We start from the raw sequence: 71,201 nt of genomic DNA on the forward strand, positions 1-71,201 counted from the left end.
GCAAATGTTCATCCTGGAGTTCAGTTACTAGTGGTGTACCGCAAGGATCTGTTTTGGGGACACTGCTGTTTGTCATGTTTATAAATGACCTGGAAGAGGGTGTAGAAGGATGGGTTAAAAAATTTGCAGATGACACGAAGGTCGGTGGAGTTGTGGATAGTGCTGAAGGATGTTATAGGATACAGAGGGACATAGATAAGCTGCAGAGCTGGGCTGAGAGGTGGCAGATGGAGTTTAATGCGGAAAAGTGTGAGGTGGTTCACTTTGGAAGGAGTAACAGGAATGCAGAGTACTGGGCTAATGGCAAGATTCTTGGTAGTGTAGATGAACAGAGAGATCTCGGCATCCAGGTACATAAATCCCTGAAAGTTGCCACCCAGGTTAATAGGGCTGTTAAGAAGGCATATGGTGTGCTAGCCTTTATAAGCAGGGGGATTGAGTTTCGGAACCACAAGGTCATGCTGCAGCTGTACATAACTCTGGTGCAGCCGCTCCTGGAGTACTGCGTGCAGTTCTGGTCACCACATTATAGGAAGGATGTGGAAGCTTTGGAAAGGGTTCAGAGGAGATTTACTAGGATGTTGCCTGGTATGGAGGGAAGGTCTTACGAGGAAAGGCTCAGGGACTTGAGGTTGTTTTTGTTAGAGAGGAGAAGGCTGAGAGGTGACTTAATAGAGACATATAAGATAGTCAGAGGGTTAGATAGGGTGGACAGTGAGAGTCTTTTTTCTCGGATGGTGATGACCAACACGAGGGGACATAGCTTTAAATTGAGGGGTGATAGATATAGGACAGATGTCAGAGGCAGTTTCTTTACTCAGAGAGTAGTAGGGGTGTGGAACGCCCTGCCTGCAATAGTAGTAGACTCGCCAACTTTAAGGGCATTTAAGTGGTCACTGGATAGACACATGGATGAAAATGGAATAGTGTAGGTCAGATAGGCTTCAGATGGTTTCACAGGTCGGCGCAACATCGAGGGCCGAAGGGCCCGTACTGCGCTGTAATGTTCTGTGTTCTATGGTAGTTGCAGATGGGAGCCTTGTCCGACATTTTGTACAGGCCAAATTGCTGCCGCAGTTGGTTCCAGGATTGGAGGGTGGCTGTCACCACTGGGCTGCTGGAGCGTTTTTTGGGTGGAGATGGGAGTGCTACCGTGGCGAGGGCCCGGAGGGAGGTCCCCATGCAGGAGGCCTCCTCCGCACGCACCCACTCGGCTTCTGGCTCCTTGATCCATCCCCTTACTCGCTTGGCTGTTGCCGCCCAGTGGTAGAATTGTAGATTCGGGAGGGCTAGCCCCCCCCCCCCCCCATACGAACGCCATGATAAGTTTGTCCAGCGCTTTGAAAAAGGCCTTGGGGATGTAGATCGGAATGGATCTAAACAGGAAGAGGAACCTGGGCAGTACTTTCATTTTGATCGTCTGGACTCTCCCCGCGAGGGAGAGCGGGAGTGTGTTCCATCTTTGCAGGTCCTTTTTAACTTCCTCCGTCAGGCTGGTGAGGTTCCATTTGTGGATCCCTTTCCAGTCATGGGCTACTTGGATCCCCAGGTAGCGGAATTTATGTTGGGCTTGTTTGAACGGCAGCCCCTTTAGTGCTGCCCCCCCCCCCCCCCCCCCCCCCCCCACCTTGCGGGTGTACTGGGAAGATCTCACTTTTGCTCATGTTGAGTTTGTAGCCCGAGAAGGCTCCAAACTCTTTCAGGAGCGCGATGATTCCGTCTAAGCTGCTTTGTGGGTCCGAGATGTAGAGGAGCAGATCATCTGCATAGAGTGAGACTCTGTGCTCTCTACCTCCCCTTCGGATCCCCCTCCAATTTTTTGCTGCCCTGAGCGCGATTGCTAGCGGTTCGATTGCTAGTGCGAACAGCAGCGGGGACAGTGGGCATCCTTGTCTGGTGCCCCTGTGCAGCTGGAAGTATTGGGAGTTGGTATTGTTGGTCCGTACGCTCGCCATGGGAGCGTTGTACAGGAGCTTTACCCAAGCGGTGAACCCTGTTCCAAGCCCGAACCGCTCCAGTACCTCTATGAGGTATTTCCATTTGACTCTGTCGAAGACCTTTTCTGCGTCCAGGGAGACGATCACCTCTTGTGTTCTCTCCCCGGATGGGGTCATTATCACGTTCAACAGGCTCCTGATGTTCGAGGTAAGCTGTCTACCTTTGACGAAGCCCGTCTGGTCCTCTGTGACCAACTCAGGTACACAGTCTTCTAGCCTTTTGGCTAGGATTTTGGCCAGTATTTTGGCGTCTGCGTTCAGCAGAGATATGGGTCTGTATGATCAACATTCCGTTGGGTCTTTGTCTTTCTTAGGTATCAGCGAGATTGAGGCCTGTGCTAACGTGGGTAAATAACAAGAATAACCTTTATTAATGTCACAAGTAGGTTTACATTAACACTGCAATGAAGAAACCGGAGCACCCGGAGGAAACCCACGCAGACACGGAGAGAGCGTACAGACTCCGCACAGACAGTGACCCAAGACTGGAATCGAACCTGGGACCTTGGAACTGTGAAGCAACAGTGATAACCACTGTGCTATCGTGCCTCCCATTATGATGTGTTGATCGGCATGTTCTTTCAATCATTCACTCATTCCCTTTGTTACAGCCTCTGCAGTATTGCTGTTTCCTGCAGTGAGTTTCCTGACTACTGGAGGAACCATCTTTATATTGACAAACATACAGGTAATTCCATGTTTAATCGAGCGTTAAATCTACTCTGGGAGCACTGATCTGTGTGAGCGTCAGTACTGAGGGAGTGCTGCACTGTCAGAGGGTCAGTACTGAGGGAGTGCTGCACTGTCAGAGGGTCAGTACTGAGGGAGTGCTGCACTGTCAGAGGGTCAGTACTGAGGGAGTGCCGCACTGTCAGAGGGTCAGTACTGAGGGAGTGCCGCACTGTCAGAGGGTCAGTACTGAGGGAGTGCTGCACTGTCAGAGTGTCAGTACTGAGGGAGTGCTGCACTGTCAGAGGGTCAGTACTGAGGGAGTGCTGCACTGTCAGAGGGTCAGTACTGAGGGAGCGCTGCACTGTCAGAGGGTCAGTACTGAGGGAGTGCTGCACTGTCAGAGGGTCAGTACTGAGGGAGTGCTGCACTGTCAGAGGGTCAGTACTGAGGGAGCACTGCACTGTCAGAGGGTCAGTACTGAGGGAGTGCTGCACTGTCAGAGGGTCAGTACTGAGGGAGTGCCGCACAGTCAGAGGGTCAGCACTGAGGGAGTGCTGCACCGTCAGAGGGTCTGTACTGAGGGAGTGCCGCACTGTCCTAGGGTCAGTACTGAGGGTGTTCTGCACTGTCAGAGGGTCAGTGCTGAGGGAGTGCTGCACTGTCAGAGGGTCGGTACTGAGGGAGTGCTGCACTGTCAGAGGGTCGGTACTGAGGGAGTGCTGCACTGTCAGAGGGTCAGTACTGAGGGAGTGCTGCACTGTCAGAGGGTCAGTACTGAGGGAGTGCTGCACTGTCAGAGGGTCAGTAATGAGGGAGTGCTGCACTGTCAGAGGGTCAGTACTGAGGGAGTGCCGCACTGTCAGAGGGTCAGTACTGAGAGAGTGCTGCACTGTCAGAGGGTCAGTACTGAGGGAGTGCCGCACTGTCAGAGGGTCAGTACTGAGGGAGTGCCGCACTGTCAGAGGGTCAGTACTGAGGGAGTGCTGCACTGTCAGAGGGTCAGTACTGAGGGAGTGCTGTACTGTCAGAGGGTCAGTACTGAGGGAGTGCCACACGGTCAGAGGGTCAGTACTGAGGAAGTGCTGCACTGTCAGAGGGTCAGTACTGAGGGAGTGCTGCACTGTCAGAGGGTCAGTACTGAGGGAGTGCTGCACTGTTAGAGGGTCAGTACTGAGGGAGTGCTGCACTGTCAGAGGGTCAGTACTGAGGGAGAGCTGCACTGTCAGAGGGTCAGTGCTGAGGGACTGATGCACTGTCAGAGGGTCAGTACTGAGGGAGTGCTGCACTGTCAGAGGGTCAGTACTGAGGGAGTGCTGCACTGTCAGAGGGTCAGTACTGAGGGAGTGCTGCACTGTCAGAGGGTCAGTAATGAGGGAGTGCTGCACTGTCAGAGGGTCAGTACTGAGGGAGTGCTGCACTGTCAGAGGGTCAGTGCTGAGGGAGTGCTGCACTGTCAGAGGGTCAGTACTGAGGGAGTGCTGCACTGTCAGAGGGTCAGTACTGAGGGAGTGCCGCACAGTCAGAGGGTCAGCACTGAGGGAGTGCTGCACCGTCAGAGGGTCTGTACTGAGGGAGTGCCGCACTGTCCTAGGGTCAGTACTGAGGGTGTTCTGCACTGTCAGAGGGTCAGTGCTGAGGGAGTGCTGCACTGTCAGAGGGTCGGTACTGAGGGAGTGCTGCACTGTCAGAGGGTCGGTACTGAGGGAGTGCTGCACTGTCAGAGGGTCAGTACTGAGGGAGTGCTGCACTGTCAGAGGGTCAGTACTGAGGGAGTGCTGCACTGTCAGAGGGTCAGTAATGAGGGAGTGCTGCACTGTCAGAGGGTCAGTACTGAGGGAGTGCCGCACTGTCAGAGGGTCAGTACTGAGAGAGTGCTGCACTGTCAGAGGGTCAGTACTGAGGGAGTGCCGCACTGTCAGAGGGTCAGTACTGAGGGAGTGCCGCACTGTCTGAGGGTCAGTACTGAGGGAGTGCTGCACTGTCAGAGGGTCAGTACTGAGGGAGTGCTGTACTGTCAGAGGGTCAGTACTGAGGGAGTGCCACACGGTCAGAGGGTCAGTACTGAGGAAGTGCTGCACTGTCAGAGGGTCAGTACTGAGGGAGTGCTGCACTGTCAGAGGGTCAGTACTGAGGGAGTGCTGCACTGTCAGAGGGTCAGTACTGAGGGAGTGCTGCACTGTCAGAGGGTCAGTACTGAGGGAGAGCTGCACTGTCAGAGGGTCAGTGCTGAGGGACTGATGCACTGTCAGAGGGTCAGTACTGAGGGAGTGCTGCACTGTCAGAGGGTCAGTACTGAGGGAGTGCTGCACTGTCAGAGGGTCAGTACTGAGGGAGTGCTGCACTGTCAGAGGGTCAGTACTGATGGAGTGCCGCACTGTCAGAGCGTCAGTACTGAGGGAGTGAATATTTTGCAAGTATATTTTTCACTGAAACCCTCGCTGATTAAGGCACATTTTAGATTCCATGAACAAAACTAAGATGAAGCCTGAATGATGCAATTGGTGGCTGTCCCTAAAAGACTTGTAGAATATAATGAGTTTGGAGCGGTGCTCGATGACACTATTCGGGACAGGTTGGTTTGTGGCCCATGTCGCAATGCGATACAGAAACGTTTGCTCACTGAGCTTATCACACTCTGCAGGAGGCTATGGAAATGGCTGTTTCTATGGAACTGCCTGGAAAGGAAGCTCGGAAATAGAGTTAGTGTGCTCGAATACACAAAATTGCTGCTGAATTGCTCACAGTTACTCATGGATGCTCAGTCCTGAGCTGCTGGATCTGTTCTGAATCTACCCCATTTAGCTCGGTGATAGAGCCACACAACACGATGGAGGGTATCCTCAATGTGAAGACGGGACTTTGTCTCCACAAGGACTGTGCGGTGGTCAGTTCTATCGTTACTGTCATGGACAGAATCACCTGCAGCAGGCAGGTTGGTGAGGATGGGGTCAAGTGTGTTTTACCGTCTTGTTGGTTCCCTCACCCCCTGCTGCAGTCCCAGTCCAGCAGCTGTTGTCCTTTAGGCCCCGGCCAGCTCGGTCTGTGGTGGTACTACCGAGCCACGCTTGGCGATGGACATTGAAGTCCCCCCAACCAGAGTATATTCTGTACCCTTGCCACCCACAGTGCTTCCTCCAAGTGGTGTTCAACATGGAGGGGTACTGATTCATCAGCTGATGGTGGCCGGTACGTGGTAATCAGCCGGAGGTTTCCTTGTGTTTAACCTGAAGCCACGAGACTTCATGGGGTCCAGAGTGGATGCTGAAAGCTCCCAGGGTAACTCCCTCCCGTCTGTATCCCACTGTGCTGCCAGCTCCCCTGGGTCTGCCCTGCCGGTGAGACAGGACATACCCAGGAACGGTGATAGTGGTGTCTGGGACATTGACTGTAAGTTATGATTCTGTGAGTATAAATAAGTCAGATTAATCTGTTAATCAGCTCTCCCAATTTTGGCACCCCCCCCCCCCCCCCCCCCCCCCCCGCCCCAGATGTTTGGATGGAGGACTTTGCAAGATCAGCATTGTCGTCTCCGGTACCTGGTTCAATGTCGGCTGGTGGATCCGGGTTTATTCTTTCGCCCTTCACTTTGTCCCTTGTTCGACCGCATTGCTGTGGGACTGGAGTCACATCCCGGCAGATTTCCTGATCTGAAGGACACCAATCAACCAGGGGGTTTCTCCCATGCTGATTTTGTGGTCATGAGATTTTAATTCCGGATTTTTGAATTGAATTCTGTCTTGGGGTGGGATTCCAGCCCAGGTCCACGGGGCGTTTCTCTGTGGTTCTAGATTACTCGTCCAGTAACAATAAGACAATGCTTCACTCTCTGTACAGAGGGTGTGTGTGTGTGTGTGTGTGTGTGTGTGTGTGTCTGTGTGTGTGTGCGTATCTGTGTGTGTGTGCGTGTCTGTGTGTGTCTGACTGTGTGTGTGTATCTGTGTGTGTGTGTGTGTCTGTGTGTGTGTGTTTCTGTCTGTGTGTGTCTGTCTGTCTGTGTATGTGTGTCTGTCTGTCTCTCTCTGTGTGTCTGTCTGACTGTGTGTGTGTCTGACTGTGTGTGTGTGTCTGGCTGTCTCTGTGTGTGTGTGTCTGTCTGTGTGTGTGTGTGTGTGTCTGTGTGTGTGTGTCTGACTGTGTGTGTGTGTGTGTGTCTGTGTCTGTGTGTGTCTGACTGTGTGTGTGTGTCTGACTGTGTGTGTGTGTCTGTGTGTGTGTGTGTTTCTGTCTGTGTGTGTCTGTCTGTCTGTGTGTGTGTGTCTGGCTGTCTCTGTGTGTGTGTCTGTCTGTGTGTGTGTGTGTGTGTCTGTGTGTGTGTCTGACTGTGTGTGTGTCTGACTGTCTGTCTCTGTGTGTCTGTCTGTGTGTGCGTGTGTGTATGTGTCTGACTGTGTGTGTGTGTCTGTCTGTCTGTGTGTCTGTGACTGTGTGTGTGTGTGTCTGACTGTATGCGTCTGTGTCTGTGTGGGCCTGTCTGTGTGTGTGTGTGTGTCCATCTGTCTGTGTGTGTGTGTGTGTGTGTGTCTGTTTGTGTGTGCGTGTGTGTCTGACTGTGTGTCCATCTGTCTGTGTGTGTGTGTCTGTCTGTCTCTGTGTCTGTTTGTGTGTGCGTGTGTGTGTCTCTGTGTGTGTGTGTGTCTGACTGTGTGTGTGTCTGACTGTGTGTGTGTGTCTGACTGTCTGTCTCTGTGTGTCTGTGTGTGTGTGTCTGACTGTGTGTGTGTGTCTGGCTGTCTCTGTGTGTGTGTGTGTGTCTGTCTGTGTGCGTGTGTGTCTGTCTGTGTGTGTGTGTGTCTGTCTGTGTGTGTGTGTGTGTCTGACTGTATGCGTCTGTGTGGGCCTGTCTGTGTGTGTGTGTCCATCTGTCTGTGTGTCTGTCTGTCTGTGTGTGTGTGTGTCTGTGTGTGTCTGTGTGTGTGTGTCTGTGTGTGTGTGTCTGTGTGTGTCTGACTGTGTGTGTGTGTCTGTGTGTGTGTGTTTCTGTCTGTGTGTGTGTGTCTGTCTGTCTGTGTGTGTGTGTGACTGTGTGTGTGTCTGACTGTGTGTGTGTGTGTCTGGCTGTCTGTGTGTGTGTGTGTCTGTCTGTGTGTGTGTCTGTCTGCCTCTGTGTGTCTGTATATGTGTTCGTGTGTGTGTCTCGGTCTGTCTGTCTGTCTGTGTGTGTGTGTCTGTGTGTGTGTCTGACTGTGTGTGACTGTGTGTGTGTGTCTGACTGTCTGTCTCTGTGTGTCTGTCTGTGTGTGCGTGTGTGTGTGTGTCTGACTGTGTGTGTCTGTCTGTCTGTCTGTGTGTCTGTGTGTGTGTGACTGTGTGTGTGTGTGTCTGACTGTATGTGTCTGTGTCTGTGTGTGCCTGTCTGTGTGTGTGTGTGTCCATCTGTCTGTGTGTGTGTGTATCTGTCTGTCTGTCTCTGTGTGTCTGTTTGTGTGTGCGTGTGTGTGTGTGTCTGTTTGTGTGTGCGTGTGTGTGTGTCTGACTGTGTGTCCATCTGTCTGTGTGTGTGTGTGTGTGTCTGTCTGTCTCTGTCGGTCTGTTTGTGTGTGCGTGTGTGTGTGTGTCTCTGTGTGTGTGTGTCTGACTGTGTGTGTCTGTCTGTCTGTCTCTGTGTGTCTGTTTGAGTGTGCGTGTGTGTGTGTGTCTGACTGTGTGTCCATCTGTCTGTGTGTCTGTCTGTGTGTGTGTGTGTCTGTCTGTCTCTGTCGGTCTGTTTGTGTGTGCGTGTGTGTGTCTCTGTGTGTGTGTGTGTCTGACTGTGTGTCTGTCTGTCTGTCTCTGTGTGTCTGTCTGTGAGTCCGTGTGTGTGTGTGTGTCTGACTGTGTGTGTGTGTGTGTCTGTCTGTGTGTGTCTGTGTGTCTGTGTCTGTGTGTCTGTGTCTGTCTGTGTGTGTGTGTGTGTCTGACTGTGTGTGTGTGTGGCTGTCTGTGTGTGTCTGTGTCTGTGTGTGTGTGTGTCTGTCAGTGATCAGTGCATGATTGGAGTAGGCCCAGACTGAAGCCTGGACCTTTCCTAATAACATGTGCGGGACCAGTACCACACTGGGTGTGATCACATTACCACAGCTCATAGGCCGGATTTTGCGTTGGGACCTCTGCTGCCCTGTGGTCAGGGAGCTGTTAACAAATGCCTTCACATTCTCGTACAGAGTGTTATGGGCCAGGGTTTAGAGAACCCCAAAGTGTATCATGGAGTTCACCTGACCCACAACTTTTACTAGATTGTGGTATGGAGAGCACACGGCCCATTCTACAGGTGTGGTACAGCAGAAATGGAAAAGTATTTTTTAAAGCAAAACAATGTTTATTCTATGAACTCAAGTTAACCTTTTTAAAACATACAGTGAACATCTTAACAACCATCAATTCACATACAACCCCCAAAGAATACAACAGTAAGTAACACCTTTTACCAGAAGCATATCAGGTTGACATTCACTACTGAGAACATTTATAATTCTGAATTCACCAAATGATCAAGAGATAGTCTTTTCATGGCAGAGAGAACAGCAGTACACCTGCTCTGTCTGGCTTCAGCTCCAACACTGAAAACAAAACTAAAACACACCCTGCAGCACACAGCCTAAAACAAAAGTAAAAAGCTGACAGACAGCCCAGCTCCACCCACACTCTGACATCACAGATAAACACCCATTTCTTAAAGGTACTCTCACTACAGATATTTATAGACACATCCATTTATAAACACCCATTTTTTAAAGGTACACTCACATGACGCAGGAGCACTGACTGTTCCCATTGGATCTGTTCCCAGGTTGGAAGCTTATTTGGGAGGAAACGGTCCACAGTGATCACCTTGCACAACGGAGCCTTTATTTCTGCAGCAATTGTGTTTCTGTTGGTCAAGGTGAGGGGTGTTGGTTCAAAAGCTACCTCGTGGTGGGGTGAAGGGAGGGTGGAGGGAAAGAGGCTGCAGGGACACATGAGGGTGAGGCACTGAGGGACGTGACTCTGATGGGGTGCAGCGGGGATGTGTGAGGGAGCGCGTGGTGGAGAGCGTGTGGGGAGTAGGAGAGAGAGAGAAAAGCTGCAAGAGTTGCCCACACTAATCTCTGAGGGCTGGTGCCAAATTGGCATTGGAGGTGTGAAGTGAGGCCCTTCCTTCGCTGGGTAAACTCCACGCCCTCCGGTGCGAGGCTCAGCCTGATCCAGGTTAAGGTGGTGCATCGGGCCCGTCTGACCAAGGCTAGGCGGAGTGGTTTCTTCGGGCCAGTGGAGGACAGTGAGCAGTGTTGTCGGGGGCTGGGTAACTACACTCCTACGTTCTAGTCATGTCCCAAGTTTCCAAGGTTTTGGGGTCTCCTTCTTTCACACCGTGTCAGTAATTCTGAACGTTCTTTGGCGGCCATTTTGGGGGCATTGGATTTGCCGGTGCTTCAGACGGGAGTGAAGGCGGATGTCCTCGAATTCGCTTTGTCAACCGCCCTGAGGGAAGTTCTGCTGGCGTGCAGATCCCCTGCTCCACCCAGAACCTTGGCCTGGTTGGGCGAGCACATAATAATTTTACATTTGGAGAAGGTCGTGTACGGTTGGGTGATGGGTTTGATCTGCAATGGCAGACATTCATTTCACTTTTTTTAGAAAGAGTTGGTCACCGTTTGTTGTTCGGGGTGGGGTTTAGTTTATGGTTGGGGGTGGGTGGTTTCGTCGGACGCGATCTGTACGGTTGGTCGTGTTTCTTTCATACTGTAAATTGTGACACCCATTTTTCTCTGGTTCGATTGTTAACAATGAAAATTCTTCGATAAAAATGTTTTCAAAAATTTGGAGAGCTGCCCCACGGTCAAGTCAAGCAACGACCGACCGAATCACACCTCAGAGCCAATGTCCCAGATACGTTTCTCACCCCCAAATTCAAAGTCACATCCTTTCAAGCTATCATCATTCTTGCCTCAGGATCCTTCATTATGAGGTTTTTAATCAACTCAGTCACATTGCACATGAGCAGCTCTGAAATAGCTCGTTCCAGAAGTTATCACTCTGGGGGAAACTGTCTCTGAACTTGCTCCCCCAGGCGACCATGGTCAATTCATTTGTTTAGCCCATATTAAAATTTAAATCTCCCACTTTGTTTGCAACAGCTTCCTTGCAAACCACGTTATTTTGTTATGTTTATGTTGTGGCTTGTTTATTTGCTATTTCTTATCTCTACCCAAAATGATTCTCCACCTTGAACTTCTGGACCATGATCATTTCTCACTTCTTGTTTTATTCCGCCTTTGGCCACCCCCTCCTGTCCCCACCTCCCATTCCCCCACTCCCTCCTGCCCCCACCTCCCATTCCCCCACCCCCTCCTGCCCCCACCTCCCATTCCCCCACCCCCTCCTGCCCCTCCCTCCCATTCCCCCTCTCCCTGTAGGTTTTGTACGAGGCTGGTCTATCCTTGAAGTCGATGTTCCTGTTCATCAGCTGCCTCAGCTCCATTCATCTCCTGCGCACCTTCTTCCTGCTTCCCAGAACATCCATTCCATACCATGTCCCGGATGGATACACGTATGGGTAAGGAAGACAGCACGGAGTTACGCACTGGAATGTCTTTGAGCAGACTGGAGGGATTAATATAAAGAATAACAGTTACCTGGGAGTGAGTTACAGACTGGAATCTAATCGAGGGGTTCAGGATGGTTTATATATAGAATAACAGATACCCGGGAGTGAGTTACAGACTGAAATCTAATCGAGGGGTTCAGGATAGTTTACATATAGAATAACAGATACCAGGGAGTGAGTTACAGACTGGAATCTAATCGAGGGGTTCAGGATAGTTTACATATAGAATAACAGATACCAGGGAGTGAGTTACAGACTGGAATCTAATCGAGGGGTCATAGTGGTTTATATATAGAATAACAGATACCCAGGAGTGAGTTAAAGACTGGATTCTAATCGAGGGGTTTGGGTGGTGTATGTATAGAATAACAGATACCCAGGAGTGAGTTAAAGACTGGAATCTAATCGAGGGGTTCGGGGTGGTTTATATACAGAATAACAGATACCCGGAAGTGAGTTAAAGACTGGAATCTAATCGAGGGGTTCGGGGTGGTTTGTATACAGAATAACAGATACCCGGGAGTGAGTTACAGACTGGAATCTAATCGAGGGGTTCGGGGTGGTTTTATACAGAATAATAGATACCCGGGAGTGAGTTACAGACTGGAATCTAATCGAGGGGTTTGGGGTGGTTTATATACAGAATAACAGATACCCGGGAGTGAGTTACAGACTGGAATCTAATCGAGGGGTTCGGGGTGGTTTTATACAGAATAATAGATACCCGGGAGTGAGTTACAGACTGGAATCTAATCGAGGGGTTCGGGGTGGTTTATATAGAGAATAACAGATAGCCGGGAGTGAGTTACAGACTGAAATCTAATCGAGGGGTTCGGGGTGGTTTATATACAGAATAACAGGTATCCGGGAGTGAGTTACAGACTGGAATCTAATCGAGGGGTTCAGGGCGGTTTATATACAGAATAACAGGTATCCGGGAGTGAGTTACAGACTGAAATCTAATCGAGGGGTTCGGGGTGGTTTATATACAGAATAACAAATACCCGGGAGTGAGTTACAGACTGGAATCTAATCGAGGGGTTCGTGTGGTTTATATACAGAATAACAGATACCCGGGAGTGAGTTATAGACTGGAATCTAATCGAGGGGTTCAGGATGGTTTATATGGAGAATAACAGATAGCCGGGAGTGAGTTACAGACTGAAATCTAATCGAGGGGTTCGGGGTGGTTTATATACAGAATAACAGGTATCCGGGAGTGAGTTACAGACTGGAATCTAATCGAGGGGTTCAGGATGGTTTATATACAGAATAATAGATACCCGGGAGTGAGTTACAGACTGGAATCTAATCGAGGGGTTCAGGATGGTTTATATACAGAATAATAGATACCCGGGAGTGAGTTACAGACTGGAATCTAATCGAGGGGTTCGGGTGGTTGAGATACAGAATAACAGATACCCGGGAGTGAGTTATAGACTGGAATCTAATCGAGGGGTTCAGGGCGGTTTATATATAGAATAACAGATACCCGGGAGTGAGTTATAGACTGGAATCTAATCGAGGGGTTCAGGATGGTTTATATACAGGATAACAGATACCCGAGTGAGTTACAGACTGGAATCTAATCGAGGGGTTCGGGGTGGTTTATATACAGAATAACAGATACCCGGGATTGAGTTACATACTGTAATCTAATCGAGGGGTTCAGGGCGGTTTATATATAGAATAACAGATACCCGGGAGTGAGTTACAGACTGGAATCTAATCGAGGGGTTCGGGTGGTTTATATACAGAATAACAGATACCCGGGAGTGAGTTATAGACTGGAATCTAATCGAGGGGTTCAGGATGGTTTATATGGAGAATAACAGATAGCCGGGAGTGAGTTACAGACTGAAATCTAATCGAGGGGTTCGGGGTGGTTTATATACAGAATAACAGGTATCCGGGAGTGAGTTACAGACTGGAATCTAATCGAGGGGTTCAGGATGGTTTATATACAGAATAATAGATACCCGGGAGTGAGTTACAGACTGGAATCTAATCGAGGGGTTCAGGATGGTTTATATACAGAATAATAGATACCCGGGAGTGAGTTACAGACTGGAATCTAATCGAGGGGTTCGGGTGGTTGAGATACAGAATAACAGATACCCGGGAGTGAGTTATAGACTGGAATCTAATCGAGGGGTTCAAGATGGTTTATATACAGGATAACAGATACCCAAGAGTGAGTTACAGACTGGAATCTAATCGAGGGGTTCAGGGCGGTTTATATATAGAATAACAGATACCTGGGAGTGAGTTACAGACTGGAATCTAATCGAGGGGTTCGGGGTGGTTTATATACAGAATAACAGATACCTGGGTGTGAGTTATAGACTGGAATCTAATCGAGGGGTTCAGGATGGTTTATATACAGGATAACAGATACCCAAGAGTGAGTTACAGACTGGAATCTAATCGAGGGGTTCAGGGCGGTTTATATATAGAATAACAGGTATCCGGGAGTGAGTTACAGACTGGAATCTAATCGAGGTGTTCAGGATGGTTTACATACAGAATAACAGATACCCGGGAGTGAGTTACAGACTGGAATCTAATCGAGGGGTTCGGGTGGTTTATATACAGAATAACAGATACCCGGGAGTGAGTTATAGACTGGAATCTAATCGAGGGGTTCAGGATGGTTTATATACAGGATAACAGATACCCAAGAGTGAGTTACAGACTGGAATCTAATCGAGGGGTTCAGGGCGGTTTATATATAGAATAACAGATACCCGGGATTGAGTTACATACTGGAATCTAATCGAGGGGTTCAGGATGGTTGATATACAGAATAACAGATACCTGGGAGTGAGTTACAGACTGGAATCTAATCGAGGGGTTCGGGGTGGTTTATATACAGAATAACAGATCCCCGGGAGTGAGTTACGGACTGGAATCTAATCGAGGGGTTCGGGGTGGTTTATATACAGAATAACAGATACCCGGAAGTGAGTTACAGACTGGAATCTAATCGAGGGGTTCGGGGTGGTTTATATACAGAATAACAGATACCTGGGAGTGAGTTACAGACTGGAATCTAATCGAGGGGTTCGGGGTGGTTTATATAGAGAATAACAGATAGCCGGGAGTGAGTTACAGACTGGAATCTAATCGAGGGGTTCGGGGTGGTTTATATACAGAATAACAGATACCTGGGTGTGAGTTATAGACTGGAATCTAATCGAGGGGTTCAGGATGGTTTATATACAGGATAACAGATACCCAAGAGTGAGTTACAGACTGGAATCTAATCGAGGGGTTCAGGGCGGTTTATATATAGAATAACAGATACCCGGGAGTGAGTTACATACTGGAATCTAATCGAGGGGTTCTGGGTGGTTTATATACAGAATAACAGATACCTGGGAGTGAGTTACAGACTGGAATCTAATCGAAGGGTTCAGGATGGTTTATATATAGAATAACAGATACCCGGGAGTGAGTTACAGACTGGAATCTAATCGAGGGGTTCAGGGCGGTTTATATACAGAATAACAGATACCCGGGATTGAGTTACATACTGGAATCTAATCGAGGGGTTCAGGGCGGTTTATATACAGAATAACAGATACCTGGGAGTAAGTTACCGACTGGAATCTAATCGAGGGGTTCAGGGCGGTTTATATACAGAATAACAGATACCTGGGAGTGAGTTACCGACTGGAATCTAATCGAGGTTCAGGATGGTTTATATACAGAATAACAGATACCTGGGAGTGAGTTACAGACTGGAATCTAATCGAGGGGTTCAGGGTGGTTTATATATAGAATAACAGATACCCGGGAGTGAGTTACAGACTGGAATCTAATCGAGGGGTTCTGGGCGGTTTATATATAGAATAACAGATACCCGGGAGTGAGTTACATACTGGAATCTAATCGAGGGGTTCAGGGTGGTTTATATACAGGATAACAGACACCCAGGAGTGAGTTACAGACTGGAATCTATGGGCGGCACGGTAGCATAGTGGTTAGCACTGTTCCTTCACAACTCCCAAAAGCTTTCTATAAGTATGTCAGGAATAAAAGAATGACAAGGTAAGAGTAGGGCCAGTCAAGGACAGTGGTGGGAAGTTGTGTGTGAAGGCTGAGGAGATAAGCGAGATACTAAATGAATACTTTTCGTCAGTATTCACTCAGGAAAAAGATAATGTTGTGGAGGAGAATGCTGAGACCCAGGCTATTAGAATAAATGGCATTGAGGTGCGTAGGGAAGAAGTGTTGGCAATTCTATACAAGGTGAAAATAGATATGTCCCCGGGGCCTGATGGATTTATCCTAGGATTCTCTGGGAAGCCAGGGAAGAGATTGCTGAGCCTTTGGCTTTGATTTTTATGTCATCATTGGCTACAGGAATAGTGCCAGAGGACTGGAGGATAGCAAATGTGGTCCCTTTGTTCAAGAAGGGGAGTAGAGATAACCCCGGTAACTGTAGGCCGGTGAGCCTCACGTCTGTTGTGGGTAAAGTCTTGGAGAGGATTATAAGAGATACGATTTATAATCATCTAGATAGGAATAATATTAGGGATAGTCAGCATGGTTTTGTGAAGGGTAGGACATGCCTCATAAACCTTATCGAGTTCTTTGAGAAGTTGACTGAACAGGTAGACGCGGGTAGAGGAGTTGATGTGGTGTATATGGATTTCAGTAAAGCGTTTGATAAGGTTCCCCACGGTCGGCTATTGCAGAAAATACGGAGGCTGGGGATTGAGGGTGATTTAGAGATGTGGACCTGAAATTGGCTAGTTGAAAGAAGACAGAGGGTGGTGGTTGATGGCAAATGTTCAGAATGGAGTTCAGTTACGAGTGGTGTACCACAAGGATCTGTTCTGGGGCCGTTGATGTTTGTCATTTTTATAAATGACCTAGAGGAGGGCACAGAAGGTTGGGTGAGTAAATTTGCAGACGACACTAAAGTCGGTGGAGTTGTAGACAGTGTGGAAGGATGTTGCAGGTTACAGAGGGACATAGATAAGCTGCAGAGCTGGGCTGAGAGGTGGCAAATGGAGTTTAATGTAGAGAAGTGTGAGGCGATTCACTTTGGAAAGAATAACAGGAATGCGGAATATTTGGCGAATGGTAAAATTCTTGGCAGTGTGGATGAGCAGAGGGATCTCGGTGTCCATGTACATATCCCTGAAAGTTGCCACCCAGGTTGATAGGGTTGTGAAGAAGGCCTATGGTGTGTTGGCCTTTATTGGTAGAGGGATTGAGTTCCGGAGCCATGAGGTCATGTTGCAGTTGTACAAAACTCTAGTACGGCCGCATTTGGAGTATTGCGTACAGTTCTGGTCGCCTCATTATAGGAAGGACGTGGAAGCTTTGGAGCGGGTGCAGAGGAGATTTACCAGGATGTTGCCTGGTATGGAGGGAAAATCTTATGAGGAAAGGCTGATGGACTTGAGGTTGTTTTCGTTAGAGAGAAGAAGGTTAAGAGGTGACTTAATAGAGGCATACAAAATGATCAGAGGGTTAGATAGGGTGGACAGTGAGAGCCTTCTCCCGCGGATGGAGGTGGCTAGCATGAGGGGACATAGCCTTAAATTGAGGGGTAATAGATATAGGACAGAGGTCAGAGGTGGTTTTTTTACGCAAAGAGTGGTGAGGCCGTGGAATGCCCTACCTGCAACAGTAGTGAACTCGCCAACATTGAGGGCATTTAAAAGTTCATTGGATAAGCATATGGATGATAATGGCATAGTGTAGGTTAGATGGCCTTTAGTTTTTGACTTCCCATGTCGGTGCAACATCGTGGGCCGAAGGGCCTGTACTGCGCTGTATCGTTCTATGTTCTATGTTCTATGTTCCAGGGTCCCAGGTTCGATTCCCGGCTTGGGTCACTGTCTGTGCGGAGTCTGCACGTTCTCCCCGTGTTGGCGTGGATTTCCTCTGGGCGCTACGGTTTCCTCCCACTAGTCCCGAAAGACACGCTTGTTCGGTGAATTGGACATTCTGAGTTCTCTCTCTGTGTACCCGAACAGGCGCCGGAATGTGGCAACTAGGGGATTTTCACAGTAACTTCAATGCAGTGTTAATGTAAACCTATTTGTGACAATAAGATATATTATTATTATTATTATTATTACATGAGAATTACACAGGCCTGTGGCTGTGAGGGAATCCTACAGCTGGGAGTTCTAACTGAATGTTCCACTCGACGATCCTCGTTAGCGATCCGACGGGTGGTTTGTGTCATTCAGGGTCCTGGGAGAACAGCCAGCTGCCATGACTTCAACATTGAAAGCAAGGTCACTTCCATTTCATTTTAATCCTCATAGTATTTTCTGTGTGCGTCGGTCTTGTGTGCGTTTGTGTGGAAGGTGGGACGGTAAAACGGGAGGGGAGTAGTACGTTAGCTGGCCGACATTCTATTAGAATTATTGCTCTATTGTTGGTGTCAATAAACAGTTGTGTTTCACTGATACTCCTGCTGCTTGTGAGTTATTGGTGCATTCAGCGAGCCAAAGTTCTCAGAGAGGCTTTATACAAACTATTGGTGAGCTCACTCCGGGGCTGATGGGGCTGGAATTGACTGCACGCCAGCCCAAGGTGGCGGAATAATCTAGAATAACAGATCACTGGAAGTGAGTTACAGATTTGAATTGCAAGATGCTACAGTTAAATTATCTACAGGTTGTCCGAAAGCATTTTAAAATCACTGCTACTGTGTGTACTGTGCAAACCTGAAAGAGTTTAAAATGCCTTATCAGATCTCCGTTGCGGCAAAACAGTTGATATTGATTGTTGCAATTGGGCGCCGTCTTTGCGAAGGATATTTTTATCTTCTTTGGTTAGGCTGAGTTGCGCAAAGATGAGATTGATGCTGTCCCGCTTCAAGAAGGAGGCAGCAAGAGAGAGGCGGCTCCAACACGGAGGAGATCAGTTGGAGGGAGAGAGCCAGGACACGAGGGAAGATGACGGGAGAGCGAGACAGGAAGAAAGAGAAGGAGACACGGGAGAGAGGGAGGAAGAGATTGAGAAACGTCAGGCCAAGGAGGCAGAAGGTGAGGAAACCTCCCCAGCATTCCCCTCCCATTCGATCCCCCTTGTTCCACATCTCTGCTTTCCTCTGCTCCGTCCCTCCCTCCCCCCACTCCTCTCACTCCTCTTCCCCGCTCCTCTCTGCTCTTCACCTCCTTCTTCCACTCTTCCCTCTGTCTCTGCTCCACTCCTTTGTTCGCCTTCTCATCTTTGATCCATTCCTCTCCCGCCCGCACTCTCACCATCCTGCCATCCCGTTCTCTCGCTCCACCCTCTACCCCATTCTCTCACTCACACGTCTCCCCTCTCTTTTCCACCCTCGTCCCTCGCCCTCATTCCGCACTCACTCCCTTCTCTCGATTATCCATCAGCACGCTGCCTCTTTCCACTGGTGATAGCTGTAGTGACAGTCAGGGTGTACAATCACCTCCTACACGTGGATCAGAGCTAGCCTGTTCTAGATAGTTAGTGTTAATTTACTTAGAGGAGTAGAGAGTCAACCCACATGCGTGTTTCGTTACTGGAGTTCAATAAACTTTATTTCAATAAACGCCGACGTTTGCTGTGCGCTTTATCAGTCAACTGCACCGTGTTGCAGTCTGTGTTACCCCAGGGTGAATAACACGACACCCCCTCTCTTACTGCTCTGTCTCTCTGTGCCTGCCCCCCCCACTATCTCTCTCCCTCTTACCTCTCCTCGACCCATTCCTGTGCCCCCTCTGTCAAAAGCTCCCTGTTCCTCACTACCTCTCCTCTCTTGCCGCTCCCCTCCCACCTCTCCTTTCTACTCCCCGCCTCTCCCCTCTGCTTTCCCCTCCACACCCTCTCCCCATCACTCGCTGTCAGCTCGGCACCATGGGCGGGATAGTCCGACCCCCGCCCGGCCGGCTGCCCAATTCTCAGCCGCCGAGGATTCGGCGGGGGGGGGGGGCGGGAATCGCGCCACGCCGGTCGGCGGCCGCTAGTAGCGGCCCCCGCCCCCCCGGCGATTCTCCGGCCCGCGTTGGGCCGAGTGGCCGCCTGTTTTCGGCCGGTCCCTCCGGTGTAAATTAGAGTAGGTACGTACCGGCAGGACCTGGCTCCGCGGGCGGCCTCTGGGGTCCTCGGGGAGGTGCGGGGGGGACCTGGCCCCGACAAATCCCCCCCGTGCATGCGCTGGGATGATGCCCGCACACGCTGGATTATCCATCAGCACGCTGCCTCTTTCCACTGGTGATAGCTGTAGTGACAGTCAGGGTGTACAATCACCTCCTACACGTGGATCAGAGCTAGCCTGGTCTAGATAGTTAGTGTTAATTTACTTAGAGGAGTAGAGAGTCAGCCCACATGTGTGTTTCGTTACTGGAGTTCAATAAACTTTATTGAACCAACACCGATGTTTGCCGTGCGCTTTATCAATCAGGCGCCGGTTGGCATGGCGCCAAACCCCTTCCGTGTCGGCCGGCGGGGCGCAAACCACTCCGGAGCCGGCCTAGCCCCTGAAGGTGGGGAGGATTCCGTACCTGTGGGGCGGCCCGACACCGGAGTGGGTCACGCCACCCCTTCTGTGCCGTCGGTGCCCGCCCCGCCGGGTCCTGCAGAATCCCTCCCCTTGTTCTTCATCAAAATAACTCGAAGTGTAAAGGGCAAAGAGAGAGCCTGAGGAGAGACCGGCAGCTAAGGAGTTACCGAGCGCTGTGAGATTTAACTTCCCCCTGGCCGATCCCTGCTCTGTTTCACCCTGTGCCTCTCCTCCGCCCCCCTCTCCCCTCCCCTCCCACTGCAGACCCCAAAGGGAACGAGGAGGAGATTCCGTCCTTCAGGAGATGCATCTTCTCCAAGATCTTCCTCTCCACCCTGCTCTGGCTCTCCATTCTGAGGCTCCGTCACAACCTGTTCATCGGCACCCTGAATCCCATGCTGACCCTGCTGGCTGAGGAGCAGATTGGGAAAGGTAGGTTGTTGTGGGGGGATGGGGGGGGGGGATGGATGAGAAAGTATTGCGAGCGGGGGGTGGGGTGGGGGGGGGGGGGCGGTGGGGGGGGAGCGATGGGGAGATAAGGTGGGGAGAGAGAATGGGACGAGGGTGAGAGGTGGGGAGGAACGGGAAAAATCCAATGAAATTTGGAAATGTCTTCGACCAGCCCTTTGAGATTGGCCAATGAGAATACGCGCTCCCTCATTGACGGCCCACTCAGGGAGCCTCTTTCTCTGTATATAACCCGGTCTACTCCTGGTGTCGACAGCAAGCTGCTTGTTCTCAGCCATTGCAGATAGGATGGGCAGAATGGCCTCATTCTGTGCTGTAAGGATTCTACGGTTCTAGGGGAGTGAAAGTCAGGTAGGAAGGGAGCAACACAGCTCCAAAACCCAAATCCCAAACTTCCCGCAGTTAAATACGATCCATGAACTCTTGCCCACAGACACTATCAGGAGAGGTTTGGTAGAGCGGATGTACAAAGGGCAGCAGAATGGCGTGTCGATCTAACTCTGCCCTCCATCTCTCTTTCTCTCCCCGTCTGTTTCACTCTGCTTGCCTTTGTTTATCTCTCAGTCAGCAGGTTACTCAACGCCTTCGCAATCACACAGATCTGCAGCATAATACTCGCACCCTGGAACGGCCTGATCATGGATCGCCACAAAAGGAAAACATCAGATACAGCCGCAAATAATCCAGGTGTGAACACTCAGCCCTCTCCCAGTCACAGGTAATCCAGGTGTGAACACTCATCCCTCTCCCAGTCACAGGTAAACCAGGTGTGAACACTCAGCTCCCTCCCAGTCACAGGTAATCCAGGTGTGAACACTCAGCCCTCTCCCAGTCACAGGTAATCCAGGTGTGAACACTCAGCTCCCTCCCAGTCACAGGTAATCCAGGTGTGAACACTCAGCCCTCTCCCAGTCACAGGTAATCCAGGTGTGAACACTCAGCCCTCTCCCAGTCACAGGTAATCCAGGTGTGAACACTCAGCTCCCTCCCAGTCACAGGTAATCCAGGTGTGAACACCCAGCTCTCTCCCAGTGACAGGTAATCAAGGTGTGAACACTCCTCCCTCCCAGTCACAGGTAATCCAGGTGTGAACACTCAGCTCCCTCCCAGCGACAGGTAATCCAGGTGTGAACACTCAGCCCTCTCCCAGTCACAGGTAATCCAGGTGTGAACACTCCTCCCTCCCAGTCACAGGTAATCCAGGTGTGAACACTCATCCCTCCCAGTGACAGGTAATCCAGGTGTGAACACTCAGCTCCCTCCCAGTGACAGGTAATCCAGGTGTGAACACTCAGCCCTCTCCCAGTCACAGGTAATCCAGGTGTGAACACTCCACCCTCCCAGTCACAGGTAATCCAGGTGTGAACACTCCTCCCTCCCAGTGACAGGTAATCCAGGTGTGAACACTCAGCTCCCTCCCAGTCACAGATAATCCAGGTGTGAACACTCCTCCCTCCCAGTCACAGGAAATCCAGGTGTGAACACTCAGCTCCCTCCCAGTCACAGGTAATCCAGGTGTGAACACTCCTCCCTCACAGTCACAGGTAATCCAGGTGTGAACACTCAGCTCCCTCCCAGTCACAGGTAATCCAGGTGTGAACACTCAGCTCCCTCCCAGTCACAGGTAATCCAGGTGTGAACACTCAGCTCCCTCCCAGTCACAGGTAATCCAGGTGTGAACACTCCTCCCTCCCAGTCACATGTAATCCAGATGTGAACACTCCTCCCTCCCAGTGACAGGTAATCCAGGTGTGAACACTCCTCCCTCCAGTGACAGGTAATCCAGGTGTGAACACTCAGCTCCCTCCCAGCGACAGGTAATCCAGGTGTGAACACTCCTCCCTCCCAGTCACAGGTAATCCAGGTGTGAACACTCCTCCCTCCCAGTCACAGGTAATCCAGGTGGGAACACCCAGCTCCCTCCCAGTCACAGGTAATCCAGGTGGGAACACCCAGCTCCCTCCCAGTCACAGGTAATCCAGATGTGAACACTCAGCCCTCTCCCAGTCACAGGTAATCCAGGGGTGAACACTCAGCCCTCTCCCAGTCACAGGTAATCCAGGTGTGAACACTCAGCTCCACCCAGTTACAGGTAATCCAGGTGTGAACACATCCCTCCCAGTCACAGGTAATCCAGGTGTGAACACTCAACTGCCTCCCAGTCACAGGTAATCCAGGTGTGAACACTCAGCTCTCTCCCAGTCACAGGTAATCCAGGTGTGAACACTCAACTCCCTCCCAGTCACAGGTAATCCAGGTGTGAACACTCCTCCCTCCCAGTAACAGGTAATCCAGGTGTCAACACTCCTCCTTCCCAGTCACAGGTAATCCAGGTGTGAACACTCCTCCCTCCAAGTCTCAGGTAATCCATGTGTGAACACTCATCCCTCCCAGTCACAGGTAATCCAGGTGTGAACACCCAGCTCCCTCCCAGTCACAGGGAAACCAGGTGTGAACACTCAACTCCCTCCCAGTCACAGGTAATCCAGATGTGAACACCCAGCTCCCTCCCAGTCACAGGTAATCCAGGTGGGAACACCCAGCTCCCTCCCAGTCACAGGGAAACCAGGTGGGAACACCCAGCTCTCTCCCAGTCACCGGGAAACCAGGTGTGAACACTCAACTCCCTCCCAGTCACAGGTAATCCAGGTGTGAACACTCAACTCCCTCCCAGTCACAGGTAATCCAGGTGTGAACACCCAGCTCCCTCCCAGTCACAGGGAAACCAGGTGTGAACACTCAACTCCCTCCCAGTCACAGGTAATCCAGATGTGAACACTCAACTCTCTCCCAGTCACAGGTAATCCAGGTGTGAACACTCAGCTCTCTCCCAGTCACAGGTAATCCAGGTGTGAACACACAGCTCTCTCCCAGTCACAGGTAATACAGGTGTGAACACACACCTCCCACCCAGTCTCAGGTAATCCAGGTGTGAACACTCAACTCCCTCCCAGTCACAGGTAATCCAGGTGTGAACACTCAGCTCCCTCCCAGTCTCAGGTAATCCAGGTGTGAACACTCAACTCCCTCCCAGTCACAGGTAATCCAGGTGTGAACACTCAACTCCCTCCCAGTCACAGGTAATCCAGGTGTGAACACTCCTCCCTCCCAGTCACAGGTAATCCAGGTGTGAACACTCCTCCCTCCCAGTCACAGGTGATCCAGGTGTGAACACTCCTCCCTCCCAGTCACAGGTAATCCAGATGTGAACACTCAGCTCCCTCCCAGCGACAGGTAATCCAGGTGTGAACACTCAGCCCTCTCCCAGTCACAGGTAATCCAGGTGTGAAAACTCAACTCCCTCCCAGTCACAGGTAATCCAGGTGTGAACACTCCTCCCTCCCAGTCACAGGTAATCCAGATGTGAACACTCAGCTCCCTCCCAGCGACAGGTAATCCAGGTGTGAACACTCAACTCCCTCCCAGTCACAGGTAATCCAGGTGTGAACACTCGGCCCTCCCAGTCACAGGTAATCCAGGTGTGAACACTCAGCTCCCTCCCAGCGACAGGTAATCCAGGTGTGAACACTCCTCCCTCCCAGTCACAGGTAATCCAGGTGTGAACACTCAACTCCCTCCCAGTCACAAGTAATCCAGGTGTGAACACCTAGCCCTCTCCCAGTCACAGGTAATCCAGGTGTGAACACTCAGCTCCCTCCCAGTGACAGGTAATCCAGGTGTGAACACTCCTCCCTCCCAGTCACAGGTAATCCAGGTGTGAACACTCCTCCCTCCCAGTCACAGGTAATCCAGGTGTGAATTCTCCTACCTCCCAGTCACAGGTAATCCAGGTGTGAACACTCAGATCCCTCCCAGCGACAGGTAATCCAGGTGTGAACACTCAGCCCTCTCCCAGTCACAGGTAATCCAGGTGTGAACACTCAGCCCTCTCCCAGTCACAGGTAATCCAGGTGTGAACACTCCGCTCCCTCCCAGTCACAGGTAATCCAGGTGTAAACACTCAACTTCATCCCAGTCACAGGTAATCCAGGTGTGAACACTCAACTCCCTCCCAGTGATAGGTAATCCAGGTGTGAACACAACTCACTCCCAGTCACAGGTAATCCAGGTGTGAACATCCAGCTCTCTCCCAGTCACAGGTAATCCAGGTTTAAACACTCAACTCCCTCCCAGTCACAGGTAATCCAGGTGTGAACACCCATCTCTATCCCAGTGATAGGTAATCCAGGTGTGAACACACAGCACTCTCCCAGTGACAGGTAATCCAGGTGTGAACACAACTCCCTCCCACTCACAGGTAATCCAGGTGTGAACACTCAGCCCCCTCCCAGTCACAGGTAATCCAGGTGTGAACACTCCTCCCTCCCAGTCACAGGTAATCCAGGTGTGAACACTCCTCCCTCCCAGTCATAGGCAATCCAGGTGTAAACACTCAACTCCCTCCCAGTCACAGGAAATCCAGGTGTAAAAACTCAACTCCCTCCCAGTCACAGGTAATCCAGGTGTGAACGCCCAGCTCTAGCCCAGTGACAGGTAATCCAGGTGTGAACACTCAACTCCTTCCCGGTCTAAGGTAATCCAGGTGTGAACACTCCTCCCTCCCAGTCACAGGTAATCCAGGTGTGAACACTCAACTCCCTCCCAGTCACAAGTAATCCAGGTGTGAACACTCAGCCCACTCCCAGTCACAGGTAATCCAGGTGTGAACACTCCGCTCCCTCACAGTCACAGGTAATCCAGGTGTGAACACTCAGCTCCCTCCCAGTCACAGGTAATCCAGGTGTTAACACACCTTCCTCCCAGTCACAGGTAATCAAGGTGTGAACACACCTCCCTCCCAGTCACAGGTAATCCAGGTGTGAACACTCCGCTCCCTCACAGTCACAGGTAATCCAGGTGTGAACACTCAGCCCTGTCCCAGTCACAGGTAATCCAGGTGTGAACACTCAGCCCTATCCCAGTCACAGGTAATCGAGGTGTGAACACTCCGCTCCCTCCCAGTCACAGGTAATCCAGATGTAAACACTCAACTCCCTCCCAGTCACAGGTAATCCAGGTGTGAACACTCAACTACCTCCCAGTCATAGGTAATCCAGGTGTGAACACAACTCCCTCCCAGTCACAGGTAATCCAGGTGTGAACATCCAGCTCTCTCCCAGTCACAGGTAATCCAGGTGTCAACACTCAACTCCCTCCCAGTCACAGGTAATCCATGTGTGAACACCCAGCTCTATCCCAGTGACAGGTAATCCAGGTGTGAACACTCAACTCCCTCCCGGTCTAAGGTAATCCAGCTGTGAACACTCAGGTCCATCCCAGTCACAGGTAATCCAGGTGTGAACACACCTCCCTCCCAGTCACAGGTAATCCAGGTTTGAACACACCTCCCTCCAAGTCACAGGTAATCCAGGTGTGAACACACCTCCCTCACAGTCACAGGTAATCCAAGTGTGAACACTCAGCTCCCTTCCAGTCACAGGTAATCCAGGTGTGAACACTCCTCCCTCCCAGTCACAGGTAATCCAGGTGTGATCACACCTCCCTCCCAGTCACAGGTAATCCAGGTGTGAACACCCAGCTCCATCCCAGTCACAGTTAATCCAGGTGTGAACACTCCTCCCTCCCAGTCACAGGTAATCCAGGTGTGAACACTCAGCTCCCTCCCAGTCACAGGTAATCCAGGTGTGAACACTCCTCCCTCCCAGTCACAGGTAATCCAGTTGTGAACACACAGCCCTCTCCCAGTGACAGGTAATCCAGGTGTGAACACTCAACTCCCTCCCAGTCACAGGTAATCCATGTGTGAACACTCAGCCCCCTCCCAGTCACATGTAATCCAGGTGGGAACACTCTTCCCAGTCACAGGTAATCCAGGTGTGAACACTCTGCTCCCTCCCAGTCACAGGTAATCCAGGTGTGAACACTCCTCCCTCCCAGTCATAGGTAATCCAGGTGTAAACACTCAACTCCCTCTCAGTCACAGGTAATCCAGGTGTAAACACTCAACTCCCTCCCAGTCACAGGTAATCCAGGTGTGAACACTCCTCCCTCACAGTCACAGGTAATCCAGGTGTGAACACTCAGCTCCCTCCCAGTCACAGGTAATCCAGGTGTGAAAACTCAGCTCCCTCCCAGTCACAGGTAATCCAGGTGTGAACACTCAGCTCCCTCCCAGTCACAGGTAATCCAGGTGTGAACACTCCTCCCTCCCAGTCACAGGTAATCCAGGTGTGAACACTCATCCCTCCCAGTGACAGGTAATCCAGGTGTGAACACTCCTCCCTCCCAGTGACAGGTAATCCAGGTGTGAACACTCAGCTCCCTCCCAGCGACCGGTAATCCAGGTGTGAACACTCCTCCCTCCCAGTCACAGGTAATCAAGGTGTGAACACAACTCCCTCCCAGTCACAGGTAATCCAGGTGGGAACACCCAGCTCCCTCCCAGACACAGGTAATCCAGGTGGGAACACCCAGCTCCCTCCCAGTCACAGGTAATCCAGATGTGAACACTCAGCCCTCTCCCAGTCACAGGTAATCCAGGTGTGAACACTCAGCCCTCTCCCAGTCACAGGCAATCCAGGTGTGAACACTCAGCTCCACCCAGTTACAGGTAATCCAGGTGTGAACACCTCCCTCCCAGTCACAGGTAATCCAGGTGTGAACACTCAACTGCTTCCCAGTCACAGGTAATCCAGGTGTGAACACTCCTCCCAGTCACAGGTAATCCAGGTGTGAACACTCAGCTCTCTCCCAGTCACAGGTAATCCAGGTGTGAACACTCAGCCCTCTCCCAGTCACAGGTAATCCAGGTGTGAACACTCAGCTCCCTACCAGCGACAGGTAATCCAGGTGTGAACACTCAACTCCCTCCCAGTCACAGGTAATCCAGGAGTGAACACTCCTCCCTCCCAGTAACAGGTAATCCAGGTGTCAACACTCCTCCTTCCCAATCACAGGTAATCCAGGTGTGAACACTCCTCCCTCCAAGTCTCAGGTAATCCAGGTGTGAACACTCAACTCTCTCCCAGTCACAGGTAATCCAGGTGTGAACACTCAGCTCTCTCCCAGTCACAGGTAATCCAGGCGTGAACACACAGCTCTCTCCCAGTCACAGGTAATACAGGTGTGAACACACACCTCCCACCCAGTCTCAGGTAATCCAGGTGTGAACACTCAACTCCCTCCCAGTCACAGGTAATCCAGGTGTGAACACTCAGCTCCCTCCCAGTCTCAGGTAATCCAGGTGTGAACACTCAACTCCCTCCCAGTCACAGGTAATCCAGGTGTGAACACTCAACTCCCTCCCAGTCACAGGTAATCCAGGTGTGAACACTCCTCCCTCCCAGTCACAGGTAATCCAGGTGTGAACACTCCTCCCTCCCAGTCACAGGTGATCCAGGTGTGAACACTCCTCCCTCCCAGTCACAGGTAATCCAGATGTGAACACTCAGCTCCCTCCCAGCGACAGGTAATCCAGGTGTGAACACTCGGCCCTCTCCCAGTCACAGGTAATCCAGGTGTGAACACTCAGCTCCCTCCCAGCGACAGGTAATCCAGGTGTGAACACTCCTCCCTCCCAGTCACAGGTAATCCAGGTGTGAACACTCAACTCCCTCCCAGTCACAAGTAATCCAGGTGTGAACACCTAGCCCTCTCCCAGTCACAGGTAATCCAGGTGTGAACACTCAGCTCCCTCCCAGTGACAGGTAATCCAGGTGTGAACACTCCTCCCTCCCTGTCACAGGTAATCCAGGTGTGAACAATCCTCCCTCCCAGTCACAGGTAATCCAGGTGTGAATTCTCCTACCTCCCAGTCACAGGTAATCCAGGTGTGAACACTCAGCTCCCTCCCAGCGACAGGTAATCCAGGTGTGAACACTCAGCCCTCTCCCAGTCACAGGTAATCCAGGTGTGAACACTCAGCCCTCTTCCAGTCACAGGTAATCCAAGTGTGAACACTCCGCTCCCTCCCAGTCACAGGTAATCCAGGTGTAAACACTCAACTTCATCCCAGTCACAGGTAATCCAGGTGTGAACACTCAACTCCCTCCCAGTGATAGGTAATCCAGGTGTGAACACAACTCACTCCCAGTCACAGGTAATCCAGGTGTGAACATCCAGCTCTCTCCCAGTCACAGGTAATCCAGGTGTAAACACTCAACTCCCTCCCAGTCACAGGTAATCCAGGTGTGAACACCCATCTCTATCCCAGTGATAGGTAATCCAGGTGTGAACACACAGCACTCTCCCAGTGACAGGTAATCCAGGTGTGAACACAACTCCCTCCCAGTCACAGGTAATCCAGGTGTGAACACTCAACCCCCTCCCAGTCACAGGTAATCCAGGTGTGAACACTCCTCCCTCCCAGTCCCAGGTAATCCAGGTGTGAACACTCTGTTCCCTCCCAGTCACAGGTAATCCAGGTGTGAACACTCCTCCCTCCCAGTCATAGGCAATCCAGGTGTAAACACTCAACTCCCTCCCAGTCACAGGAAATCCAGGTGTAAAAACTCAACTCCCTCCCAGTCACAGGTAATCCAGGTGTGAACACCCAGCTCTATCCCAGTGACAGGTAATCCAGGTGTGAACACTCAACTCCTTCCCGGTCTAAGGTAATCCAGGTGTGAACACTCCTCCCTCCCAGTCACAGGTAATCCAGGTGTGAACACTCAACTCCCTCCCAGTCACAAGTAATCCAGGTGTGAACACTCAGCCCACTCCCAGTCACAGGTAATCTAGGTGTGAACACTCCGCTCCCTCACAGTCACAGGTAATCCAGGTGTGAACACTCTGTTCCCTCCCAGTCACAGGTAATCCAGGTGTGAACACTCCTCCCTCCCAGTCATAGGCAATCCAGGTGTAAACACTCAACTCCCTCACAGTCACAGGTAATCCAGGTGTGAACACTCAGCTCCCTCCCAGTCACAGGTAATCCAGGTGTGAACACTCCTCCCAGTCACAGGTAATCCAGGTGTGAACACTCAGCTCTCTCCCAGTCACAGGTAATCCAGGTGTGAACACTCAGCCCTCTCCCAGTCACAGGTAATCCAGGTGTGAACACTCAGCTCCCTACCAGCGACAGGTAATCCAGGTGTGAACACTCAACTCCCTCCCAGTCACAGGTAATCCAGGAGTGAACACTCCTCCCTCCCAGTAACAGGTAATCCAGGTGTCAACACTCCTCCTTCCCAATCACAGGTAATCCAGGTGTGAACACTCCTCCCTCCAAGTCTCAGGTAATCCAGGTGTGAACACTCAACTCTCTCCCAGTCACAGGTAATCCAGGTGTGAACACTCAGCTCTCTCCCAGTCACAGGTAATCCAGGCGTGAACACACAGCTCTCTCCCAGTCACAGGTAATACAGGTGTGAACACACACCTCCCACCCAGTCTCAGGTAATCCAGGTGTGAACACTCAACTCCCTCCCAGTCACAGGTAATCCAGGTGTGAACACTCAGCTCCCTCCCAGTCTCAGGTAATCCAGGTGTGAACACTCAACTCCCTCCCAGTCACAGGTAATCCAGGTGTGAACACTCAACTCCCTCCCAGTCACAGGTAATCCAGGTGTGAACACTCCTCCCTCCCAGTCACAGGTAATCCAGGTGTGAACACTCCTCCCTCCCAGTCACAGGTGATCCAGGTGTGAACACTCCTCCCTCCCAGTCACAGGTAATCCAGATGTGAACACTCAGCTCCCTCCCAGCGACAGGTAATCCAGGTGTGAACACTCGGCCCTCTCCCAGTCACAGGTAATCCAGGTGTGAACACTCAGCTCCCTCCCAGCGACAGGTAATCCAGGTGTGAACACTCCTCCCTCCCAGTCACAGGTAATCCAGGTGTGAACACTCAACTCCCTCCCAGTCACAAGTAATCCAGGTGTGAACACCTAGCCCTCTCCCAGTCACAGGTAATCCAGGTGTGAACACTCAGCTCCCTCCCAGTGACAGGTAATCCAGGTGTGAACACTCCTCCCTCCCTGTCACAGGTAATCCAGGTGTGAACAATCCTCCCTCCCAGTCACAGGTAATCCAGGTGTGAATTCTCCTACCTCCCAGTCACAGGTAATCCAGGTGTGAACACTCAGCTCCCTCCCAGCGAGAGGTAATCCAGGTGTGAACACTCAGCCCTCTCCCAGTCACAGGTAATCCAGGTGTGAACACTCAGCCCTCTTCCAGTCACAGGTAATCCAAGTGTGAACACTCCGCTCCCTCCCAGTCACAGGTAATCCAGGTGTAAACACTCAACTTCATCCCAGTCACAGGTAATCCAGGTGTGAACACTCAACTCCCTCCCAGTGATAGGTAATCCAGGTGTGAACACAACTCACTCCCAGTCACAGGTAATCCAGGTGTGAACATCCAGCTCTCTCCCAGTCACAGGTAATCCAGGTGTAAACACTCAACTCCCTCCCAGTCACAGGTAATCCAGGTGTGAACACCCATCTCTATCCCAGTGATAGGTAATCCAGGTGTGAACACACAGCACTCTCCCAGTGACAGGTAATCCAGGTGTGAACACAACTCCCTCCCAGTCACAGGTAATCCAGGTGTGAACACTCAACCCCCTCCCAGTCACAGGTAATCCAGGTGTGAACACTCCTCCCTCCCAGTCCCAGGTAATCCAGGTGTGAACACTCTGTTCCCTCCCAGTCACAGGTAATCCAGGTGTGAACACTCCTCCCTCCCAGTCATAGGCAATCCAGGTGTAAACACTCAACTCCCTCCCAGTCACAGGAAATCCAGGTGTAAAAACTCAACTCCCTCCCAGTCACAGGTAATCCAGGTGTGAACACCCAGCTCTATCCCAGTGACAGGTAATCCAGGTGTGAACACTCAACTCCTTCCCGGTCTAAGGTAATCCAGGTGTGAACACTCCTCCCTCCCAGTCACAGGTAATCCAGGTGTGAACACTCAACTCCCTCCCAGTCACAAGTAATCCAGGTGTGAACACTCAGCCCACTCCCAGTCACAGGTAATCTAGGTGTGAACACTCCGCTCCCTCACAGTCACAGGTAATCCAGGTGTGAACACTCTGTTCCCTCCCAGTCACAGGTAATCCAGGTGTGAACACTCCTCCCTCCCAGTCATAGGCAATCCAGGTGTAAACACTCAACTCCCTCACAGTCACAGGTAATCCAGGTGTGAACACTCAGCTCCCTCCCAGTCACAGGTAATCCAGGTGTGAACACCGAGCTCTATCCCAGTGACAGGTAATCCAGGTGTGAACACTCAACTCCTTCCCGGTCTAAGGTAATCCAGGTGTGAACACTCCTCCCTCCCAGTCACAGGTAATCCAGATGTGAACACTCAACTCCCTCCCAGTCACAAGTAATCCAGGTGTGAACACTCAGCCCACTCCCAGTCACAGGTAATCCAGGTGTGAACACTCCGCTCCCTCACAGTCACAGGTAATCCAGGTGTGAACACTCAGCTCCCTCCCAGTCACAGGTAATCCAGGTGTTAACACACCTTCCTCCCAGTCACAGGTAATCAAGGTGTGAACACACCTCCCTCCCAGTCACAGGTAATCCAGGTGTGAACACTCCGCTCCCTCACAGTCACAGGTAATCCAGGTGTGAACACTCCTCCCTCCCAGCGACAGGTAATCCAGGTGTGAACACTCAGCCCTCTCCCAGTCACAGGTAATCCAGGTGTGAACACTCAGCCCTATCCCAGTCACAGGTAATCCAGGTGTGAACACTCCGCTCCCTCCCAGTCACAGGTAATCCAGATGTAAACACTCAACTCCCCCCCCAGTCACAGGTAATCCAGGTGTGAACACTCAGCCCTCTCCCAGTCACAGGTAATCCAGGTGTGAACACTCAGCCCTATCCCAGTCACAGGTAATCCAGGTGTGAACACTCAACTACCTCCCAGTCATAGGTAATCCAGGTGTGAACATCCAGCTCTCTCCCAGTCACAGGTAATAAAGGTGTCAACACTCAACTCCCTCCCAGTCACAGGTAATCCATGTGTGAACACCCAGCTCTATCCCAGTGACAGGTAATCCAGGTGTAAACACTCAACTCCCTCCCGGTCTAAGGTAATCCAGCTGTGAACACTCAGGTCCATCCCAGTCACAGGTAATCCAGGTGTGAACACACCTCCCTCCCAGTCACAGGTAATCCAGGTTTGAACACACCTCCCTCCAAGTCACAGGTAATCCAGGTGTGAACACACCTCCCTCACAGTCACAGGTAATCCAAGTGTGAACACTCAGCTCCCTTCCAGTCACAGGTAATCCAGGTGTGAACACTCCTCCCTCCCAGTCACAGGTAATCCAGGTGTGATCACACCTCCCTCCCAGTCACAGGTAATCCAGGTGTGAACACCCAGCTCCATCCCAGTCACAGTTAATCCAGGTGTGAACACTCCTCCTTCCCAGTCACAGGTAATCCAGGTGTGAACACTCAGATCCCTCCCAGTCACAGGTAATCCAGGTGTGAACACTCCTCCCTCCCAGTCACAGGTAATCCAGGTGTGAACACACAGCCCTCTCCCAGTGACAGGTAATCCAGGTGTGAACACTCAACTCCCTCCCAGTCACAGGTAATCCATGTGTGAACACTCAGCCCCCTCCCAGTTACAGGTAATCCAGGTGGGAACACTCTTCCCAGTCACAGGTAATCCAGGTGTGAACACTCTGCTCCCTCCCAGTCACAGGTAATCCAGGTGTGAACACTCCTCCCTCCCAGTCATAGGTAATCCAGGTGTAAACACTCAACTCCCTCCCAGTCACAGGTAATCCAGGTGTAAACACTCAACTCCATCCCAGTCACAGGTAATCCAGGTGTGAACACTCAGCTCCCTCCCAGTCACAGGTAATCCAGGTGTGAACACTCCGCTCCCTCACAGTCACAGGTAATCCAGGTGTGAACACTCCTCCCTCCCAGCGACAGGTAATCCAGGTGTGAACACTCAGCCCTCTCCCAGTCACAGGTAATCCAGGTGTGAACACTCAGCCCTATCCCAGTCACAGGTAATCCAGGTGTGAACACTCCGCTCCCTCCCAGTCACAGGTAATCCAGATGTAAACACTCAACTCCCCCCCCAGTCACAGGTAATCCAGGTGTGAACACTCAGCCCTCTCCCAGTCACAGGTAATCCAGGTGTGAACACTCAGCCCTATCCCAGTCACAGGTAATCCAGGTGTAAACACTCAACTCCATCCCAGTCACAGGTAATCCAGGTGTGAACATCCAGCTCTCTCCCAGTCACAGGTAATAAAGGTGTCAACACTCAACTCCCTCCCAGTCACAGGTAATCCATGTGTGAACACCCAGCTCTATCCCAGTGACAGGTAATCCACGTGTGAACACTCAACTCCCTCCCGGTCTAAGGTAATCCAGCTGTGAACACTCAGGTCCATCCCAGTCACAGGTAATCCAGGTGTGAACACACCTCCCTCCCAGTCACAGGTAATCCAGGTTTGAACACACCTCCCTCCAAGTCACAGGTAATCCAGGTGTGAACACACCTCCCTCACAGTCACAGGTAATCCAAGTGTGAACACTCAGCTCCCTTCCAGTCACAGGTAATCCAGGTGTGAACACTCCTCCCTCCCAGTCACAGGTAATCCAGGTGTGATCACACCTCCCTCCCAGTCACAGGTAATCCAGGTGTGAACACCCAGCTCCATCCCAGTCACAGTTAATCCAGGTGTGAACACTCCTCCCTCCCAGTCACAGGTAATCCAGGTGTGAACACTCAGATCCCTCCCAGTCACAGGTAATCCAGGTGTGAACACTCCTCCCTCCCAGTCACAGGTAATCCAGGTGTGAACACACAGCCCTCTCCCAGTGACAGGTAATCCAGGTGTGAACACTCAACTCCCTCCCAGTCACAGGTAATCCATGTGTGAACACTCAGCCCCCTCCCAGTTACAGGTAATCCAGGTGGGAACACTCTTCCCAGTCACAGGTAATCCAGGTGTGAACACTCTGCTCCCTCCCAGTCACAGGTAATCCAGGTGTGAACACTCCTCCCTCCCAGTCATAGGTAATCCAGGTGTAAACACTCAACTCCCTCCCAGTCACAGGTAATCCAGGTGTAAACACTCAACTCCATCCCAGTCACAGGTAATCCAGGTGTGAACACTCAGCTCCCTCCCAGTCACAGGTAATCCAGGTGTGAACACTCCTCCCTCCCAGCGACAGGTAATCCAGGTGTGAACATTCATCCCTCCCAGTCACAGGTAATCCAGGTGTGAACACCCAGCTCCCTCCCTGTCACAGGTAATCCAGGTGTGAACACTCAACTCCCTCCCAGTCACAGGTAATCCAGATGTGAACACTCAACTCTCTCCCAGTCACAGGTAATCCAGGTGTGAACACTCAGCTCTCTCCCAGTCACAGGTAATCCAGGTGTGAACACACACCTCCCTCCCAGTCTCAGGTAATCCAGGTGTGAACACTCAACTCCCTCCCAGTCACAGGTAATCCTGTTGTGAACACCCAGCTCCCTCCCAGTCTCAGGTAATCCAGGTGTGAAAACTCAACTCCCTCCCAGTCACAGGTAATCCAGATGTGAACACTCAGCTCCCTCCCAGTCACAGGTAATCCAGGTGTGAACACTCCTCCCTCCCAGTCTCAGGTGATCCAGGTGTGAACGCTCAGCCCTCTCCCAGCCACAGGTAGTCCAGGTGTGAACACTCCTCCCTCCCTAGTCTCGGGTAATCCAGGTGTAAACACTCCGCTGCCTACCATTCTCAGGAAATCAAAGTGTGAACAATCCATTCCCCCAGACCCAGTCACAGGCAATTCAGGTGTGAACACCCATCTCCATCCCAGTCACAGTTAATCCAGGTGTGAACACTCAGCTCCCTCCCAGTCACAGGTAATTCAGGTGTGAATACTCAGCTCTCTCCCAGTGACAGGTAATCCAGGTGTGAACACTCAGCTCCCTCCCAGTCACAGGTAATTCAGGTGTGAACACTCAGCTCTCTCCCAGTCACAGGTAATCCAGGTGTGAACACTCCTCCCTCCCAGTCACAGGTAATCCAGGTGTGAACACTCCTCCCTCCCAGTCACAGGTAATCCAGGTGTGAACACTCAGCCCTCTCCCACTGACAGGTAATCCAGGTGTGAACATTCATCCCTCCCAGTCACAGGTAATCCAGGTGTGAACACCCAGCTCCATCCCAGTCACAGGTAATCCAGGTGTGAACACTCAACTCCCTCCCAGTCACAGGTAATCCAGATGTGAACACTCAACTCTCTCCCAGTCACAGGTAATCCAGATGTGAACACTCAGCTCTCTCCCAGTCACAGGTAATCCAGGTGTGAACACACACCTACCTCCCAGTCTCAGGTAATCCAGGTGTGAACACTCAACTCCCTCCCAGTCACAGGTAATCCAGGTGTTAACACTCCTCCTTCCCAGTCACAGGTAATCCAGGTGTGAACACTCCTCCCTCCCAGTCTCAGGTAATCCAGGTGTGAACGCTCAGCCCTCTCCCAGTCACAGATAATCCAGGTGTGAACACTCCTCCCTCCCAGTCTCAGGTAATCCAGGTTTAAACACTCCGCTGCTTCCCATTCTCAGGTAATCCAAGTGTGAACAATCCATTCCCCCAGACCCAGTCACAGGTAATCCAGGTGTGAACAATCCGTTCCCCCAGACCCAGTCCTGTTGATCTGAATTCCTGTGTGTTCGCTCCAATTTAATCCATATGAGCGTGTGTCCCACTTGAATGATGGAATGACAAAGGTAATGTGGTGGAGCCCCTCCCTCTGTGGGTTGGGTTGGAGATCTCTGGTGGTGGTAGCAATGTTCTGGCTGATTGGTTTTCATTCCTCCTCTGTGTCTCTTGTTCGCCCTCAGAGTTTGCTGCCTCCGATCGACTGGCTGATATGAAATCAGCCGTGCTCTCTCTCACCATCACCGTCACACAGTCCATCCTATTCTCCATCTGTGCCACGATCCCTGTGTTGGAGGTTCAGTACCTGACCTTCATCCTGCAGGTGATAAACAATACGTTCCTCTACGGATGTTATGTGTCATTCATCGCTATTGCGTAAGTCAGCCAAAGTTATCCGGCAGGAAAATTCTCCACTTGGATCAACAGATCAATATGATAGTTCTCGGGTTCAGAGTCCATTGTGAGGTCTGGGATTCGGAAGGAGCTGTAAACACTGAATGTATTAATGCCTGTTTAAGTGTAATTCCTCCCAAGTAAACCCCAGCCCTTTAAAATTGGAGGGAAAGGTGACCCTGTCAGCATCTTTCACTTAGAGTAATAAAACTACCTGCTGCTGGATTGCTTTGATTAATAGGCCAGCGACGGTGAACCTTAGCAAAAACTGTTCGGCATCCGTTCCAGCTATAGATTGCATTATATGTATATATTTCCCAAAGTCTGTGATTGCAATTGAGTCAAATTTCAATCTCACTCCGCCTGGGCCCTGTCCTCTAATGATGGTCTGCACAGGTAATTAAGTCCATTTACACAATTCTTCATCAGATGTTGGTGTTGCTGAGCTGGGCCAATAATTATTGCCTGTCCCTAATTGCCCTTGAAATGAATGTCTTATTCGGCCATCTCAGAGGGGCAGTTTAGAGTCAAGCAGGTTGATGTGGTTCTGGAGTCACTGGTCGGCCAGATCGGGGTAAGGAGGGACAGAGTTCCTTCCCTAGAGGAGCTTTAGTGAAGCTGATGGGTTTTTACGACAATCGACCATAGTTTCAAGGACCTCATTATACCTTCAACTCTAATACATGCATTGAATTCAAAGGTCACCGTCTGACCTGGTGGAAGTCAAACCTGGATCCACAGATCATGTCACTGGGCTAATCTCTAGATCACGAGTCCAGACGGTACCATGAGTGAGAGTTTTCCTTTCAAAAGCAATTGTGTTGGAGTGAGAGGTCTATTAGTTGGTCAGAAGTTTCATAGTTTTCCATCTCCTTGTGGCTACTGAGGTCTGCCCATTGTGGATACAGAGAGTCACTAGTGTAGCATGGAAGCAGCATGAGGAAACATGGTTGGGGGGGGGGGAGGGGGGAAGCATCGGATCATGGAGAAGAGGGAACTGTGAATAAATTGGGGATGGGAGGAGGCATCGGCGCTGAGAGAGGGCGTGGACGATATGAGGACGCGTGGAGGATACATGAGAGACGCGGTTTGAATTCACGCAGAAGGTGGAAGGGGGAATGCAAGGGAATGTGGAGGTATGAGGTGGAATGGAGAGGGTGTGGGGAGGGGGCGCTTGATGGAGCGGGGTGGCAGTGGGGGGGGGTATCTTTTTATGAGGGCTGAAGAGCTCAGTAGATTATAATAGAAGTGGACTGATACAGGGAACCAAAGTCGGCCTTCTCGCCAGCCCGCCTCGGTTACCCACCCTGCCCGCTGAGGATGGCCACGCAAGAACTTGCCCTCGCCTCCCCAGAATGAAAACCTAATGACCCTTTGAGAGGAGGCCGGTCTGCCCGGTCAGGAGGTCTCCTGGCTCGACCTCATTGCCCGCGCACCCTCTCCCCCATCGATATCCCACCCACCCAGGCGTCTTGTTACACTGTTTGAAATGGGACTCGGACATCCGGGGTCAGATTTCTACAGCTACGTCTGCATCACAGCGGACCTTTAACCGTCTGTTTTATGTGCCAACAGGATTACGTTTTTCCAGTGCGTTTTTGATGTTTGTTTAATTTGACAGTTTCATGAGCATTTGAAAGACTTCCCAGTGTTATTGTATGAGTTCTGAAGATAGTGTATATGGGCAGTGGGGGGGGGGGGGGGGGTTGAGGAGGGGGGGGGGAAATAGGGATCGATGAAAGGGGCAGTGAGGTATTGAGGGGGTTTTGGGGGTACGAAGGATACATTGGTGCTTTGAGGATGCATGGGAAAAAGTGGAATACTGGAAGGTGCATGCAGGTGTGAGGGTGTATGGAGGGAGAATGGGTGCTGCGGAGCGGCCCTGGAGGATTTGAGGGAGAATGGAGGGGCAATGGCTGGGTATGAGGCACCTGGTGAGAAAGATGAGGGGAAGAGCACCCAACAATCATGCCCACCTTGGCATCGCCCCGCCTCTGTTCCTCCCCTCGGCACCCCCAGATTCCCACCCTTCCCTGTTACTTTGTAACACAAACAGGGTGAGTGGGCAGTGCGACTTGGGAGCTGGGAATGGGAAGAGTTCACAATTCCCACCTCAAAGATAACAATCTATCCCCCGGAGCCTATTCAGATTCTGCCACACACGCACACGCTGCCATGTCACAAACATTGCACTTCAGTCTGGGCTGAGACAAGAACAAGAGGTTATGAATGGGAAAGAAGCCAGCAATAGACCCAGTTGGGAATTCGGGGGAGGGGGGGGGGGGGTGGGGGGGGGGGGCGGGGGGGGATCTCTGTCCTCAGCAAGTGCTGAGAATATGGAGTTTGTACAGAATACCCATTATCTTCACAAAACTGACAATCAAACAAAGCATACAGTCCCCTTCACAGCTGTGTCAACAACCCCTACTTGGCTGAATCCTTAAATTGCTTTGGAACATAGAACATACAGTGCAGAAGGAGGCCATTGGGCCCATCGAGTCTGCACCGAGCCACTGAAGCCCTCACTTCCACCCTATCCCCGTAACCCAATAACCCCTCCTAACCTTTTTGGTCACTAAGGGCAATTTATCATGGCCAATCCACCTAACCTGCACGTCTTTGGGCTGTGGGAGGAAACCGGAGCCCCCGGAGGGAACCTCCGCAGACACGGGGAGAACGTGCAGACTCTGCACAGACAGCGACCCAGCGGGGAATCGAACCTGGGACCCTGGCGCTGTGAAGCCACAGTGCCAGCCACTTGTGCTACCGTGCTGCCTCAAGAAGCTCAGAAGATTATTCATAATGAGACTGCATTGTGCAGCTGTGTAAACAACTTCTCCAGAGCTGAACATGTTAAGTAGCTTGAACAGATGGATGGGCTGTCAATCAAAGTGGCCAGCTATTGAGAACAAGGAATGAAACGGGCAATGGAATGGGTTTATAAGGAAGCTATTTAGGATAGATATATTGATGGAGTGAGATAAACAGGGTGGGGGGGGGGGTGGCTATGGGATGTGGAGGAGGTTTACATGGAGCATAAACACTAGCATGGGCAAGATGAATCAAATGGCCTCTTTTTGTGCTGCTGAATCAATGTAATCTGCTAACCTTCCCTCCTTCTCTCTCTCTCTCTCTTGTCCCCTGCAGGTTTCCAGACTGCCACTTTGGGAAGGTGTGTGGTCTGGGACTGTCTTTCTCTGCGGTGTTTGCTCTACTCCAGTATCCCTTCTTTGCCCTGGTCCAGGGACCCCTGAAAGACGACCCTCTGTACGTGAGTATCAGAGTACATTGGGAGATCCAGAGACCCCGGTGTTGTCAGAACGATACCAGGGAGGGTTGAATGTCTCTGTTGGGAACTGGGGTTGAAAACTGAGGAACTGGGGTTGAAAACTGAGGAACTAAGGTCACACCCCCAGACCCTTTTTTTCAAGTTTCACTCGCAGGGCGTGGGGGTCGCTGACTGGGTCAACATTTGTTGCCCATCCCTAATTGCCCTTGAACTGAAGGTCTCGTTCGACCATTTCAGAGGCGCGGTTAACAATCTACCGCTTCCACATGACCACATGTCGGCCAGACAGGGTAAGGACGGCAGATTTCCTTCCCTGAATGACATTAGTGAACCAGCTGTGTGTTTTTGCCAATGGATAATGTTCCATGGTCTTCGCTAGACTTTCAAATCCAGATTTCTATTGGATTCAAGTTTCACCGTCTGCCGTGGTGGGATCTGAGTCCGGGTCATAGAATTATAGAATTTACAGGGCAGAAGGAGACCATTCAGCCCATCGAGTCTGCTCCGGCCCTTGGAAAGAGCTCCCCACCTCAGCCCATGCCTCCCAGTAACCCCACCTCACCCTTCACATTGCGCCACTCGAAGTCCCCAGCTATCTTTTTGAAGACCCCCAAGATAAAGTTCAGCAGGACGCGGATGCGGACACTTGGCAGCCCGTAGGCCCATCAATTGGTTTAGTACTGCATGCCGAGCAATTGTAATTTAAATCAAGTTCCTCTCTCTGCTCCTCCTGATTTGCAGCAATACTGGAGTGTTTCTTGTATCTTCGATAGTGAAGACAAGAGCAAAATGTTTGTTCATTTCATCCGTCATCTCCTTAATATCTTTTATTAACTTCCCATTCTCGCTCTGTAGAGGACCGGCACTCATTTTACCGACTCTTTGCCTGTTTAAATACCTGCAGAAAATCTGGCTTTGTTTTTAGATTTCTAGCTAGCTTCCTCTTAGATTCTAATGTCTTTCCCCCCCCCCCCCCCCGATTAATCTTTCAGTCATCCTCTTCCGTTCTTAATATCCAGACCCATAATCTGACCTGTCACGCACAGAATTTATCATAGACTGTCACAGAGCAGAAGGAGGCCGTTCGGCCCATCAAGTCTGCACCGGCCCTTGGAAAGAGCACCCTACCTCAGATCACACCCACCCTATCCCCGTAACCCCACCCAACCTTTTTTTGGACACTGAGGGCCATTTATCGTGGCCAATCCACCCAGCCTGCACATCGTTGGACTGTGGGAGGAAACCGGAGCACCCGGAGGAAACCCACGCACCCACGGGGAGAGCGCGCAGACTCCGCACAGACAGTGACCCAAGCCGGGAATCGAACCTGGGACCCTAGAGCTGTGAAGCCACTGTGCTGCCGTGCTGCCCCCCCCCCCCCCCCCCCCCCCACCACAGAGCATTACCCTGGGTCTCTCGATTACCCGTCCAGCAGCAATACGCTACGTCACCGCCCGTCTCTGAACACTAACTCGCTCTGTTTGTCTCTCTCTGTCCACATTCACACAGCTCAACATTGGATTAATCGCCCTGGTAACCCTGACCTACGTCCACCCCATCAACGTTTACCTGTCACAGAGCAGTAGGAGGCCGTTCGGCCCATCAAGTCTGCACCGGCCCTTGGAAAGAGCACCCTACTTCAGATCACACCCACCCTATCCCCGTAACCCCACCCAACCTTTTTTTGGACACTGAGGGCCATTTATCGTGGCCAATCCACCCAGCCTGCACATCGTTGGACTGTGGGAGGAAACCGGAGCACTCGGAGGAAACCCACGCAGACACGGGGAGAGCGCGCAGACTCCGCACAGACAGTGACCCAAGCCGGGAATCGAACCTGGGACCCTGGAGCTGTAAACCACTGTGCTGCCGTGCTGCCCCCCCCCCCCCCCCCCCCACAGAGCATTACCCTGGGTCTCTCGATTACCCGTCCAGCAGCAATACGCTACGTCACCACCCATCTCTGAACACTAACTCGCTCTGTTTATCTCTCTCTGTCCACATTCACATAGCTCAACATTGGATTAATCGCCCTGGTAACCCTGACCTACGTCCACCCCATCAACGTTTACCTGCAGTGCCAACGGGAAGCGAGGCAGAGCGGGGGGGCTAAGGCCTTCCCGTGTTGAGGTACCAGCCCTGGGTGAGGAGGACGACCGACCAGCAAGCCACCCAGATGCCTGAGATGGATTTTTCTCTTCGTTGGGGTGTGGACTGATGAGGGCGGGGTTTGGAGTCTGTGGCAGGCTGCAGGCTGGGCTCAGAGCTAATTATTTTTATTAAAATTTGTAAACTGTGCTGTCTCCCAGGTTACCAAGGACAGGGTCCCACTCCGGGATGTTTCATTCAGAGGATGAAGTCAATGGAGATTAGTCAGGGTTCATTATTTTGGAGAAAATGTTGAACGTCACCAATAGCAAATAGTCCTCTCCCTCCTCTCTTCCCCTTTCACCTTCTCTCTCTCCTCTCCCCTTCCCTCTCCCATTCTATCTATCCCTCGTTCACGTTCCCCCGTCCCCCTGTTCATATTTCCACCTCTCTATCCCTTCCTCTCTCCTTTTCCCCTTCTCTTTGTTCCCTTTCTCGCTCCCCGCCTCCCTCCTTATGCCTTCCCTCTCTTACCCCTGTCTCCCTCTCTTCTTTCACTCCTCCCTCCTTCCTTCCTGCTTTCGTTCATTCCCTCTCTCCTCTCCAATCTGCCTCCTCTTTTGTCCCTCTCTCTTTCTTCCGTCTCTTCATCCATCTCCACTTTCCCCCCCCCCTCTCCATTTCGTCCTTTCCCTCTTCAATCCGAACTCTCCTTCCCACATCCTCGCTCACTCTCGCCCCCTGATTTCTCCGATTTCACCACTCCTCCTTTCCTCCTGCCTTTCTCTTCGTCCCTCCTGCTCTTCACTCCTTCTCTCTCCCCTTCTTCTCTTCACTCGCTTTCTGCCCTCCATATCGCCTTTCTTCCCCCCCCCCCCCCCCTGCTCACATTCAACTCTCTTTGCCCCCAGCACTCCCTCCCTCCTCTCTGCTTCCTCCGGTCTCACATGGCCCTCCCCACTTCCCTCTGACCATACTCAGGTCAGCCTCATTCTGACCTCCTCACGCTCCCTGATCAGGGGGTCCCCACAATGGATAGAGATACCAGACTGATCTCTTTGCAGCATTTCCATTTGAAGTGCTCTGGGTGGGGCCCACACCAGCCCTGTGCAGTGTTGAGCAGGAGCATATTTCCCTTTTAAAGATCCCAGAATGGACACTCGCTGGAAGAGGAGTCGCGCTGGTCAGCGAAGGGCTACATTTCCCTTTTAAGGACCTCATTGCGGGGCCCACCAAAGCCAAGATGATTGTTGTCCAACCCAATGGATTGGGCTTTGTGTAGAAGACACACAACTCCCAGCAGAGTCAAGATAATTGTTTGAGTGTTGAAGTCGGGTGTTTGGTGGGTTTGAGTATTTCAAATTCATGTCTGATTGGTTCAATGTATCAGATTAAGGTTTGATTGGTAATTAACGAAGTGAGATACCAAACGCACGACTGTCTCTGTTTTTATGAATGTGTCTGAAGGATGGGGAGGGGATTATCCTGCTGCTGTGATATGAGGAAGTGAAGCGGGGGAGGGGAGGAATCCCAGCCAAAGAGAGATAGGCAGACAGACAGACAAATAAAGAGAGGCGAAGAGAAAGTAGTGAGGAGACCATCACGATTTGCAAACATGCAACCAATGAACACTCAGAATAGGGCACAACCAATGGGCAGTCAGGACACTCCGAGGTGGCATCACCACAAGGGGGCATGACATAAAACACTATAAAAGGGAGGAGGCACTCACAGCCTGCCTCTTTCCACATCTGGATAGTTAGACAGGGTTGATCAGCAGCATCACACCCCAGCACGTGGCTTAGAGCAGGCTGCTACAGTTAGACTGAGTTACTACAGTTAGATTAGCAGGAGAGTCGAACTCATTTGAGAACTGTGTTGATAGTTCAATAAACACGTTGAGCAGTCTGGAGCATCCTTTAGTCAAGACTGCATCAAGTAGCAGCCCGTGTTATCCGAAGCAGGAACACAACAGAGACGTGGGCAGTTACAGGTCGAGTCAGGATTATTGCTGCTCTGGGAACAATGTAGATCATTGATGATGTGCAACAGCAACTCAGTTAACAAAATAAATGGTCCGACTCCTGAAACGTGCAACCCTTTGACAACGTTCGATTTCAACGCTGCTCTCATTAGCGAAAGGGGAGGGGGGGGGGGGGGAATCAAACAATGATTCACAATGATTCATCACTGAGTCACCCAAACTGTGACTCAGTCGGCAGGGCAGCAGGTCCGCCATGCGGAGCGAGGCCAACAGCAGCGGGGGTTCAATTCCCGCAACGGCTGACAAATTCACTCCCTCGTTGGGCCCGAACGCGCAAGAACCGGATGAGTCCGGCGCGTGAAGACATTGTTCAGGTTTCAAAACAAAGGAACAGCGATAAAGTTTAGGGACAGCGGTAATCGGTAACAGAGGGCAGCCTGGACTGGCTCTGCGGCTGCTGAATATCCCTGTGCTCCCAAATTGGGAGCGTTCCCCGTATCCGGAGACCAATTTTCGGGCGTGATTGTGTCAGGTGACGTTGCTGCCACCATCACGTTAGTATTGTATAATGCAGTAGGGCATCGCCTGCGTTAGGTAATTGATCAATTAGGTTTACGATCAAATTCACTGCCATAATGCGGTGTGTTCATGATAATATTCCTTTAGAGTCAGATGTCTGTCATAGAATTTACAGTGCAGAAGGAGGCCACTCGGCCCATCGAGTCTGCACCGGCTCTTGGAAAGAGCATCCCCTACCCCCTATCCAAGGTCAACACCTCCACCCTATCCCCATTACCCAGTAACCCCACCCAACACTAAGGGCAATTTTGGACACTAAGGGCAATTTATCATGGCCAATCCACCTAACCTGCACATCTTTGGACTGTGGGAGGAAACCGGAGCACCCGGAGGAAACCCACGCAGACACGGGGAGGACGTGCAGACTCCGCACAGACAGTGACCCACGTCGGGAATCGAACCTGGGACCCTGGAGCTGTGAAGGGATTGTGCTGCCCCACAATGCTACCGTGCTGTCCCTGTGTAGTTAATGCAATAATTGCACAGAGATCTGCAGGTTAGGTGGATCGGCTGTGCTAAATTGCCCCTTAATGTCCAAAAAGGTTAGGTGGGGTGACTGGGTTACGGGGATAAGGTGGAGGGGTGAGCTTAGGGAGGGTGCTCTGGGACAGCACGGTGGCGCAATGGGCTAGCCCTGCTGCCTCACGGCGCCGAGGTCCCAGGTTCGATCCCGGCTCTGGCTCACTGTGCGTGTGGAGTTTGCACATTCTCCCCGTGTTTGCGTGGGTTTCACCCCTGATGCGCGATCAATAACCACAGAAACGAAGGAGTAGTCCGAATCGAAGGCTTTAATCTACAAGAAGTGTGCCCAGCAGCATGAGTGCAGAAAGAACGATGGCTGCTGGGAAACACGGGTTCTTATACTCCGCCTCGTGGGCGGAGCTACCTTCGTCTTGACCAATGAGAAAACAACACTTGGGCCAATGGGCAGCGCGCCTTCTCCACCAATAGCAGCTCACACTCCCAGGTACCATAGTGCCTCTAATCATACTACCACATTTACCCCACAAACCAAAGATGTGCAGGTTGGAGAAATTGGCCACGCTAAATTGCCCCTTAATTGGAAAAAATTGAATTGGGCACTCTAAATTTATAAAGAAAATAAAAAGGTAGGGTGCTCTTTCCAAGGGCCGGTGCAGACTTGATGGGCCGAATGGCCTCCTTCTGCACTGTAAATTCTCTAAATTGGCAAGCAATATTTAGCGGAATAACAATGATGGGTTTATTAGGAATTCCACACCAGACAGAGAGCCCGATATAGTCAATGTCTTCATTCACAGCACCCGGGCCACAGCTGGATGAGAAAGCCTGAGCTCCGCCCCCAGATCCCCGCGCTCGTTCCCCATTGGCCGATCGGCTCACATGACCCTTCCGATGCCCGCCCCTTTAAAGGGGCCAGCCACTGCATCCCTGTCCCTTTAAGTGAGTTATTACACAGTACACTGATAACTTAGGAACTTTCATCCCAGCGGTGTGGCATGGCCTCAGTGGGGAATCCCGTTGACAAGCGGCAGGAGTAGAGAATTCCGCCTCCAGGGAAGGGCGCAAAGCACGGGGCAGGCGGAGTAGACAATCCCGCCCAAGTACTTCTGGCCCCTCCCTTGGGTGGCGAAACATTGGCCCCCGTTTCCTCAGCTCTGGCATATGACGTTGCTGACTTCATTTCAAATGCCTCCGTCCGTTTCGAACGGGTGCGGTTACAAACGGACAACGGTCTGGATTTGGGGGCCGATATAAAATTGGACAGTCAAAATTGAAATTGGACGTTGCAAATCAAATCGCAGCCAGGACCTGTCTGCACCTGCCCTGTCAATCATCCCTCAGGAGATAGTCGGGCCTGTTCAGATGGCTCCATTGTTCCGGATTGCCCAGAGGAAGCCAGACGTTCTCACGGGATAAGGTTGCCTGGTGGACAATGCACCCAGGAATGGACCCCTGGGGTTTGTTATGGGCCAGGGTTTAGAGAACCCCAAAGTGTATCATGGAGTTCACCTGACCCACAACGTTTACTAGATTGTGGTATGGGGAGCACACGGCCCACTCTACAGGTGTGGTACAGCAGAAATGGAAAAGTATTTTTTTGAAGCAAAACAATGTTTATTCTATGAACTCAAGTTAACCTTTTTAAAACATACAGTGGACAGCTTAGCAACCATTAATTCAAATACAACCCCCAAAGAATACAACACTAAGTAATCTGTAAGCTGTCCTTTTAACATCCAGAAGACTTAACAAACCTTGAAACAGAAGCGCCTTCACTACTGAGAACATTTATAATTCTGAATTCATCAAATGATCCAAAGACAGTCTTTCATGGCAGAGAGCTCAGCAGTACCCCTGCTTTGGCTGACTGCAGCTGCAACACACTGCAAAACGAAACCAAAAAGACACAGACACACCCAAGCGTTTCTCAAAGTGAAACTAAAAAGCAGAGCCAGAGCTCAGCTCCACCCACACTCTGACATCACTGCAGTAACATGAGCAGCCACACATTTCCTAAAGCGACATTCTCCTGACAGGGTGGGTTCCCGGTGTCCTGCGGAGTTGCGATCGGCGACCCCCCACCCCGAGATCTCGTGGCCCGAGAACTTTCTGGAAGGGCAAGAAGACTGGGATAAAGATTGGCCACCAGGGCTCTCCCTGGCGTAAGGCTCGTAGAGGCAGCAGGGAAGATTGGACCAGCGACGGAAGGAGACAGCATTCGAGACTCACCTTCGCTGATATAGAAAGGATTGTCAAACAGCGTGACCAATGCCAAGGCCCTGAGGAATGGAACGTCAGAGAGTCAGACCCGCAGCACAACTGAGCCCATAGACCCAGGCAGTATTAAGAATCATTTGGTATTATTTTGGGTAAATTTACAAAGGGTGACTGTTTTACTGTATTTAATAATAAATTTGCTTGGATCATACACTTGGCTCTATCCTTCGTTTGACTAGCAAGGAAAGGCACCTGGGTCAAATATTTGAGTCGTAAACTAGTCGAAGTATCTGAGCCAACGTGGGCATCCACTAACAAAAGCAACTCCGCACCCACGAGTTGGCCAACAGAATCCATGTGAACTCTGACCCGTGGCCTACCTGGCCATTCCCAGGGCTGCACGAGAGCAGCATCAGGAAACCCCTGCTGTGACTGGCACTGGTCGCGTTGTTTGACAATCCTTTCGACACCAGCATTTCCCCCCCCCCCCAAGTGGACGCGACACAATTCTGCGAGCAGTGATTCTCCTCCTGATGTGGCGACGGCCACTCTCGTTCCTCAAAGGGTGATACCATCCTCGCAACCAAGCTCATCATTCCTGAAGGGGTGAGGCATCGTTTCCTCCCAAGCTTTCTCATTCCGACACCCGTGGAATCGCGGGTAGCGATGAGGACCGTCAGAGGATACAGCAGGATTTAGATCATTTGGAGACTTGGGCGGAGAGGTGGCAGATGGAATTTAATCCGGACAAATGTGAGGTAATGCATTTTGGAAGTTCTAATGCAGGGAGGGAATATACAGTGAATGGTAGAACCCTCAAGACTATTGAAAGTCAGAGAGATCTAGGTGTACAGGTTCACAGGTCACTGAAAGGGGCAACACAGGTGGAGAAGGTAGTCAAGAAGGCATCCGGCATACTTGCCTTCATTGGCCGGGGCATTGAGTATAAGAATTGGCAAGTCATGTTGCAGCTGTATAGAACCTTAGTTAGGCCACACTTGGAGTATAGTGTTCAATTCTGGTTGCCACACTACCAGAAGGATGTGGAGGCTTTAGAGAAGATGCAGAAGAGATTTACCAGGATGTTGCCTGGTATGGAGGGCATTAGCTATGAGGAGCGGTTGAATAAACTCAGTTTGTTCTCACTTGAACGACGGAGGTTGAGGGGCGACCTGATAGAGGTCTACAAAATTATGAGGGGCACAGACAGAGTGGAGAGTCAGAGGCTTTTCCCCAGGGTAGAGGGGTCAATTACTGGGGGGCATAGGTTTAAGGTGCGAGGGGCAAGGTTTAGAGGAGATGTACGAGGCAAATGTTTCACACAGAGGGTAGTGGGTGCCTGGAACTCGCTGCCGGAGGAAGTGGTGGAAGCGGGGACGATAGTGACGTTTAAGGGGCATCTTGACAAATACATGAATAGGATGGGAATAAAGGGATACGGACCCCGGAAGTGTAGAAGATTTTAGTTTAGACGGGCAGCATGGTCGGCACAGGCTTGGAGGGCCGAAGGGCCTGTTCTTGTGCTGTACTTGTTCCAGCACGAGGGGACATAGCTTTAAATTGAGGGGAGATAGATATAGGACAGATGTCAGAGGCAGGTTCTTTACTCAGAGGGTAGTAACGGCGTGGAATGCCCTACCTGCAGCAGTAGTGGACTCGCCAACACTAAACGCATTCAAATGGTCATTGGATAGACATATGGACGATAAGGGAATAGTGTAGGTGGGCTTTAGAATGGTTTCACAGGTCGGAGCACCATCGAGGGCCGAAGGGCCTGTACTACGCTGTAATGTTCTATGTTCTTTGTTCTTTGTTCTTTGAGTGTCATCTAATTGAATCATAGTCATGGAATCCCTACAGTGCAGAAGGAAGGTCATTCGGCCCATCGAATCTGCACTAACATTCGGATGAGCACTCCATCCATGTCCACTTCCCCCATCCTCATAACCCCATAATCTAAACTGCACATCCCTGGGTAATAAGGCACAATTTATCATGGCCAATCCACCTGACCTGCACCCCTTTGGACTGTGGGAGGGAACCGGAGCACCCGGAGTAAAACCCATCCAGACGCGGGGAGAATGTACAAACTTAAATATGTTTTACCTTCGATAGCAACAGTCTCCAGTAACCCGGTCCTCAATTTGCTGCAATGGCAGAGCTGAGGAGCCCAGAAAGCTGAAGGCCGTCACAATCTAGGTGGGGGGGGGGGGGGGGATAGGTGGCGTGCTGTCTGGCCCATGTTCGAAGGTCTACTTGTAAATCGATGAAGACAGCCGCCCAACATTCTAACCTGGTGGAATCGCTTTGTCTTCCTTTAAGAGCCTTAAAAGTGGCTCGTGGTCTGCGATGATGGTAAAATGCCTCCCCTATATGTATTGGTGAAACTTCTTGATGCTGTGGATAATAGCCAGACCTTCTTTTTCCATTCTGGAGCGTCCTCTTTCTGCATCTGTTAGGGTTCGTGACACAAAATCAATGAGTCTCTCGGACCCGTGCTCCATTGTCTGGGAAAACACAGCCCTGACCCAGACAGTGATGCCTCGTATTGAAGTGATATCTTCTAAAAATCATAGAATTTACAGTGCAGAAGGAGGCCGTTCGGCCCATCGGGTCTGCACCGGCCCTTGGAATGAGCACCCTACTTAAGCTCACGCCTTCACCCTTTGTCCGTAACCCAATAACTCCACTTCACCTTTTTTGGACACTAAGGGCAATTTATCATGGCCAATCCACCCAACCTGCACGTCATTGGACTATGGGAGGAAACCGGAGCACCCGGAGGAAATCCACACAGATTAACGGGGAGAACGTGCAGACTCCGCACAGACAGTGACCCAGCGGGGAATCGAACCTGCGACCCTGGAGCTGGGAAGCAACTGTGTTAACCGCTGTGCTCCCGTGCCGCCCTTCTTAGACGGGGTCGAAACGTTCATCCAGTTCCCTTTGGATTAGGACATTGTGGCTGGAAATGAACAAAGCTATTTGCACCTGCGGGAGGTAAACATCGGCATTGAACTGCCGGGTTGAAGCTCTACTTCCCTGTTCTGCCCTTGAAATATTGCAGTCTCAGGGGTGAGCTGTCATGTGAGAGTACCTTTAAGAAATGGGTGTTTAAGAAATGTACCTTTAAGAAATGGAGCTATCCATGTTAGTGGAGTGATGTCAGTGTGGATGGAGCTGAGCTCGACTTCTGCTTTTTAGTTTCATTTTAAGAAAAAGCTTGAGTATGTCTGTGTTTTTCTGTAAGCTGCATCTGAAGTTGAAACAAAGAGATGTAATGTTGCTCTCTACCATCCAAAGACTATCTATAGATCATTTGGTAAACCCAGAATTGTAAAAGGTCTCAAAATTTAATGCAAACCTAATGTGCTCCTGTTTGAAGGTTTGCTAAGTCTTTTGGATGTTTAAAGGACAGCTTACAGGGTTACTTAGTGTTGTATTCTTTGGGGGGTGTATTTGATTTACTGGTTGCTGAGATGTTCATTGTTTGTTTTAGAAAAGGTTTACTTGAGTTCATAGAATAAACATTGTTTTGCTTTAAAAAAGAACTTGTCCATTTTCTGCTGTACCTTACCTGTAGAGTGGCCGTGTGCTCCCCATAACCACAATCTATTAAAAGTTGTGGGTCAGGTGAACTCCATGAAACACTTTGGGGTTCTCTAAACCCTGGCCCATAACAATTGGGGGCTCGAGGGGGATAAAAGTCTATTGAATTGGTTTAGTGAACGTAAAGACAGTGAGAGGCGAGCATATTGTGGGTGCTTTTCAGGTTTGGTATTCTAGTTTAAGTGGGGAGTGTGTTGTGGACAATGGCTCTTTCAGAGGCTCAGAAGTTTTTGGGGGTGGAGACGGTCACACGCAGTACCTTACAGACAGAGACGAAAAGCAGACTGTTAGATTTGGCAAAAACATTGCAGTTAACATTACCTGGCAAAATGCGAAAAGATGAGGTAATTATGGCGGTGGCTAAGCATTTAAAGTTGCCTGAGATACAGTCTGACTGATTAGAAATGGCAAAGATCCAGTTGCAAATGAAACAAATGGAACATGAGAAAGAATTAAAGCAGCTTGAATACGAAAGAGAGAGAGAGGAAACAGGAAGAGAAAGGGAGATACAGATCAGGGGAAAAGATAAAGAGAGAAAGTTTTAACTTCAGAAAATGGCCATGAAACATGACAGAGCATTAATTTGAGAATCCATAGTAGGGAATGAGCATCTCAAGGAGCCTTGGGAATATGATCTGATGTTTTGCGAACATTGAGAGTAACTGAGGGTGCACGTAGTTCGGGGAATCTGAAATGTGGGATTCCGTAATCCTGAAAAACAGTCAAATCTGATTGAAAATCGTTTTGAATTTTCCGGAGTTAACAACTTATACATTCTGTTGAAAACGTGATTTTTTTTTCAGAGGCCCGGAAGGTTTACAATGAATCCTTGGAAAAGACACGAAAGAAAGAATAAGAGTACAACAATTAGATGTCCATGTGAAATGTGGGCAGCTTTTGTTTTAATGAACAACTTATTTTAAGGATTAGAAACTTCAGTTACTGAAAAAAAAGACGGACTGTCGCTCAATATTCTTTCCCCAGCGCCCCTTCCATTATTTATCCAATTCCTCCTGAAAGTTCCTGTGGAGTCAGCTTCCACCAGCTCATCTGGGCGTGCGTCCCAGATTTAAACAACTGGCTGTGTAAAATTGCCTTCATCGCCCCTCTGCTGCATTTTCCTGTTGCATTATATTGTACAAATGTGCGTCCATTTTCTGTTGTATATTTCTGTACCTATATCTAGATATGGTGAGTGAAACGTCACTTCGAGATGTCCTAATTCACCTGTCTCCAGGGCAGGGTTCATCCGCTGCATGCTCCAGAGCATTCCAGTATATTCGCGTCTCATAGGGTTTCACCTTGTGCGCGGTGACGAGATTCCGAAACCTGCAAACGGAAAACCTCACCTTCCCGACGTGGAACTTCAGCTGCGAGTGGATTTCCACTGGATCAATCTTCAACTCCGCCAAGCACAGCCCGATGTAGACGTCCTCCAGTTTAAAGTAGGGGACGATCCTGGAAATGTTCCAGACTCGATTGGCAACATCGGCCGACATCACGTACCCAGTGCCGGAGCAGAATGGTGGATATTTTTCCTGAGGATATTCCTGCTCACTGATGTACCATTTACTGGACTTGTGTCTGACGGGTTTAAAATTTCTCATGACGAAGCCGGTGAAGATGTTTGTGTGATTAATTTGCAACAAGAGCTCGGTCAGATAATCCACGTTCACAAACATGTCGGAATCGGTTTTCATCACGAAGGATACGGACGGACAGAATCGGTTCACCCAATCCAGGCCCATCAGCACCTTGAGGGTCAGGTTGTAATAACTGTCAGTGAAATCTTTCTGGATGATGTCCTTGTGCAGTGAACTCTCTTTCTGCAGCTGTTCCTGATGCTCTCGGCTGTACCCCAGCAAGAAGTAGGTCACCACCCTCTGGCCGTGGGCGGTCCTCACTCTCCCCCACGTCTGGCGAATGGCCGAGCGAGCTTCCAACTGGTCCTGGGAACTGGTGACCAGGAGGACCAGGAATGGGGGCCGGGTCTGACAGCTGCTATTCGGCAACATGAGGAAGGAGTGGTCACTTAACTTTGCAAAACGCCAGGGATCAACAATGCATTGAGTTGCATAGCTGAAAATAAAGAAGACCAACAAGACGCCAACAACGAACGAACATTTCCTCCCCAAGAATAATTTGAAACGCAAGCTTCTTTGAGAAAATAACCTCATGCTCTAGTTCACCTGTAAAATAAAATAAACAAGGTGGTATTGGTGGGGTCCAGATCTTGCAACAGGAATCAGTACGCAGTTTAAAATTATTGGACTGAACTGTAATGTTATTTTTTTCCCTGGTATTATAATAATCTTTGTTAGTGTCACAAGTAGGCTGACATTAACACTGCAATGAAGATACTGTGAAAAGCCCCTAATGGTCACATTCCGGCGCCTGTTCGGGTACACAGAGGGAGAATTCAGAATGTCCAAATGACCTAACAGCACGTCTTTCGGGAATTGTGGGAGGAAACCGGAGCACCCGGAGGAAACCCAGACAGACACGGGAAGAACGTGCAAACTCCACACAGACAGTGACCCAAGCCGGGAATCGAACCTAGGACCCTGGCGTTGTGAAGCAATAGCGCTAACCAGTGGTTATTGGGCGTCGCTGGCTAGGTCAGTAATTATTGCCCGTCCCGAATTGCCCCTACATATGGTGGTGGTGAGCTGCCTTCTGGAACTGCTGCAGTCCATGTGGGGTAGGTGCACCCAGATTGCAGTTAGTGAGCGAGTTCCAGTCCCAGTCACAGTGAAGGAACGGCCGATTTATTTTCAAGTCAGGGTGGTGAGTGACGAGGAGGGGAACCTCCAGGTGGTGGGGCTCCCAGGTACCTTCTGCTCTTGTCCGAGGTGGTAGAGGCCGTGGGTTTGGAAGGTGCTGCTGAGGGAACCTTGGTGAGTTGCTGCAGTGCATCTTGTAGATGGTACGCATGCATGTCACTGTTCATCGGTGAAGGAGGGAGTGAATGTTTGTGGTAGGAGGAGCAATCAAGCGGGGCTGCTTTGTCCTGGATGGTGTCGAGCTTCTTGAGTGTTGTTTGAGCTGCACTCATCCAGGCAAGTGAAGAGACGTCCATCACACTCCTGACTTGTGTCTGGTGGACAGGCTTTGGGGGGTCAGGAGGTGAGTTCCCCGCAGCAGAATCTTTGAAAGCTTGACCATCTCTGGAACTGCAGACAGTATGAAGCTGCTGCACATCAGGTTCAATTTAGCAACAAGGACAGAAGGACGACATTCTCCATTGAAGAGCAGCGAGACTCTCTCCATTGATATACGAAAAGCTCAACATACCGATCGACACAGAGGATCTGTGGCCCAACGTGCTGTAGGCAGAGAAGAAGATCAGTGAAGGAGATGTACAAGCAGAGAGATCGAATGATACACCAGAGCTGAGCAGAACAAAACATGAGAATTTACCTGAGAGATTCAGCAATCGTTGTGGAGGGTGACAGGAATCTGGGTCACGGGTTCCTCTATCTGTTTCCACTTGGGTTTGGCTTGGTTGAGGTATGCTAGATGCTGATGGTGAAGTAATGGACCGAGAATCAGCCTGGTTAACAATTAGCCACAGAACCACAGCTTAAGTTCTTGTCAGTAATCATTACCACAATGTCTGTTCTGTGGCAGAAAGTGAGAAGGTGTGGGTTTGAAAATCATCAGAAAACCCTACCCTCTCCTAACTGTTAATCTTCAATCCTGCAGATTGTAAATCATCAGCAGGAAAGAAAGAGTCCTTCAGATAATCACAAAATTTAACACAGTTGCCAAGATCACAAAGCGATTGAACCTAGCTGCATCAGAACTGCCCAACATTCAAGTTCTCTGGCTTAACATGACAACAATGCAGGAGGTATGTGCAGCAAATATTCAGATCGCTGAAAGGATGGACACAAAGGTAAGATGCTCCGAAAATAAGAAACAAGACCCAATCAAGAGAAGATAGTTTATATCAACTCCATTGAAGAGCAGTGAGATTCTCCATTGAAGAGCAGTGAGACTCTCTCCATTGAAGAGCAGTGAGACTCCCCATTGAAGAGCAGTGAGACTCCCCATTGAAAAGCAGTGAGATTATCTCCATTGAAGAGCAGTGAGACTCTCCATTGAAGAGCAGTGAGACTCTCCATTGAAGAGCAGTGAGACTCTGTCTCCATTGAAGAGCAGTGAGACTCTCCATTGAAGAGCAGTGAGACTCTCCATTGAAGGGCAGTGAGACACTGTCTCCATTGAAGAGCAGTGAGACTCTCCATTGAGGAGCAGTGAGATTATCTCTCCATTGAAGAGCAGTGAGACTTCCCATTGAAGAGCAGTGAGACTCTCCATTGAAGAGCAGTGAGATTCTCCATTGAAGAGCAGTGAGACTCTCCATTGAAGAGCAGTGAGACTCTCCATTGAAGAGCAGTGAGACTCTCCATTGAAGAGCAGTGAGACTCTCCATTGAAGAGCAGTGAGACTCTCCATTGAAGAGCAGTGAGACTCTCCATTGAAGAGCAGTGAGACTCTGTCTCCATTGAAGAGTAGTGAGACTCTCCATTGAAGAGCAGTGAGACTCCCCATTGAAGAGAAGTGAGATTCTCCATTGAAGAGCAGTGAGACTCTCCCCATTGAAGAGCAGTGAGACTCTGTCTCCATTGAAGAGCAGTGAGACTCCCCATTGAAGAGCAGTGAGGGTCTCTCCATTGAAGAGCAGTGAGAGTCTCCCCATTGAAGAGCAGTGAGATTCTCTCCATTGAAGAGCAGTGAGACTCCCCATTGAAGAGCAGTGAGATTCTCTCCATTGAAGAGCAGTGAGACTCTCCATTGAAGAGAAGTGAGTCTCCCCATTGAAGAGCAGTGAGACTCTCCATTGAAGAGCAGTGAGACACTCCATTGAAGAGACGTGAGACCCTCCCCATTGAAGAGCAGTGAGACTCCCCATTGAAGAGCAGCGAGACTCCCCATTGAAGAGCAGTGAGACTCCCCATTGATGAGCAGCGAGACTCCCCATTGAAGAGCAGTGAGACTCTCCTTTGAAGAGCAGTGAGACTCTCCATTGAAGAGCAGTGAGACTCTCCATTGAAGAGAAGTGAGACCCTCCCCATTGAAGAGCAGTGAGATTCTCCATTGAAGAGCAGTGAGACACTCCATTGAAGAGAAGTGAGACCCTCCCCATTGAAGAGCAGTGAGCGTCTCTCCATTGAAGAGCAGTGAGACTCTCGCCATTGAAGAGCAGTGAGACTCTCTCCATTGAGGAGCAGTGAGATTATCTCCATTTAAGATCAGTGAGACCCTCCCCATTGAAGAGCAGTGAGAGTCTCCATTGAAGAACAGTGAGATTCTCTCCATTGAGGAGCAGTGAGATTATCTCGATTGAAGAGCAGTGAGATTATCTCCATTGAAGAGCAGTGAGATTATCTCCATTGAAGAGCAGTGAGACACTCCATTGAAGAGCAGTGAGTCTCTCCATTGAGGAGCAGTGAGACTCTCTCCATTGAAGAGCAGTGAGACTCTCCATTGAAGAGCACTGAGATTATCTCGATTGAAGAGCAGTGAGATTATCTCCATTGAAGAGCAGTGAGATCATCTCCATTGGTTAGCAGTGAGACTCTCCATTGAAGTGCAGTGAGGGTCTCTACATTGAAGAGCAGCGAGACCCCATTGAAAAGCAATGAGGGTCTCTCCATTGAAGAGCATTGAAACACTCCATTGAAGAGCAGTGAGGGTCTCTCCATTGAAGAGCAGCGAGACTCCCCATTGAAGAGCAGTGAGACTCTCCATTGAAGAGCAGTGAGACTCTCCCCATTGAAGAGCAGTGAGACACCCCATTGAAGAGCAGTGAGACTCCCCATTGGAGAGCAGTGAGATTATCTCCATTGAAGAGCAGTGAGACTCTCCATTGAAGAGCAGTGAGACTCTCTCCATTGAGGAGCAGTGAGACTCTCCATGGAAGATCAGTGAGACTCTCCATTGAAGAGAAGTGAGACCCCATTGAAGAGCAGTGAGCGTCTCTCCATTGAAGAGCAGTGAGACTCACGCCATTGAAGAGCAGTGAAACCCTCTCCATTGAAGAGCAGTGAGACTCTCCATTGAAGAGCAGTGAGATTATCTCCATTGAAGAGCAGTGAGACTCTCCATTGAGGAGCAGTGAGCGTCTCTCCATTGAGGAGCAGTGAGGGTCTCTCCATTGAAGTGCACTGAGACTCTCCATTGAATAGCAGTGAGACTCTCCATTGAAGAGCAGTGAGGGTCTCTCCATTGAAGAGCAGCGAAACTCCCCATTGAAGTGCAGTGAGGGTCTCTCCATTGAAGAGCAGCGAGACTCCCCATTGAAGTGCAGTGAGGGTCTCTCCATTGAAGAGCAGTGAGACTCCCCATTGAAGAGCAGTGAGACTCTCCATTGAAGAGCAGTGAGGGTCTCTCCATTGAAGAGCAGCGAGACTCCCCATTGAAGAGCAGTGAGATTATCTCCATTGAAGAGCAGTGAGACTCTCCATTGAAGAGCAGTGAGACTCTCTCCATTGAGGAGCAGTGAATCTCTCCATTGAAGAGGAGTGAGACTCTCCATTGAAGAGCAGTGAGACTCTCCATTGAAGAGCAGTGAGGGTCTCCCCATTGAAGTGCAGTGAGGGTCTCTCCATTGAAGAGCAGTGAGACACCCCATTGAAGAGCAGTGAGACCCTCCATTGAAGAGCAGTGAGACTCTCCATTGAAGAGCAGTGAGACTCTCCCCATTGAAGAGCAGTGAGACTCTCCATTGAAGAGCAGTGAGACTCTCCCCATTGAAGAGCAGTGAGACTCTCCATTGAAGAGCAGTGAGACTCTCCATTGAAGGGCAGTGAGACACTGTCTCCATTGAAGAGCAGTGAGACTCTCCCCATTGAAGAGCAGTGAGACTCTCCATTGAAGAGCAGTGAGACTCTCCATTGAAGAGCAGTGAGACTCTCCATTGAAGAGCAGTGAGGCTCTCCCCATTGAGGAGCAGTGAGACTGTCCATTGAAGAGCAGTGAGACTCTCCATTGAAGAGCAGTGAGGCTCTCCCCATTGAGGAGCAGTGAGACTCTCCATTGACGAGCAGTTGGACTCTACCCATTGAAGAGCAGTGAGATTCTCTCCAATGGAGAGCAGTGAGACTCCCCATTGAAGAGCAGTGAGATTATCTCCATTGAAGAGCAGTGAGACTCTCCATTGAAGAGCAGTGAGACTCTCCCCATTGAAGAGCAGTGAGATTCTCCCCATTGAAGAGCAGTGAGGGTCTCTCCATTGAAGAGCAGTGAGACTCTCCCCATTGTAGAGCAGTGAGGGTCTCTCCATTGAAGAGCAGTGAGACTCTCCCCATTGAAGAGCAGTGAGATTCTCTCCATTGAAAAGCAGTGAGACTCCCCATTGAAGAGCAGTGAGATTCCCTCCATTGAAGAGCAGTGAGACTCCCTATTGAAGAGCAGTGAGACTCTCCATTGAAGAGAAGTGAGTATCTCCATTGAAGAGCAGTGAGACTCTCCATTGAAGAGCAGTGAGACTCTCCATTGAAGAGCAGGGAGACTCCCCATTGAAGAGCAGCGAGACTCCCCATTGAAGAGCAGTGAGACTCCCCATTGAAGAGCAGCGAGACTCCCCATTGAAGAGCAGTGAGACTCTCCTTTGAAGAGCAGTAAGACTCTACATTGAAGAGCAGTGAGACTCTCCATTGAAGAGAAGTGAGACCCTCCCCATTGAAGAGCAGTGAGACTCTCCATTGAAGAGCAGTGAGACACTCCTTTGAAGAGAAGTGAGACCCTCCCCATTGAAGAGCAGTGAGCGTCTCTCCATTGAAGAGCAGTGAGACTCTCGCCATTGAAGAGCAGTGAGACTCTCTCCATTGATGAGCAGTGAGATTATCTCCATTTAAGATCAGTGAGACTCTCTATTGAAGAGCAGTGAGATTCTCTCCATTGAGGAGCAGTGAGACTCTCCATTGAAGAGCAGTGAGATTATCTCGATTGAAGAGCAGTGAGATTATCTCCATTGAAGAGCAGTGAGACTCTCCATTGAGGAGCAGTGAGACTCTCCATTGATGAGCAGTGAGATTATCTCCATTGAAGAGCAGTGAGACACTCCATTGAAGAGCAGTGAGAGTCTCCATTGAAGAGCAGTGAGATTCTCTCCATTGAGGAGCAGTGAGACTTACTCCATTGAAGAGCAGTGAGACTCTCCATTGAAGAGCAGTGAGATTATCTCGATTGAAGAGCAGTGAGATCATCTCCATTGAAGAGCAGTGAGACTCTCCATTGAGGAGCAGTGAGGGTCTCTCCATTGAAGCGCAGTGAGACTCTCCATTGGTTAGCAGTGAGACTCTCCATTGAAGTGCAGTGAGGGTCTCTCCATTGAAGAGCAGCGAGACCCCTTTGAAAAGCAATGAGGGTCTCTCCATTGAAGAGCAGTGAGACTCTCCATTGAAGAGCAGTGAGGGTCTCTCCATTGAAGAGCAGCGAGACTCCCCATTGAAGAGCAGTGAGACACTCCATTGAAAAGCAGTGAGACTCTCCCCATTGAAAGCAGTGAGACACCCCATTGAAGAGCAGAGACTCCCCATTGGAGAGCAGTGAGATTATCTCCATTGAAGAGCAGTGAGACTCTCCATGGAAGATCAGTGAGACTCTCCATTGAAGAGCAGTGAGACTCTCCATTGAAGAGAAGTGAGACCCCATTGAAGAGCAGTGAGCGTCTCTCCATTGAAGAGCAGTGAGACTCACGCCATTGAAGAGCAGTGAGACACTCCTTTTAAGAGCAGTGAGACCCTCTCCATTGAAGAGCAGAGACTCTCCATTGAAGAGCAGTGAGATTATCTCCATTGAAGAGCAGTGAGATTATCTCCATTGAAGAGCAGTGAGACTCTCCATTGAGGACAAGTGAGACTCTCCATTGAAGGGCAGTGAGGGTCTCTCCATTGAAGTGCAGTGAGACTCTCCATTGAATAGCAGTGAGACTCTCCATTGAAGAGCAGTGAGGGTCTCTCCATTGAAGAGCAGTGAGATTCCCCATTGAAGAGCAGTGAGACTCTCCATTGAAGAGCAGTGAGGGTCTCTCCATTGAAGAGCAGCGAGACTCCCCATTGAAGAGCAGCGAGAGTCTCTCCATTGAAGAGCAGTGAGACTCTCCATTGAAGAGCAGTGAGACTCTCCATTGAAGAGCAGTGAGACTCTCCATTGAGGAGCAGTGAAACTCTCCATTGAAGAGGAGTGAGACTCTCCATTGAAGAGCAGTGAGACTCTCCATTGAAGAGCAGTGAGGGTCTCCCCATTGAATTGCAGTGAGTGTCTCTCCATTGAATAGCAGTGAGACACTCCATTGAAGAGCAGTGACGCTCTCCATTGAAGAGCAGTGAGACTCTCCATTGAAGAGCAGTGAGACTCTCCCCATTGAAGAGCAGTGCGACTCTCTCCATTTAAGAGCAGTTAGACTCTCCATTGAAGAGCAGTGAGATTCTCCATTGAAGAGTAGTGAGACTCTCCATTGAGGAGCAGTGAGATTATATCCATTTAAGATCAGTGAGACTCTCTATTGAAGAGCAATGAGATTCTCCCCATTGAAGAGCAGTGAGATTCTCTCCATTGAGGAGCAGTGAGACTCTCCATTGAAGAGCAGTGAGATTATCTCGATTGAAGAGCAGTGAGATCATCTCCATTGAAGAGCAGTGAGACTCTCCATTGAAGAGCAGTGAGGGTCTCTCCATTGAAGAGCAGCGAGACTCCCCATTGAAGAGCAGTGAGACACTCCATTGAAAAGCAGTGAGACTCTCCCCATTGAAGAGCAGTGAGACACCCCATTGAAGAGCAGAGACTCCCCATTGGAGAGCAGTGAGATTATCTCCATTGAAGAGCAGTGAGACTCTCCATGGAAGATCAGTGAGACTCTCCATTGAAGAGCAGTGAGACTCTCCATTGAAGAGAAGTGAGACCCCATTGAAGAGCAGTGAGCGTCTCTCCATTGAAGAGCAGTGAGACTCACGCCATTGAAGAGCAGTGAGACACTCCTTTTAAGAGCAGTGAGACCCTCTCCATTGAAGAGCAGAGACTCTCCATTGAAGAGCAGTGAGATTATCTCCATTGAAGAGCAGTGAGATTATCTCCATTGAAGAGCAGTGAGACTCTCCATTGAGGACAAGTGAGACTCTCCATTGAAGGGCAGTGAGGGTCTCTCCATTGAAGTGCAGTGAGACTCTCCATTGAATAGCAGTGAGACTCTCCATTGAAGAGCAGTGAGGGTCTCTCCATTGAAGAGCAGTGAGATTCCCCATTGAAGAGCAGTGAGACTCTCCATTGAAGAGCAGTGAGGGTCTCTCCATTGAAGAGCAGCGAGACTCCCCATTGAAGAGCAGCGAGAGTCTCTCCATTGAAGAGCAGTGAGACTCTCCATTGAAGAGCAGTGAGACTCTCCATTGAAGAGCAGTGAGACTCTCCATTGAGGAGCAGTGAAACTCTCCATTGAAGAGGAGTGAGACTCTCCATTGAAGAGCAGTGAGACTCTCCATTGAAGAGCAGTGAGGGTCTCCCCATTGAATTGCAGTGAGGGTCTCTCCATTGAATAGCAGTGAGACACTCCATTGAAGAGCAGTGACGCTCTCCATTGAAGAGCAGTGAGACTCTCCATTGAAGAGCAGTGAGACTCTCCCCATTGAAGAGCAGTGCGACTCTCTCCATTTAAGAGCAGTTAGACTCTCCATTGAAGAGCAGTGAGATTCTCCATTGAAGAGTAGTGAGACTCTCCATTGAGGAGCAGTGAGATTATCTCCATTTAAGATCAGTGAGACTCTCTATTGAAGAGCAGTGAGATTCTCCCCATTGAAGAGCAGTGAGATTCTCTCCATTGAGGAGCAGTGAGACTCTCCATTGAAGAGCAGTGAGATTATCTCGATTGAAGAGCAGTGAGATTATCTCCATTGAAGAGCAGTGAGATCATCTCCATTGAAGAGCAGTGAGACTCTCCATTGAGGAGCAGTGAGGGTCTCTCCATTGAAGCGCAGTGAGACTCTCCATTGGTTAGCAGTGAGACTCTCCATTGAAGTGCAGTGAGGGTCTCTCCATTGAAGAGCAGCGAGACCCCATTGAAAAGCAATGAGGGTCTCTCCATTGAAGAGCAGTGAGGCTCTCCATTGAAGAGCAGTGAGGGTCTCTCCATTGAAGAGCAGCGAGACTCCCCATTGAAGAGCAGTGAGACTCTCCATTGAAAAGCAGTGAGACTCTCCCCATTGAAGAGCAGTGAGACACCCCATTGAAGAGCAGAGACTCCCCATTGGAGAGCAGTGAGATTATCTCCATTGAAGAGCAGTGAGACTCTCCATGGAAGATCAGTGAGACTCTCCAATGAAGAGCAGTGAGACTCTCCATTGAGGAGCAGTGAGACTCTCCACTGAAGAGCAGCGAGAGTCTCTCCATTGACGAGCAGTGAGACTCTCTCCATTTCAGAGCAGTTAGACTCTCCATTGAAGAGCAGTGAGATTCTCCATTGAAGAGCAGTGAGACTCTCCATTGAAGAACAGTGAGACTCTCCATTGAAGAACAGTGAGACTCTCCATTGAAGAGCAGTGAGACTCTCCATTGAAGAGCAGTGAGACTCTCCATTGAAGAGCAGTGAGACTCTGCCCATTGAAGAGCAGTGCGACTCTCTCCATTTAAGAGCAGTTAGACTCTCCATTGAAGAGCAGTGAGTCTCTCCATTGACGAGCAGTGAGACTCTCTCCATTTCAGAGCAGTTAGACTCTCCATTGAAGAGCAGTGAGATTCCCCATTGAAGAGCAGTGAGACTCTCCATTGAAGAGCAGTGAGACTCTCCATTGAAGAGAAGTGAGTCTCTCCATTGAAGAGCAGTGAGACTCTCCATTGAAGAGCAGTGAGAATCTCCATTGAAGAGCAGTAAGACTCCCCATTGAAGAGCAGCGAGACCCCATTGAAGAGCAGTGAGACTCTCCATTGAAGAGCAATGAGACTCTCCATTGAAGAGCAGTGGCACTCTCTCCATTGAAGAGCAGTGAGACTCTCCTTTGAAGAGCAGTGAGACTCTCCATTGAAGAGAAGTGAGTCTCTCCATTGAAGAGCAGTGAGACTCTCCATTGAAGAGAAGTGAGACTCTCCATTGAAGAGCAGTGAGACTCTCCATTGAAGAGAAGTGAGTCTCTCCATTGAAGAGCAGTGAGACTCTCCATTGAAGAGCAGTGAGAATCTCCATTGAAGAGCAGTAAGACTACCCATTGAAGAGCAGCGAGACCCCATTGAAGAGCAGTGAGACTCTCCATTGAAGAGCAATGAGACTCTCCATTGAAGAGCAGTGGCACGCTCCCCATTGAAGAGCAGTGAGACTCTCCTTTGAAGAGCAGTGAGACTCTCCATTGAAGAGCAGTGAGACTCTCCATTGAAGAGAAGTGAGACCCTCCCCATTGAAGAGCAGTGAGCGTCTCTCCATTGAAGAGCAGTGAGACTCTCGCCATTGAAGAGCAGTGAGAATCTCTCCATTGAGGAGCAGTGAGATTATCTCCATTGAAGAGCAGTGAGACACTCCATTGAAGAGCAGTGAGAGTCTACCCATTGAAGGGCAGTGAGATTCTCTCCATTGAGGAGCAGTGAGACTCTCTCCATTGAAGAGCAGTGAGACTCTCCATTGAAGAGCAGTGAGATTATCTCCATTGAAGAGCAGTGAGATTATCTCCATTGAAGAGCAGTGAGACTCTCCATTGAAGAGCAGTGAGACTCCCCATTGAAGAGCAGTGAGACTCTCCATTGAAGAGCAGTGAAGGTCTCTCCATTGAAGAGCAGCGAGACTCCCCATTGAAGAGCAGTGAGACTCTCTGTTGAAGAGCAGCGAGAGTCTCCCCATTGAAGAGCAGTGAGACTCCCCATTGGAGAGCAGTGAGATTATCTCCATTGAAGAGCAGTGAGACTCTCCATTGAAGAGCAGTGAGACTCTCATCATTGAGGAGCAGTGAGACTCTCCATTGAAGAGCAGTGAGACTCTCCATTGAAGAGAAGTGAGACCCCATTGATTAGCAGTGAGTGTCTCTCCATTGAAGAGCAGTGAGACTCTCGCCATTGAAGAGCAGTGAGACACTCCATTGAAGAGCAGTGAGACTCTCTCCATTGAAGAGCAGTGAGATTCTCTCCATTGAGGAGCAGTGAGACTCTCTCCATTGAAGAGCAGTGAGACTCTCCATTGAAGAGCAGTGAGATTATCTCCATTGACGAGCAGTGAGATTATCTCCATTGAAGAGCAGTGAGACTCTCCATTGAAGAGCAGTGAGATTATCTCCATTGAAGAGCAGTGAGATTATCTCCATTGAAAAGCAGTGAGACTCTCCATTGAGGAGCAGTGAGGGTCTCTCCATTGAAGAGCAGTGAGGGTCTCTCCATTGAAGAGCAGCGAGACTCCCCATTGAAGAGCAGTGAGGGTCTCTCCATTGATGAGCAGTGAGGGTCTCTCCATTGAAGAGCAGCGAGACTCCCCATTGAAGAGCAGTGAGACTCTCCATTGAAAAGCAGTGAGACTCTCCCCATTGAAGAGCAGTGAGACACCCCATTGAAGAGCAGAGACTCCCCATTGGAGAGCAGTGAGATTATCTCCATTGAAGAGCAGTGAGACTCTCCATGGAAGATCAGTGGGACTCTCCAATGAAGAGCAGTGAGACTCTCCATTGAGGAGCAGTGAGACTCTCCACTGAAGAGCAGCGAGAGTCTCTCCATTGACGAGCAGTGAGACTCTCTCCATTTCAGAGCAGTTAGACTCTCCATTGAAGAGCAGTGAGATTCTCCATTGAAGAGCAGTGAGACTCTCCATTGAAGAACAGTGAGACTCTCCATTGAAGAGCAGTGAGACTCTCCATTGAAGAGCAGTGAGACTCTCCATTGAAGAGCAGTGAGACTCTGCCCATTGAAGAGCAGTGCGACTCTCTCCATTTAAGAGCAGTTAGACTCTCCATTGAAGAGCAGTGAGTCTCTCCATTGACGAGCAGTGAGACTCTCTCCATTTCAGAGCAGTTAGACTCTCCATTGAAGAGCAGTGAGATTCCCCATTGAAGAGCAGTGAGACTCTCCATTGAAGAGCAGTGAGACTCTCCATTGAAGAGAAGTGAGTCTCTCCATTGAAGAGCAGTGAGACTCTCCATTGAAGAGCAGTGAGAATCTCCATTGAAGAGCAGTAAGACTCCCCATTGAAGAGCAGCGAGACCCCATTGAAGAGCAGTGAGACTCTCCATTGAAGAGCAATGAGACTCTCCATTGAAGAGCAGTGGCACTCTCCCCATTGAAGAGCAGTGAGACTCTCCTTTGAAGAGCAGTGAGACTCTCCATTGAAGAGAAGTGAGTCTCTCCATTGAAGAGCAGTGAGACTCTCCATTGAAGAGCAGTGAGACTCTCCATTGAAGAGCAGTGAGACTCTCCATTGAAGAGAAGTGAGTCTCTCCATTGAAGAGCAGTGAGACTCTCCATTGAAGAGCAGTGAGAATCTCCATTGAAGAGCAGTAAGACTACCCATTGAAGAGCAGCGAGACCCCATTGAAGAGCAGTGAGACTCTCCATTGAAGAGCAATGAGGCTCTCCATTGAAGAGCAGTGGCACTCTCCCCATTGAAGAGCAGTGAGACTCTCCTTTGAAGAGCAGTGAGACTCTCCATTGAAGAGCAGTGAGACTCTCCATTGAAGAGAAGTGAGACCCTCCCCATTGAAGAGCAGTGAGCGTCTCTCCATTGAAGAGCAGTGAGACTCTCGCCATTGAAGAGCAGTGAGAATCTCTCCATTGAGGAGCAGTGAGATTATCTCCATTGAAGAGCAGTGAGACTCTCCATTGAAGAGCAGTGAGACTCTCCATTGAAGAGCAGTGAGACTCTCCATTGAAGAGCAGTGAGACTCTCCATTGAAGAGCAGTGAGACTCTGCCCATTGAAGAGCAGTGCGACTCTCTCCATTTAAGAGCAGTTAGACTCTCCATTGAAGAGCAGTGAGTCTCTCCATTGACGAGCAGTGAGACTCTCTCCATTTCAGAGCAGTTAGACTCTCCATTGAAGAGCAGTGAGATTCCCCATTGAAGAGCAGTGAGACTCTCCATTGAAGAGCAGTGAGACTCTCCATTGAAGAGAAGTGAGTCTCTCCATTGAAGAGCAGTAAGACTCCCCATTGAAGAGCAGTGAGAATCTCCATTGAAGAGCAGTAAGACTCCCCATTGAAGAGCAGCGAGACCCCATTGAAGAGCAGTGAGACTCTCCATTGAAGAGCAATGAGACTCTCCATTGAAGAGCAGTGGCACTCTCCCCATTGAAGAGCAGTGAGACTCTCCTTTGAAGAGCAGTGAGACTCTCCATTGAAGAGAAGTGAGTCTCTCCATTGAAGAGCAGTGAGACTCTCCATTGAAGAGCAGTGAGACTCTCCATTGAAGAGCAGTGAGACTCTCCATTGAAGAGAAGTGAGTCTCTCCATTGAAGAGCAGTGAGACTCTCCATTGAAGAGCAGTGAGAATCTCCATTGAAGAGCAGTAAGACTACCCATTGAAGAGCAGCGAGACCCCATTGAAGAGCAGTGAGACTCTCCATTGAAGAGCAATGAGACTCTCCATTGAAGAGCAGTGGCACTCTCCCCATTGAAGAGCAGTGAGACTCTCCTTTGAAGAGCAGTGAGACTCTCCATTGAAGAGCAGTGAGACTCTCCATTGAAGAGAAGTGAGACCCTCCCCATTGAAGAGCAGTGAGCGTCTCTCCATTGAAGAGCAGTGAGACTCTCGCCATTGAAGAGCAGTGAGATTCTCTCCATTGAGGAGCAGTGAGACTCTCTCCATTGAAGAGCAGTGAGACTCTCCATTGAAGAGCAGTGGGATTATCTCCATTGACGAGCAGTGAGATTATCTCCATTGAAGAGCAGTGCGACTCTCCATTGAAGAGCAGTGAGATTATCTCCATTGAAGAGCAGTGAGATTATCTCCATTGAAGAGCAGTGAGACACTCCATTGAAGAGCAGTGAGAGTCTACCCATTGAAGAGCAGTGAGATCCTCTCCATTGAGGAGCAGTGAGACTCTCTCCATTGAAGAGCAGTGAGACTCTCCATTGAAGAGCAGTGAGATTATCTCCATTGAAGAGCAGTGAGATTATCTCCATTGAAGAGCAGTGAGACTCTCCATTGAAGAGCAGTGAGACTCCCCATTGAAGAGCAGTGAGACTCTCCATTGAAGAGCAGTGAAGGTCTCTCCATTGAAGAGCAGCGAGACTCCCCATTGAAGAGCAGTGAGACTCTCTGTTGAAGAGCAGCGAGAGTCTCCCCATTGAAGAGCAGTGAGACTCCCCATTGAAGAGCAGTGAGACACCCCATTGAAGAGCAGTGAGACTCCCCATTGGAGAGCAGTGAGATTATCTCCATTGAAGAGCAGTGAGACTCTCCATTGAAGAGCAGTGAGACTCTCATCATTGAAGAGCAGTGAGACTCTCCATTGAAGAGCAGTGAGACTCTCCATTGAAGAGAAGTGAGACCCCATTGATTAGCAGTGAGTGTCTCTCCATTGAAGAGCAGTGAGACTCTCGCCATTGAAGAGCAGTGAGACACTCCATTGAAGAGCAGTGAGACTCTCTCCATTGAAGAGCAGTGAGATTCTCTCCATTGAGGAGCAGTGAGACTCTCTCCATTGAAGAGCAGTGAGACTCTCCATTGAAGAGCAGTGGGATTATCTCCATTGACGAGCAGTGAGATTATCTCCATTGAAGAGCAGTGCGACTCTCCATTGAAGAGCAGTGAGATTATCTCCATTGAAGAGCAGTGAGATTATCTCCATTGAAGAGCAGTGAGACTCTCCATTGAGGAGCAGTGAGGGTCTCTCCATTGAAGAGCAGTGAGGGTCTCTCCATTGAAGAGCAGCGAGACTCCCCATTGAAGAGCAGTGAGGGTCTCTCCATTGATGAGCAGTGAGGGTCTCTCCATTGAAGAGCAGCGAGACACCCCATTGAAGAGCAGTGAGACTCTCCCCATTGAAGAGCAGTGAGACTCCCCATTGAAAAGCAGTGAGATTATCTCCATTGAAGAGCAGTGAGACTCTCCATTGAAGAGCAGTGAGACTCTCTCCATTGAGGAGCAGTGAGACTCTCCATTGAACAGCAGTGAGACACTCCATTGAAGAGCAGTGAGACTCTCCATTGAAGAGCAGTGAGACTCTCTCCATTGAGGAGCAGTGAGACTCTCCATTGAAGATCAGTGAGATTCTCCATTGAAGAGCAGTGAGACTCTCCATTGAAGGGCAGTGAGGGTCTCCCCATTGAAGAGCAGTGAGACTCTCCATTGAAGGGCAGTGAGACTCTCATCATTGAGGAGCTGTGAGACTCTCCATTGAAGAGCAGTGAGACTCTCCATTGAAGAGAAGTGAGACCCCATTGATTAGCAGTGAGCGTCACTCCATTGAAGAGCAGTGAGACTCTCGCCATTGAAGAGCAGTGAGACTCTCGCCATTGAAGAGCAGTGAGACTCTCCATTGAAGAGAAGTGAGACCCCATTGATTAGCAGTGAGCGTCACTCCATTGAAGAGCAGTGAGACTCTCGCCATTGAAGAGCAGTGAGACTCTCGCCATTGAAGAGCAGTGAGACACTCCATTGAAGAGCAGTGAGACTCTCCATTGAAGAGCAGTGAGATTCTCTCCATTGAAGAGCAGTGAGACTCTCCATTGAAGAGCAGTGAGATTCTCTCCATTGAGGAGCAGTGAGACTCTCTCCATTGAAGAGCAGTGAGACTCTCCATTGAAGAGCAGTGAGATTATCTCCATTGACGAGCAGTGAGATTATCTCCATTGAAGAGCAGTGAGATTATCTCCATTGAAGAGCAGTGATATTCTCTCCATTGAAGAGCAGTGAGATTATCTCCATTGAAGAGCAGTGAGACTCTCCATTGAGGAGCAGTGAGGGTCTCTCCATTGAAGAGCAGCGAGACTCCGCATTGAAGAGCAGTGAGACTCTCCATTGAAAAGCAGTGAGACTCTCTCCATTGAGGAGCAGTGAGACTCTCCATTGAAGATCAGTGAGATTCTCCATTGAAGAGCAGTGAGGGTCTCCCCATTGAAGAGCAGTGAGACACTCCATTGAAGAGCAGTGACACACCCCATTGAAGAGCAGTGAGACTCTCCATTGATGAGCAGTGAGATTCTCCATTGAAGAGCAGTGAGACTCTCCATTGAAGAGCAGTGAGAATCTCCATTGAAGAGCAGTGAGATTCTCTCCATTTAAGAGCAGTTAGACTCTCCATTGAAGAGCAGTGAGACTCTCCATTGAAGAGCAGTGAGACTCTCTCCATTGAGGACCAGTGAGATTCTCCCCATTGAAGAGCAGTGGGACTCTCCATTGAAGAGCAGTGAGACTCTCCATTGAAGAGCAGTGAGACTCTCCATTGAAGAGCAGCGAGATTATCTCCCCATTGAAGAGCAGTGAGACTCCCCATTGAAGAGCAGTGAGACTCTCCATTGAAGAGCAGTGAGACTCTCCATTGAGGACCAGTGAGATTCTCCCCATTGAAGAGCAGTGAGACTCTCCATTGAAGAGCAGTGAGACTCTCTCCATTGAAGAGCAGTGAGACTCTCCATTGAAGAGCAGTGAGACTCTCTCCTTTGAATAGCAGTGAGATTCTCCATTGAAGAGCAGTGTGTCTCTCCATTGAAGAGCAGTGAGACTCTCCATTGAAGAGCAGTGAGACTCCCCATTGAAGAGCAGTGAGACTCTCCATTGAAGAGCAGTGAGAGTCTCCATTGAAGAGCAGTGAGACTCTCCATTGAAGAGCAGTGAGACTCCCCATTGAAGAGCAGTGAGATTCTCCCCATTGAAGAGCAGAGACTCTCCATTGAAGAGCAGTGAGATTCTCCCCATTGAAGAGCAGAGACTCTCCATTGAAGAGCAGTGAGACTCTCTATTGAAGAGCAGTGAGACTCTCCATTGAAGAGCAGTGAGACACTCTATTGAAGAGCAGTGGGACTCTCCATTGAGGAGCAGTGAGACTCCCCATTGAAGAGCAGTGAGATTCTCCTTTGAAGAGCAGGCAGCGTGCTCCTCTGCAGCCCGGTCCTGTGCAGCCCGTTCCTCTGCAGCCCATTCCTCTGCAGCCAGCTCCTGTGCAGCCCGCTCCTCTGCAGCTCGTTCCTCTGCAGCCTGCTCCTCTGCAGCCCGGTCCTGTGCAGCCTGTTCCTCTGCAGCCCATTCCTCTGCAGCCAGCTCCTGTGCAGCTCGCTCCTCTGCAGCTCGTTCCTCTGCAACCCGCTCCTCTGCAGCCCGGTCCTGTGCAGCCCGCTCCTCTGCAGCTCGTTCCTCTGCAGCCCGCTCCTCTGCAGCCAGCTCCTCTGCAGCAGGTTCCTCTGCAGCCCATTCCTCTGCAGCCAGCTCCTCTGCAGCCAGCTCCTCTGCAGCCCGCTCCTCTGCAGCCCGACCCTCTGCAGCCCATTCCTCTGCAGCCAGCTCCTGTGCAGCCCGCTCCTCTGCAGCCCGCTCCTCTGCAGCCCGACCCTCTTCAGCCCATTCCTCTGCAGCCAGCTCCTCTGCAGCCCGCTCCTCTGCAGCCCGCTCCTCTGCAGCCCGACCCTCTGCAGCCCATTCCTCTGCAGCCAGCTCCTCTGCAGCCAGCTCCTCTGCAGCCAGCTCCTCTGCAGCCCGCTCCTCTGCAGCCAGCTCCTCTGCATCCCGCTCCTCTGCAGCCCGCTCCTCTGCAGCCTGCTCCTCTGCAGCCCGACCCTCTGCAGCCCATTCCTCTGCAGCCAGCTCCTGTGCAGCCCGCTCCTCTGCAGCTTGTTCCTCTGCAGCCTGCTCCTCTGCAGCTCGTTCCTCTGCAGCCCATTCCTCTGCAGCTTGTTCCTCTGCAGCCCGACCCTCTGCAGCCCGCTCCACTGCTGCAGCTTCCCCCTCCTCTCTGGGCGCCCCCCACTCACGCGGCCGTAGGGCATCTGACCACCACTAGAGCGGCCAGCATTGATGGTTGAACGCCAAACTCCATTGTCTGCAGGAGGTGAAAGGCCAACGTGTTAGCATGGCACATATTCCCTTGCCCAGCCAGCTTCCTTGGGCTACCTGGTCACCCCACTTGGCATGCTGGGCCCCACCCATGCATCCCTGCCCTGTCGGTATCTAGCCCAGTCAGTACCCCTGTTCCTGGCACCCGTTGCTGCTGCCAGGGGTAACGTTGGTTGGCACTGTCCTCACTGGGGGCTGCCGTGGGGGGGGGGGGGGTGGTGGACGGTTGCGCGCCGTGTTCTGGGCCAGTGAGGAGGAACACGCTGGGGTTGAGGGGTGGGTGCAGGGGGGGGTGGGCGCACCCATCTGTCCGCTCTCACTGCGCAGATCCAGGGGCCTGGGTAGGTGGTCAATGGGTGCGGAGCAGGAAAGGCACCGTAATGGTGGCCGGTGCCCGGGCACCTCTCCAGTCCTGGGGGAGTGGCACACACCGGCTGCTCGGCCCGCCCTCCCTCCCCCTCCCCCCCGCCCCGCCCAGCATGGCCTGTGCCCCGCCCGGCAGCCCTCAGTCACTCCACGCCATTTCCTCCCTCCCCTCTCTCACCCACCAGCCAGGACGCCAGCTTCACGATTTCTACAACCACCAGTGGGGCCCACCGTCGGGAACCTGGCCCAGCGGAGGCGGTAAATCTCAGAGGCCCCAGAGCATCGGGCGTCAGGCCCGCTAATGATACGCCAACTGTACTTTCAGCCCGCGCGGCGAGCGACGTATTTACGCCACCTTCGGGGAGGGCAGAGATTCCCGATTTGCCTTCAAACCGGCGCCGATCCCGATTTTGGCGTCTGAAGCTCTTTTCCGTCCAATCACG

The 71,201-nt window shown here is 50.6% G+C and overlaps 2 protein-coding genes across 2 annotated transcripts; one reads left to right on the plus strand and one right to left on the minus strand.

Moving 5' to 3' along the window:
* Positions 1-2,571: 2,571 nt before the first annotated feature.
* On the plus strand, positions 2,572-42,123 carry LOC119968020 (solute carrier family 43 member 3-like; the record flags this gene model as incomplete). Its single annotated transcript, XM_038801123.1, has 9 exons — positions 2,572-2,685; positions 9,436-9,528; positions 11,042-11,181; positions 18,043-18,251; positions 19,994-20,161; positions 20,762-20,884; positions 35,981-36,173; positions 39,339-39,462; positions 41,493-42,123. Coding segments are annotated over 9 exons (1,281 nt in total), but the record flags the coding sequence as incomplete, so codon positions are not given.
* Positions 42,124-51,656: 9,533 nt separating this feature from the next.
* LOC119968021 (beta-1,3-galactosyltransferase 5-like) lies at positions 51,657-52,617 on the minus strand. Its single transcript, XM_038801124.1, has one exon. The coding sequence runs from the start codon at positions 52,615-52,617 to the stop codon at positions 51,664-51,666; it is 954 nt and encodes a 317-aa protein (XP_038657052.1). The 3' UTR covers positions 51,657-51,663.
* Positions 52,618-71,201: the final 18,584 nt, after the last annotated feature.

The sequence above is a fragment of the Scyliorhinus canicula genome, chromosome 6, assembly GCF_902713615.1.
Source record: "Scyliorhinus canicula chromosome 6, sScyCan1.1, whole genome shotgun sequence".
Taxonomy (NCBI): domain Eukaryota; kingdom Metazoa; phylum Chordata; class Chondrichthyes; order Carcharhiniformes; family Scyliorhinidae; genus Scyliorhinus; species Scyliorhinus canicula.

Bases quoted from the DNA above. Each gene is read 5' to 3' on its own strand.
- LOC119968021 (XM_038801124.1), bottom strand. From the start codon at position 52,617: ATGAGGTTATTTTCTCAAAGAAGCTTGCGTTTCAAATTATTCTTGGGG.